Here is a 70,436-nt window from a genome sequence, read left to right on the forward strand (position 1 = left end):
GAGCCTTAGCCTGAGGCTCAAAAATGTGCTTACTTGAGAATGGAAGAATGTTACGTTTTCATCTCCAAAATTCCCTCAAGAAATAGATACAGGTGCCAAAAATGGCATGCGTTTTTTTGATGTGGAGTATGCATCAAGGTCAACTCTGATAATACAACGTCATAGACGTTCATTAAAACACTTGAAGTGTGTCCCATAGAATTCGTTATTTTTGGGATCTTTTGTCAGCAAATAGTGCTACTTTAGAGTAATGAATTTCAACTCAAATAAATGAGTACGTAGACCTTGGGATTATCGTTTATAGGCATGAGTTTAAGAAAACTCAAACATTCAAACAACAGTCGCGATGACGACGCATCCATGAGAAACGAGGGTTGTATTGGTTTCGAATAAACGAAACTATTCAAGTATGTAACCGGAATTAGAAGGGTTGTGATGTATATGGTCACAAAATAATCGATGCATATCGGCGATTCTCATGATCGCACCCAAAACAGCGGTGCACTCAGGCGACCACACGAGATCGATATCTTCCTTTTTAAATAATAACGTGACTCCCCATGGCCGTCACACGAAAAACATCGACCAAGAGGGGAATCATATCCCTCTTTGGTCTCATCGGCGTTATAAGAAAGGCCGGAAAAGAAGACATGAAAAAGGCTAATAGCGCCCGATAATTTATATATATATATATATATATATCTTCAAAAGCAGCAACTTTAAGAAAAACATACTTGTTGGTCTGCCAAATAGACCGCATATAAGTAAATTGCTCTGCAAATCGATCGTCATGCATGAAGTTGCTTGTTGAATTCCTTTTCGATCTTCGTCCGATGACATAAAAATCTTGGGAGGATACGATCGAAATCGTATGTAGATGGCAAAAGTATCGTCCATCTTGGAATGAATGTCATCACCATAGTACGACGAGTGATCACTTTTCCTATGCAAGCACGTGAAACATAGTTAGAAAACGAAAACGTGCAAATAAACGATTTAATAAGCAATAGGAAAAGAAAAAGGAAAAAAGAGAAATAGTTTAAAGGCCCAAAATGGTAGAGAAAACGGAAGTAGCTTCTCTTAAGCGAAGAGTTTGCTTGTGCAGTTTGCGTTCCTTGCGTATATATGTGGGAGGAGCAATTTTGAATCCTCTGATGCGGGGTCTTGCGCGGCAAAAAGATGTTTTTGCGGAGCGAATGCGGAGGAGACCCTGCGGGGCTGCAGGGGCAGCAGGGGGGTCGCGAGCGGGGCTGTAGGGGTCGCGAGCGTGCGTGCAGGGGCTGCAGGGTAGAAACTGCGTGCGGGGCTGGCTGCGTGCGGGGCTGCGTGCGTGCGTGCAGGGGCAGCGAGCAGGGCCTGCAGTGGCTGCGATGCGGGGGCTGTAGGGGTCGCGTGCAGGAGCTGCAGGGCAGCAAGGGGGTCTCAGGGGCTGCGCCAACGAGGAACGCCGACGGGAAGATGCCGGAGGCCGGAGACGACGGCGGTCGGCGGCGGAGAAGAGAAAAAATTTCTAGAGCTCTAAAAATTTAGGGTTTTTGAGCAACGTGTTGATAACGTGTTTCAGGATGAAATAATTGTATATTATTGAATGATATGGGGGCCTATATATAGGCATTACAAAACCACAATCCCGTAGGATTCGGAGTCCTAATCTATTACGGAGATGTTAATCTATCTCATAACAGGAAACCTATTAGGCTAAGACACACATAATGGTAGAATAATAATTCCTCCAGAACACAACTATCGTTTTTAGATAAAAAAAAATAAATAAATAAAGAAAACACAGGCTACTTAAACTGAAACCCAAGTCGCTCATTTTACCAACTTTTCCTCTTTACTCTTTCTCTCTCTCTCTCTCTCTCAACTCTCTCATCTCCTCCCTCTGCCGTTTTCAAAAGAAATGGACTCCACCAGCCACAACAGCTTCACCTCACCCACCTCCTCCTCAAACGACATTGACCAGATGCCGGAGACTCCCCACCGCGGCGGCTCCTACCACCGCCGCGCCCACTCCGACTTCTCCTCCTTCCGCCTCCCCAACTTCGACGACCTCCTCCTCTTCGACCCCTCCGACCTCGACCTCTCCTCCTTCCCCTCTCCCCTCCCTCCACGTGGCACCGCAGCCACCACCACCCCCGCCACCTCCAACTCCGCCGCCGTCCCGATGCCGATCGACGATTCCGACGACTCCTCCTCCTCCCGCCCCAGGCCGAGCTCCTCCGCCACCGCCGCCCACTGCCGCAGCCTCTCCGTCGACTCTGACTTCTTCGACGGCCTCGGATTCTCCTCCGACGCCGCTCCCGCCAAGGAAGTCGTCGGCGGTAAGAGGCCCGGCGGCGGCCACCACCGGCATAGCAACTCCATGGACGGCTCCTTTGACTCTGAGCTCTCTCTCGATGGTCTCAAGAAGTCCATAACTCCTGATAAGCTTGCTGAGCTCTCTCTGATTGACCCTAAGAGAGCCAAAAGGTTCCTCCTTTCTTTCCTTTTTAGGAATTTTTAGGTTTCTAATTTTCGTAAATTTTCGCAGTATTGAATATAATTTGATGCGTTTGTTAAGAATCAATAGTTTATATAATTTTCCTGAAACATTGGACCGTTTTGTTTTGTTGATATAATTTTAGTGGAATTAGAAATTGAGCTTTTTAATTTGTTTTTGTTTTTGTGGTGTGTGTAGGATCTTAGCTAATAGGCAATCCGCGGCGAGGTCCAAGGAGAGGAAGGTGAGATATGCAAATGAGCTGGAGAGGAAGGTGCAGACGCTTCAGACAGAGGCAACCACTCTATCGGCACAGGTCACACTGTTACAGGTAATACCCAAGACTTTGACTTTATTAGGTTAGTAGAATAAGGGAGTATGAATTGGGCTTAGAGTATTTGGTACTACTTGCTAATTGAATGGAACCCACTGTTTGGCTCGTTATGTGTCTTCTTTGCAATAATGGAAATTTCTGGTTTGCAACGATCATTGTGAAGTTAATAACTTTGTTTGTTTTTGGGGGCGTGTTTAGTTTCTGAGCATGGTTGGTATCTTTTCCAATGTTATTTGCGTCTGTTTCTTGTTCTCCACTTGTTAATATGTTAATCCTTTGTTGCTAAAATAAAGTGGCTTTGAAAACAAGTGAAAATGACATGCATACAAGTCTTCAAATATTATAAGGTAACACAACTAATACCAGTCCTAGGTGTATGCCAGCGTTTGTATAGAGACCAGTGTTCTAGGTTTTAAATGAGACCCAAAATTTAACCAATGCTGTGTCTTAACTTCATGGCACTAGTAAAAAAAGGCATAATAATCATTACAGGATATTCCTAGAAAACCAATTACATGCTAGGTCTTAGTGTCTGATATATTCATATATATAGGACCCCCTTCTATGTTTTTATGCAGCCTGATTGTGTTAGATGATAACTCGAGATTGACAAGGGCCAAAGTGGTTTAGGTGGGGCTGTTCTTTTGCGTGTCTTAGTTGGACCAATATCAGTCTAGCATTCCAGGTCTGGAACTCCCAACCACTAACAGAAAAGACCCCAAATACTAATCTTCGAAACTGGCATGTTAGTGCAGAAAACAAATAATAAGAAAAAACAACTGGCATGCTAATTTGTTATATCAGTGGGTCTTATGGGCAATGTGGCACAACAGCCACTCTCAAAGACCTTCTCTAGCTGGACTGGGGAATACTGAGTAGGGCATATTGTGTAATTTGCACATCTAGGTCGAAAGTGTTTGGAGTTCAATATCATCTTTAACCTTTATCACTACGAAGTCACAAGCTCACCTAGTTATGATAGGTTATAACTTCAATACCTTATTTGTTTAAGAGCGTGACATCGTGTATTTTAACGTTTTGTTAAAGCATTAATACAATTCTTAAGCGTCTTTTTTCTCTTAACATTAATATATGTGTTTAAGAAGTTACATCGTGTACGTTGATGTATCATCAAAGCTTTTAATGCAATTCTTAATAAGCATCTTTTTGCTCTGAGCACAATTCTGTAAAAAACTGATTTGAAAGTCTCTTTCTCGGTTTCTCCCCTTCTGAGCTCTCCCTTCCATTTCTTCTGGCCAATCCATTGAAGATTTTAGAGTTTGATGTGACAAATGGATTTGAGATTTTCATTTGAATCTACTGACATGGAAACTTCGTTTCTCAGTTTCTTGTTGCTGAATTCACTGAATCTACTTACATACAATAGTATCTATTAAATATCTGATATTCTGATTATAAGTCTATATGTATCCAAGCCATATCTAGATCTAACAACTTGATGCAACCCACAAGCCTTGTATTGATGCTAGACTGTACAAGTTTCCTCCAATGATTATACTTTACTATTGTAGTATTTGTTAAATATCTGTATTCTGTTTATAAGTCTGGATGTATCCAAGCCATATCTAGATATAACATTTGCTTGATGCAACCATAAGCCTCGTAATTCTTCAGACTTCTTGGATATGGTAGAAAGTTTGTTTGTCATAGCTTAGTTTCAGTGTGTCGAAGGTAGGTGCATATTCAGATCTATATACTGTAATATATGCATGCGGAGTGTAATTTATCAATATTCTGAAACATTACTTCCAAACACCTACCTCATGATATAAATTTTAATTTGCCACGAGATTGGATGTATGTGTCTCCTTAAGTTATAGGCCGGCTCTTAGGTACTTGCTCTCTATGGCAGGAAAGTACTGCAAGTTCTCTCACTGTCAGCTGGCTGATTAGTTGTTTGGAAACTCAGATCGTGTTGTGTCAATGTTCATGCTTTTATGCTGGTTAAAGTCACCATAAGAACATAAGAAGACAAATCATAAAGGAAAGGTTACAATAAATACAAAGTACATTGATGTTTATGTATCTTATATTTGATGCAGAGAGACACTACTGCAATAACTGCTGAGAATAAGGAGCTCAAAATTCGGCTACAGGCTATGGAGCAACAAGCACAACTGATAGATGGTAATGCTTTGCTATAGTATGTTTATCTGTAGGTGGCTTATAGAATTGGAGTGGTGAACCATGTCTTCAAAACACATGCAGCTTTCATGTTTAATTTAGCTTATCTCCAGAAGTTATACCATTTTGGCTTATTTATTTCTTTATTTGATACCTACAGCCTTGAATGAAAAATTAAAGGAGGAAGTGGAACGGCTTAAGATTGAAACCAATCAAATCCCCCATGGTAATGGAAACCTTTTCTACAGAGGACTCCCCCCTCAATATGCGACATCCCAGTCTGCCTTGCATAATCAGCTTGGAGGTAGCCAGGGCCAGCAGCAGCAGCAGCTTCACATGCTTCACAATCAGAACGTCAATGGACAACCTCGCCCAAGTTTCATGGACTTCAACCAGAGAGCGTAGAACCTCTATATCTAGCCATTAACAAAAGGAGTTCAGTAATGTTGTAGTATTTAGAGGAGGGTGGGTAGTTAATCACATTTAGCTTGTTGTATATACTACATACAGATGTATATGTATGTGGTACAGGCAAAGGCTGTGTAGATTTGTTGCTCGGATCAGAACCACATTACACAGTTTCCTGTATCAATTATTACTTTTAGGATTAGAGTTCTTTAGAGCAAAAGATTTGCAACACCTGTTCTGTATTCTATCGAACCATGCAAACCTTCAGGTTCCTTCATGCTAATATGCCTACGAGTATTCCCAGTACAGCTTACAGTTTGGATTGTTTGTTTGTGCCTGTCTTTTCTTTTCAGTTTTCGAATTATTCGATGCTTATAGTGAGCAAATGTCCAAGTCATGTCATTATTGCGGTGGGTGTGTAGGTGTATAAGAGAAGCATTAGAAAACTAACTGGGTCGTCATCATGTTTTAGTTTATGTTCTTGATTAATCATGGAGATGGAGAATATCACATGTCAGTTAGAGTCTGCATGACGTTTACCGCCGTAGTGCAGGTCCCTGTTGAAAATAATGTTCAACCAAGTTTTCTTTTCATTATATTGCCTGATGGATTTGTCTAAAGGAAAAGGACCCGGATCCTCTCCTAAGCTTCTTCCCAAGCTGAGCTACCTAAGCTTTGAAAAAGACACTGGGTGCAATTCGGTGTATGAAAGTTGTGCAAATGGTGTCCCAATGATCTGCAGGCCGTTTTCGGGGATCATCGAATGACGGGGCGGTTGGTAGAGGAAGAATGGGGTATCGGAATGATTTACCCAATAGCATACTTGTGCTCTTTCTCCTCAATGAATTGAAGTTTTCTGCTCTCCCTAGCCTGCAACTCATGATCCACCTAAGACATCAAAAAGCATAATGATTAGACCTAATAGAATGGGTTCCACTGCTTAGCATATACAAAACAGTCCAAGATTAAGGAAACTACATTTTAAAGTGTTTCTTATATTTGAATATTGGTCCGGTTTAAGGGACAGTATTTTACACAAATTTTAACACAGTTATTTAGCAATTAGATCTAATTAGGTTTAATGGTCATAATTAATTTCCTACATGATGTGGCAAATGACATGGAATTGATTTTGTTTCTTAGCCAAAAAATAAATAAACATAATCAAACTTCTTCAAATCAAAATAAAAACTAAAAAAGAATCTTCAATTCCAATCGAATATAAAGGAGGAGCATCAATCGATCTTTGCTGGGAAATCTTGAATAAAATTGCTCCGCCTACGTTTACTTGAAGCTCGTGTATGGGTTCTGTATCTTTTATTTCCCTTTCTACTCAAATTGAAATTGCATGATAATATGAGATCTTGAGAGAGCAAATGACACAAATCTCAAATTGTATTATATGAGATTCTCAAAGACGATGGTACTAGGAATTGGGTTTGATGTATAATTCACCTCATAACAACAATGGTTTTGGAACTTTTGGTCAATCTCATAGATATCAAAACCACCCCTCAACTAAACATTATGCTTTACATGATACGCCCCAAATTTTTTACAATTCGTTGCTATTATAGTTTTATCTTTTATTCAGAACAAGAGTCGTACTAAGTATGACGACTCTAAAAGTTGACTTTTCGATGCATAAGTTTTCCAAGGAAACTTCATTCATGAAAGTTGTAGGGTTTGATAGGAGCATTTTGTGCGACGTTCTTAACATGTTTTTACCTCAATTTGTACTTTGCTTAGCCCTTATTGTTGTACTATTGAGTCATTGAGTCGTAGTAAGAGTCGTGAGCGGTATTGGATGCATTTTTGTGCTTACATGAGTTAAAACGCATAATTAGTTTAGAGTTCTAGGTTGACTAGGAATCCTTGTTAGGTTTTGAAACTAATTATCTCTTACTTATGATTTTATTTTCTTATTTTCAGATTGGATTGAAGAGATAATTAAAGAAAAAAAGATGGAGCCAAGTCATGCAACAATTAAATAAAAGATGATCATTAAAGGCATAAAACATGGCATGTTTTAGGGATTAAAGCATGGCATGCTTTAGGGAATAAAACTTTCCATGATTTAAGGGATTAAAACATGACATTATTATAGGAAGAAAGAAGCAATTTCAAACCCTCAATATTTCCTCTATATATACATGGCTTCACCTCTCAAATATGATCACTTCTCATTAGCATTCAAGAGCCAAAACTCTCTCAAAATACCACCATAAATTTCCCTCACAAATTAGCCAAGCCGTCCACCCCAAAACTATCATCATCTCCACCGAGTTTTACTATTGAAGACACACCTCTAAGGTTTCTACAACGTGTGATTCTCGCAACTCATCTTCATGGCTTCGTCTATTTGTGTTAATCTACAATTCTTTGTCTATGAAGATTGTAAGTTGTTATTTATGTGGAAATATTGGTTTTGTATTTGTTTTAGAATTTTCAGATTGTATTTGATATTTTTTTAGACTATATCGAATTTATGTTCTTATAATTATTGAAGTTTGTATTTCTATTGTTGTGTTCTCATCATCTTTCTCATACTTTTAGATAATTTTCAGATATGTGCATATGAATTTAGTGCTTGGATGCAGTCCCTAAAATTATGTTTGAGTGCTAGATTCATCAACCATATTGACACATATCGAATCATGCCCTAAGTAGGTTCGGTTTGTGTTGATTAAAAGTGGTAAAAAATTATGGAAATTTACATGTGAAACCATGGTGGGTGACGCTACACATGAAACATGTCTCCAACAAAGATTTGGTGCTTAAATGTAATCTTGTTTGATTTCTACTCTAAGTGTTATTGAATTCGATTGCATGCAAATTTAGATTAGGCCCTAAGTCAATCTAAATGTTAATTGAAATCTTGCATGATTAGATGATCCCCTAAGGCTCTAATTGTATTGGTGTCTAAAAAGTATGTAATTGGTCGAATTAGAATGCATGATAGGTTCGAACTTGTAATTATGTGGTGTAATGGTAAATTTAGTTTAAGTTTGTTAAAGAGAAGTCGATCATGTAAATAGTAATTTAGGTTTTTTTTAGTAGTTAATAATCAATCTCAAACCCCCCATTATTTTTTAACACTAAAAGTTTAGAGTTCCCTTCAATTCCCCGGAAAGAACGATCTCTGCTTATTCTATACTAACGATGATGTTTTACAGGGTTTATTATAGACGTTTTAATTAACGCTCTATCAGGGTTCGTCGATACGAATTCGTGGATACGCGGCACGCCTAAATCGGAGTTCGATGAAAACGTTACAAATCAAGAAGTGTTTTGGGTATTTTTGAATTTACATCTAATGGTAATTGAGCATGAATTCTATGGTCAACTACTGACTGTGTAAACGAGAATGTAATTACATAATAATGGTGGCAAGTGGGTTCCTTTAAATATGTGGAGACCCAAAAAACCTATTAACTTGATATACAATCATATCTTCATCCAACATAATGAAAAACGTGAGTTTATTCAGAGCATTGAGGTGCACTTGTACCAACTTAAATGAACGGTCAGATTTCATTAAGTATAGATTTTTTTTTAAATATATATATATATTTATTTTATTTGCAGTTCCAAAACAATTCCTATGTGGGGTTCGAAGGCAAACTCAGCAGAGTAAAACTCCTCAATGCTCCACGATGGTACACCCTTGCATACCGAAGTGAAGGGGGCAGTTCAGAAACCGGGCATCAGGGTATCCCCAAGGCTGAAGGTAATTCCTTCAGCATGTGGCTAATCCCTGACGGGACCCATGTGAAATGGTTACAACCCGGTAGTCTAGAAACCGGTTAGAAATCAAATGTCACTGGCCTCACTGCCGAAACCGGTTGAAAAGGCATCGAACCGGCCAGAATACTCGCCGGACATCAGTGACCACTTGTGTCGAGCGGTTCACCATGTTCCAGGTCTGAAAATTCCCTCAAATTTTGTGCGTATGTAGCCTTGGATGTGAGAAATCAGTGGCCAAAAGTAGCATCTCAATAGCCAACCAAAAAGTCAGTGAACCGGTTCGCACAATGACAAGTCTGCAATTTGTAAATTCTAAAATATTAGGCCTTTTCAACTTTTGTCATTGTTTTGGGTGCTCAATAACATCTAAGTGTTATGGTTTGAGTTTAACCATGTTATATGTATCACCACAATATATTTTATCTTCAAAGTGAATCATGATAAGTCAATTTCGGCTTCCATCTTATCTCACATTCTCTTTAGCGTAGGAGGGTCTATATCACTCTTAAATTTTGTTAAAGAATAGGCTTAGAGATTGAACATAGTCAATGAAAGATCATATATAGAGGGGGCTTATGCATTTATTAACGCATAGATTACATCTCCATTACTTTGGAGGAATTTTATTGATCCGTTTAACTTCTTTGTTTAAAAGAATAGCCTAAACGAGTCATTGATTCATTATTCTGAATAGAGTATCGTGAAAAATATAATTCACACTACTTCGAGTCATGAGACGCGCTACATTATTTGAAGCGATACATAAAAACTCTTCCAAAATGAGTTTGTAGGTGATAAACAATATTGGCACAAAGATTGTCTTCAAGTAGCTTATCGTCTCACCAATTTTTATGTAGACAACGTAGACAACTACTATGAAAAAAACCATTCATAAGTTCAATTGCTCTCTTGATGCATAAAAACATGTGACTTAAATCATAATGTCATAATACATTTAAACTTGAGCATTTAAACCGCTCGTGATTCTATGTGATGATCTAGTCATCGTAGTCACAGTGTATTAAAATATTAAATCCATTAATAGTTTTCTTTTAGCTATGCACTTAACGTCTCTTTATAATATTCATAAACAAGAATATAGAGACAAGTAGTGAGACGACTCGTCCCAAAACTAACGTAATTACGCACTACAATCCCGTTTAAAACTAGTACACCGCTATCTAATCTAAAATAATTGCGGCTGCACCCAAACCTTGTTTGGGCTGCCTACGTACCCTCTACGAGGGATCAAGCCATTCGTAGTTCAACTTAATTTGTAGTTCGAGCATAAATATTTCAAACCAACACATTCCACAAGCCACTGTCTCTCTCAAGCCAAAATCGTTTCTTCTCGTGCTCAATGTTTTATGTCATTTCCAAGTGGTTACAATATCAATATCGCAATTGTAGTTCATGTCTTTTACCAAACCAAAGAACCAATGCTACTCTACAACTATAGAAGCAACTCTCAATCTTAACCCACACCTTCAACAATGTAGTAGGAAACTCTCTGCTACCACAGTTTCCCACCGCAGTAATCATTCTATCTACTATCCAAATCTTGTCAACATTGGTCACAACTCTCAATATCCAACTATATATGGACCACACTGCCAGTTTACAAACAGACGCAAAAGGGGTAAGAATTGTTACCTCCACCAAGTTATGCTACTAACCAGTTGCCACCCCTCTTTTTAAAGCCTGCTGCAAGCCCGAAATTCATCCTAGGAAAAGGAAGGACATGGAGCTTGGTAGAGCTCGAAACTCACCGGATTCCTCATGAACACGTCGACTGTTCTCCTCTTGATTTCATGGGAATCGATCCCAAAATTCACGTGCTATAAGGGGGTTTTGTAGAGGAGAAAGAGATGAAAATTTTGGTGGTGGTTTCAAGGCCAGGGCCAGTCGGACGACGGCGGCGCACTGTGGGGACACTCGGCGGTCTTCTGGGTTTCCCATAGGAGAAGAGAATTGGGGCAAGAAGGATAAAAAATGAGTAAAGGGGAAGAGAGAAAATGAGGCTCCCCCCCCTTCGGCCTGGGATTGGGCCCTTTATGTGGAATCTGGATAGACGGTCCGGATCTTGCGATCTAACTTCAACGGCCAAGATTTAAAAATAGGAATAAAGAATTTCTGAAAATAAATTCTCAAAAATACCTCCAAGCCTTTTTGATTCATAACTTTTTCCTACGAACTCCAATTTAGGCGTACCGCATGTCCACAAATTCGTATCGACGAGCCTTACAACTTTCACGAATGAAGTTTTCTCGAAAAAGTTACGTATCGAAAAGTCAACTCTTAGAGTCGTCACACTTAGTACGACTCTCGTTCCGAGTAAAAGATTAAACTATTATCGCCACGAATCGTAAAAGATTCGGGTCGTAACAAGTAGTCTTAGATCAAGAAAAATAAACATCACAATATAAAGCTCGGCAAGTGCACTAAAGTAGTCTCAAATAACCGCCTAACGTTACTTAAGGGTTTTAGACCCATAACGTCATTCACGAGTGATTTTGACATGCGAATATCATGCATATATACCATAGATCCAAATATAAGGATCGATGTTGCCTAAACATACCCAAAAAGGGTTGCCGGTGTTAAAAAATAGAGCCAAAAAAAGCTAGGAGTTTGTGAGGAGGCCGTGCGGGGGGCTATGCAGGGTAGGGTTCGTCAACGGGCTGGGCTCGGCCCGGCCCATAAGTGACGGGCCCGGGCCGGGTCTTAATAAATTTAAATAAGTGGCGGGCCGGGCCGGGTTGGGTATTTTCACAAATACGAATATCCAAGCCCGCCCACCTAAAACGGGCTTTTGCGGACCGGGCCTTGCGGGCTTGTATTAGAAAAAAAAATAATACTCTAATTTAAGGGTTTAAAACAATAAAAGAATTATTAGAAAACATTCTAAAAAAGGTCACAAATAAATTTTAGTTTCGAAATATTGTCGATCGACACCAATAGATGTGATTGATATATATATTGAGGGACCTTGTAAACATTTCATCCAATTCAGATCTCGTTTAACTGTCGGAATTTTCAATCAATAAAAAGAATAGGCGTTTTCACATAATAAAACCCTATTGACCGGGGCTTTGCCAAATGGTTTTTCTCGTTTCGATATGTAAACGATCGGTGACAAAAATTAGGTGATTTCAGATATGTAAACATCTTTCTGCATTCGCATCTTGGTAATGGGTCCCCCCTTAGGGCATATTAGTGTTTCTTTTAGTTTACGGGAAATTTCGACAGTCAAACGAGGTCCGAATTGGATGAAATTTTAAAATAATCATTAAATATATATACTAATCACATCGGATGGTGTCGATCGATTCCGAGAAGTTTTCTTCATATAGTCGCTTCATAATGTGATAGTTTTCTTATAAACATAATTTCTATGTTATAATACATTAGTTGACACTTTGGCGATCGACAACTCCAATTTAAAATATGGTCGATTGACACTAGTAGATGTGATTTGTATATATATTTAGGGAACCCATAAAAATTTCGTCCGTTATGGACATGATTAGACCGTTCGTACTAACGGTCAACTAAAAAAGAGGCGTTTTGACATATTTAAACCCCATTGATCGGGGCTTACCAAATAGATTTCTTCAGTTCGACCGCGCACGATAGGTAATAAAAATTAGGTGATTTCCTATATGCAAACGGCTTTCAGCATTCGCATATTTGTAATAGGTCATCGCTTATGGCATATTAGTGGTGTTTTCGATTTATCGAAAATTCCGACGGTCAAACGAAGTCCGAATTTGATGAAATTTTGACAGGGTCACTAAATATATATACCAATCACATCGGCTAGTATCAATCGATTCCAATAAGTTTCCTTCATATAGTCACTTCATAATGTGATAGTTTTATTATAAACCTAATATAAAAGGTTATAATACATTAGTGGACACTTCGGCGATCGACAACTCCAGTTCGAAATAGGGTCGATCGACACCAATAGATGTGATCTGTATATATTTTTAGGAAATCCGTAAAAATTTCGTGCTTTTTGGACATGGTTTGACCGTTCGTACCAACGGTTAACTAAAAAAGAGGCGTTTTGACATATTGAAACCCCATTGATCGGGGCTTTGCCAAATAGATTTCTTCAGTTCGACCGCGCATGATAGGTAACAAAAATTAGGTGATTTTATATATGCGAAAGACTTTCAGCCTTCGCATATTTGGTAATTGGTCTTCCCGTATGACATATTAGAGTTGTTTTCGGTTTACCGGAAATTCTGACGGTCAAACGAGTTCCGAATTGGATGAAATTTTTACAAGGTCACTAAATATATATACCGATCATATCGACTGGTGTCGATCGATCCCGCGAAGTTTCCTTCATATAGTTGCTTTATAATGTAATAGTTATATTCTAAACCTAATAAAATATGTATGTATAATATTTTATTATTTGGAGGGCTTTTACGGGCTTTTGGCAGGCCAGACCCACAGGCCGAGCCGAGTTTCACACCTCTAATTTAAGCCCGGCCCTCTACCCAAGGAAGCGGGCTTTGGCGGGGTTTCTCGCGGGCCGGACCGGGCCGGGCCGGGTAAAAGCCCGTCGGGCTTACGGACATCCGCATGCTTTTCGGATCCGCGGGCTAAATGATGTGGCCTAGTGTAGGGGCTGAGGGGGGGGGGGGAGGGGGAGAGGCCATGCAGGTGGGTTGCTGGATGCCTAGGGGCCGAGATAAGAGCTCGACCAATTTTGGATGCCATTAGGGGTAAAACAGGGCGGCGGACTGAACATCTTGGCGATACTGCCAAGGCCGTAACTCGCGAACCTGTTATAGTTTGCCACTCCCCTAATCTTGTAAGAGCGTTAGTTCAATTCGAACTTTATAAAAAACAACACCATATTTTGAAATGGTGGGATCTAAAGTGCATTACATGGCTAACAAAGCATTAGTTTAGGTACCATTTGGGTAGTTTTAAAAATCCAGGTACCAAAATGTGCATTGAGGCATAATTCAGGTACCATTTGAGGATTTTTCCCTATAATGAGGTAACTTTGTGTTGAAATAGGAATATTTTAAAATGTTTCATTGAAATGGATAAAAAAATGGGTCAAGTCTTATATTAATAAAGACAGAAGAATATTAGAATGATTTAAGTTTTTGAAGTGCCAAAATTACCCTTAGTTTATCTAGATCTACTTAATTCTTTAATTAAGGTTGAATGGATAAGATAGTAATTGAACAAATAAAATTCAAAAACTCAACCCATAAGAGAAATGAAAATTGGTAAAATCCCCACACAAGACAAGGGAAAACTGTCACGAGATGATCGTGGATTGAGGCTCAAACAACGTGAGAGTTGATTTAAGTACAAATAGTCAGATTACCCCCTCAAGGTTTCATGTCAAAGCTAGTTTGTACTAAATGGAAATTTTTCTTATATATATATATATTTTTTTTTTCTTTTAGATTGAGGAATTAACTAAAAAAAAAAGAAAAGAAAAGGAAAAAAAGAAAAGAAAAGTGGAATAAATCAAGAACCAGAGAAACGACGTCGCAGGACTAAAGATGATGAAGTTGTGTCTTGTCTACTTGCTCCAGGCTTTGTTGATCACCCGCATCCCTTGAAACCCCCAAGTCATCGAAACCCAGCAGCAACAGCCTCCTTCCTTTTCTCTCATCCCCAGTACCCAACACCTTTCAGTCTTCTTCTTCTTCTGCTGTAAGTCTCTTTCCTCCACTGTTCAGTGTTCTTGCATTTTTGTTTGTTATCATAATTGATTTGGGGACTGTGTTTGGGGTTCAATTTCGCAATTGGGGTGACTCTGTGTGTTAGGGTTTAGGTGTTATTGGTATTCAATGTTTCCATATAGCTTCTCTCTGTTTCTTAGCTAAGCATATTATTTCACAAGATTCGTAGAATTTCATATATTATTGGAATGGAATGGTTGATGAGGTTGGGGAGGTCTGGGTTTGTGTTCAGTCTCCATAAAATGGTTTGGTCTGAGGATAGTATCAATTTGCATACTGTAACCAATTATTTTTGTCGGATCAGGTAGTAGTCATCATGGATTCAAACTCCGACCCTCCGTCCACGGACAAGGGGACTGCAGTTTCCAAGCCATTAAAAGATGCAGTGACCAGGAATTACCGGCGCCGTCCTCCTGTTACTGCATCGTCTTCATCTGATGGTTAGTATTTGAGTTTTGTATCTTTGTCTTTCAGTTGTAATAACGAGTGATCTAGTTATAGGGTCTCAGTAAGTTTAATAATTTGCCTCATATAGCTCGAGTTATAATCTGCTGCATGAAATTACTAGAATACATGCCGTTATCTTTCCTTCCCTCTCTTCATATGAGGGGGAAAAGAAGAAGAAGAAGAAGGTTCAGGTTAAATGAATATTAGTAAGAATGTATTGCCATTCATGGTCATTAAGTCAACATAGAGTATCTCAGAGCTGCATGCTTGAGTTAGGTTTCTTTTCATCCTTCCATTTCTATTACAAATTTTTGAGTTGCTTTTGCAAGTTTGCTCATGCAATTTCTTGGTTTATCTAGTCATACTTGGATCAGGTTGACGGTGTGCATATTAACTTGTATGTATTGGTGCTAATGAAGCTTTTGCGATTATTTCTCAGGGAGCCCTGAGCACAACAACAGATCCAGCCCAAAACATTTACAGGGAGATCCCAGAGAAGTATTTGAACATCAACCGAAAAGGAAAGATGATGGAAACAAATTAAATAGGGATTCAGAGAGGAGCCATTGTGGAAGAAGCAGTGACTCCTACAGAAATTCTGATAGGCAGTCCAGGAATTCAAAGGATCATTATCTGCAGATTGATCACATCAAAGATGAGAAGCATGCAGATGTTGAAGAAAGGATTAGTCAGAAGTCAACTTCTCGTCTTTGTAGGGAATCAAGCGGTAGCACTCGTTTTGATAATGTCAGGTCAAGAGACCACTCACGATATCTCAACAATAGTTCTCAAGATAAATTTGATGGTTCTGAACATAGGAACAAGGATAAAAACAGAGGACCTAAATTTTTCGACTACCAGAAATATAAAGATGACTCATCTTCAGAAAGACTTGGATCTGGTAGAAGTGTTGGACATTTTGAAGATATGGAGTGGGAGAGAGATAGGCATAGAGCTGACAGAGGATCTCAAGATGAGAAAAGAGATTATCATAGGAGTTCAAGAGATTTCAGAAGTGAAAGGAGTTATGAAGAGTCTAGGGGGCATCAAAGTGACTCAATTTCCAGGAGAGATGATGGTAAACTTCGCGAGAGTGAAGGTTATAAGAGTCACTTGAAGGAAATGGATGATGAAAAAATTGCTCCAAAACGACCAAAGTTTTCTAACTGGGACAAGGGGATTGCTGGTAGGAAAGATGGTAAAGGCTTCTTTGTGTTTTCAATATAATTTGAATCCTTCAACAATATATATTCATGTCTGGTCTCATAACTATCACACTTTGATCAGATTCCAAGTTCACAACGACGTCTGAAGGAAGGGAGTCTTCAAGTTCCAAGCAAATTCAAAATGACAAATTGGAGACTGACATAAATGCTGCAAAAGTAGCTGCTATGAAAGCTGCCGAATCAGGTATGTGTTGCATTTATTTAAAAGTTGTCTCAGTCTCTTAGGATAATATTTGTGATATTATGTGATTGCTATACATTCCGAGCACACATGCTAGCACACAACATAGTAGCATTAATAAGTACTTAAAACGGGGAGCTAAGACAAGTAGTTATTTGATCTCTTTACTACAAGGATCATATATTTAAACATGAGGTGTTTAAATCCTGGTTGTCAGAGTTTTCCTGTCTAATATTTAGTACTCGAAGTTGACTGACTTAATATATCTTCGTTTAGAGGCTGTAGGACCTTAGTTGCGGTCATGCATCTCACATGTTAAATGATATGAACTGTTGAAATGCATGTCATTCAATTCTACTTTGTACAACTGATCTAACGGATGTGATGCAAGTCCTCCAATAAGTCCCCTTGCATGTGCTTATTATAAATTAAATAATCCTATGCAAGGTGTTCGTCGCTCGCTAAAGACATTATATGTATTTGTATGTCATCAAATTTCTTTTCACCAATATGATATTACTTATCAAAGGATATTAATAATCAATGTATGTGTTAAGTTGCTTAGCTCAACTTATATATTTCTTGTGAAAGTAGAAAATGAGAGGTGATGCATGAAAATTTCTGTAATGGAGGATACTCTTCACTACAAGATAGATAATCTAACAGCCGTAATGCAAGTCCTACAATATGTTCGTGTGCATATATTTATTATTATATATACGTAACCGCAAATGCAGATGTTTATCTGTTGCTAAAGAAATAATATGTATTTTTTTCTTGTAAAATATGTTTTTATCAATACGGTTGTACTGGAAAAAAGAACATCTCACCAAGGTACCATATTGCTAGGGTCCAGGTTAAATATTTTTTGTGAAATAAGAAAATGAGAGGTAATACAAGAAACTGATGAAAGTTATTGTAATGATGGATACTCTTCACTACAAGATAGGACACTTTTGTTGCTAAACAAACCGTTGCTCATAGAGAAATTATGATCCATATATTTCACTTTCAAATTCTTTCAATATGCTGCAAAAATGGAGTAAAAGTTGTAAGTGGAATGTGCCCCTATGGAGTTGGCAAAGCCTGCTAGCTTAGTGTTAATTGGTGCAGGCTTACCGAATGGGTTCGCAGGATGCTAGTGTCTAGTGTGTCCAGTAAGAAAACTTTACACTTTAGTATACAGTATATGATCATTATACACTTCAGTATATATGATCATAATTATTCTCAAATTTGATATTTATATTGTAGTGATTAGTTTTCAGTCATCAACCTTTTTGGTTTAAATGGGTTGGAAGTTCAATTGTTCACTTTCTGGAAAACACTCCATACTCGGAACTAAAAACCTGCCCTGTCTGTGTAGAAACATCTCAAAGTTTCTTGTTCAAACCATTTGTCCAGCTATCATTGGCTTTCAGTTCAGCCACAGATGCACTGAAAAGATATTTGAAAATTTTGGAATGTTTAATTCAGCTAGGCCTGACCTGCATTCTGGGGTTTGTGACCCATAATGAGGTACGCATTCGGGGCGTGAGTTGGGTAAACTGAGCTAGAATTCTTCCCATGTGTTCTAGTTATCACAATTGTATATATGTAACTCTGCACTAGAGTCCTACTCTTTTCTACTTGTTATAATTTCTGTATACGTGACATGCAACTTTTATCTAGTAATCAGGCATATCTTCAGTGACTTTATCCGCCCTTTTCTTACCTATACTAACACAATCAAGAATTGGGTATAGACTCTGGCTACAGAGTAGATTTATAGACATTAACCACCCTTGCTTACTCGGTTTAAAAGCTCTTGTGTATATATATAATCTTTAACCACCCTTGCTTACTCGGTCTAAAAGCTGTTTTGCACATTTACAGTTAATAGGAACCTTGCTGGTGCGGGTCCTGCAGGTTGCCTGACTGCTGACCAAAAGAAAAAGCTGTTGTGGGGTAACAAAAAGAACACAACTACAGAAGAGGTATCTCCTATTAGTTTTTGTTTTCTTAATGCAATTCTTATCATCACAAACAATTTATCATGGTCTGAATATGAGGCAGATTATTATGATCCTTTGAGGACTAGTAGCCAGAATATAATTTTGACTGAACTGTCAAATTACCCTGTCAGAATACGTATAGGAAACATGCCCTCTCATTTTTTAAAATATGCTAATATTCAGTTAGCGGTCAAGTTTATAGATTTACCTCTGGTGAAAAGAAGAAGCTGCGCAGTTATTAAGTATTCAAGGGAACACATTACTACTGGTTATAAAAGTTGTTCTATTATTGTTTTTGCTGAATATCATATTTCTTGGCCACACGGCATTAGGTAGATTTTATTCAATCGGGATGAACTTCTCTGTCTTCACATGGCAGACACATGTTCTTTTTAACAGAAGAATGGATGTAGCAGTAGAAATTTTACAGATGTAAACTTGGCTAATTTTTTTTCAAATATGAGGTGTAATTTTTCAAATTTTACTGAAATGTGGTTGAATAGACATTTAAACATCAGTGACTCAGTGTGAATGATTTGGTTATTATGGCTATCTGTGAAATGTCTTCCTTATTGCACAATAGATCCGTATACTGTGTTGATTGTTATCGGGGAAAATAAATGTGAACCATGTAATATAACAGTAGGATAAAGAACAAGTATGCTTTGTTGTTGAGAAAATGTGCTAGGTGCTTTGTAGTTGCTTGTGTGTATAGACAATATATTGTTTTATACTTTTTTGATGGTGGTCAATATATACGGTTATCAAGCATGTTTTGATGTCTAGCTTCTTAGTAAGATCATTGACGCTCTCCATGTTGACAGGCTGGTCACCGTTGGGACACTACTTTGTTCCCTGACAGGGAAAGACAAGAAAAATTCAAAAAACTCATGGTAAATTCCTGTTTGTCTTGATTTTATGCACTTGTCAGCACAATTTGCATTTTAGAGAGTTTATCTCTTGATCCTAAATTGACTGGCTTACATCCTAGAATTCTTCACCTACTAACACAATTTTAGAGTCTGAAGTTGCCTTGGTGCCTATGGCCAATTGTAGGGTGTGAAGGGCGAGCACAACCCCGACAACCAAGAGGGCACCAATCTTCTCAAAGTCGAGCAGCAGAAGGAACTCCAGCAGGATTTAGAGAAGCAATATACAGCTGGACTGCGAAGGAGAGATGGCCGCACTGTTGGTTTAGGTCTTTAAGCATTCTAAGATTCTATTGTACTATGATAAACATTCGGATATTCTTATAACTTTTGTACTATAGCTATGGTTATCACCTAGTTTTCCAATCATGTAAAATCTCGTCGGTAATTTCTGTCTTATCTGTTTTACTCGTTGTCCATTTCTGTTTCACTTTTAGTTTAAAGAAGATACCATTCACTTTAATATAGTTAAACCTCAGCGCCAAAACCATTCTCCAGCAAAATTAATTGATGTCTGCAACTCTGCATCTGTGGCAATTAACTCGGTCTATTTTCCCCATTTCTAGCAAACTTTATGTTCTTTCTTCCCTTTGATTCTTGGGATGTTTCGGTACATCTTTCTGTCACACTGAAACTGACTAATTAAGAGTAGGTGTCACTGTTGCAGGGCCTGAGAACAAATAGTGGCATTGGATGCATCATCTTGTGAGGCAACAAACAATGCCAAGCCGTGTATGTCATATTCTGGTGACATAAAATATCACGTCCTCTGTTTCTTTCATTTCATTGTGGAAGTCACGCATCCTATTCTTATGTGTTTTTCTTTGTTTTAAGCTCCCCCCTCATTTTGGCGTGTTGGGCATTCAATTTTGGTCTGGAGGTGTTTGGAGTTTGGTGGGAGATGAGATTGACCAATAATTTGGTTTGGGGGGCTATTATTTACTTCATCTTGTGACACATTTGATAATGACACCTACCGACCACAATGCCCTACATCACAGTGTATGGAAGATGACCTACTTTCGGTTCATTTATCACAAAGTTTGTATTGTCCACTCTCATGGGTAACTTATAATACAAAAACTACTTTTCAAAAAAAAAAAAATACAAAAACTAATAATTGGTAAACTAGTTAAACTTGATTATCCACCTAATTCATTCTGATGCACAACCGGTTTTTTGTTATCATTTTCGGCAATCTTGGCTTCTAGAATTTGATAAGGAATATCAATGTATCAGTATGTAGAATAGTCTGATGCAAAAATAAAATAGTTTTGATTAGGTTGCCTATTTGCATGACTCGTTTACTTGATATATCCGAAGCCCGTGTCATTCTTTCCCTAGATGAGCTCATATATCCTCAAATGTATCAATGTATGTTTTTTTTTGATATCATTTTCACAGAGAACATCTTAAGTTGATAAAACTAGATACAAGAGTAGATTAGTTCGATACAAAGATACAAAGATGGAAGTAGTTATAAATTAGGCTACCAAAATATATGTAGAAGTGTAGAACCAGTTCACTTGGTATCCGAGGTGAAAGAATCATTCTTTCACTAGTTGAGCTCATCATATATCCTCCCATATCTTTAAGGTGATATTCCCATTTTCTCAAATCTTGGAGAAAAAGCCTCTTCCAATAGCCAACACACACCGGTGCCCTTGCTCTGTCCGTACAATTTTGCTGGCTTTATAGGTTCTGGTGTGGTGGGTTTTCGCTGTTTGTGGATGCCATTGCCTTTGCATTTAAGGTGAAGTGTGAAGGTGGTGGTGGTGGTGGTGCCAACAGCAACTACTTCTACAACTAACTAGCTAATTGAGAGCCCCATTTGGAGGTAGGAGAGGAGGAGCAGAGCAATCAAAGCTTGTTGGTTGCAGAGTTTACAGATACAGATATTCAGATTTAGATGTGTCAAAGGATCCATCTTTATCTTAGCTAATTGAGAGCCCCATTTGGCTTAACTAACTAGCTTTGGCATTGGTTGTTCATCTTTCTCAGTCAGTTTTATGAAAGTGAAGAGAAAACCAGTAACCCTTTTGTTCTCTTATCTTGCTTCCTCTAGCTATTTTATATGCTCCAACCCTTTCTAAATTAGTCAGACTCATTTTGGTAGCCAGTGTAGTTCACATTTCACTCAATTCAATGCTCTATCTCCTGATCTCTTGTGTCTCCTTCATTCTTGTTTCCAAGTCCTTCACTAACAAGCAAGCATGGCAGGAGGGTAAGCTTAAGTTCTTCTCAACTGGGTTTTCAGATTTCTTAGTGTCCTGGTTTCAGAAGAGTAGGCTTTATACTGCTTTGTTCCAACCCATTAGCTTCAGAGTTAGACAAATGGTGATGAAGGGTTCAGGTTCAAGAGTGGTTGTGGAGAATGTGGATAATGAGCTAGAGGTTGGGCAACTTTGTCTGTTGGACTTGCCTGATTTGACATTGGAGTGCATTCTCGAGAAGCTTCCCCCATCTGGGTTGTGTAGTATGGCTGGAGTCTGTAGTTCCGTGAGGGATAGGTGCGTAAGTGACCATTTTTGGGAGAAGCATATGAAGCAGAAATGGGGTAAACTGATTGGGGCTGCTGCTTATAAAGAATGGGAATTGCAGCAAGTGGCTTTAGCAAGAAAAACAAAAAGTCAATCTGATCAAACCAAGAAGACAAGTGTATTTAAGTCCCTTTCTGGGTTCTTGCCTTTTCGTTCATGGGTGATCATACCAAAATTACAAAGTTCCAGGGTAAATATTACTAGTGCTACTACTTTGCCGGTTGATTCAGTCATGTCCTTATATCTTTCTCTTCAAAAAGGAGACTTCTGGTTCCCAGCCCAGGTCTATAACCGTGAGGTAGCATTGCTTCTTCTCAATTTTATCTGTGCTATTCTGTCCTGCATTTGGCTTGCTAGCTAATCAAACTGTTCGTTTTGGCTGTGTTACTAATTTGCATCAACTTCAATCTGTTGTTACATTAATCTCTCAATAATCGAATACTTATATGATACATTTCCTACAGAACGGGAATGTCGGGTTTATGCTGTCTTGTTATGATGCCCAACTGAGTTATGATTCGGGAACCAACACATTTCAAGCAAGGTATAACAATAGGGAAAGTTACTAGTTTAATATATGGATTTTTTTTACTAGTCTATTAATTGTTACAGGTAAAGTTGTTGTTTAAGATCTGAAGACTGTATGTAATGCTTGAAAACAAATTGACTCTGCATTGCAGGTATTCGCCTTATGGGAGGAGGACAATGGAGGAACACATACCGTGGGATAGACTAAGAGCTGCCCCAGTTGATACTCCCTCACATATGCTTCATGCCTCTGATTGTTTACATGACTTAAAACCTGGTGATCATATTGAAATCCAATGGAGAAGAAGCAAGGAATTCCCTTATGGTATATTTCTAATTCCCATCTCCATTAAAAACAACAAATCAATTTGTAGCATGGGGATCTGTTATTTGTTAAATGGTTTCATTCTTCTCCAATTGTTTCAAGTGCTTAGTTGATTGACAGCTGCGTTATATGTCTCTATCCATCAGACAATCAATCTGTAATGTTGATATTGAGTTTTCAGAAATTCAAATATCTACAGACAACTAAAGCTATAATTGGCATTCAATGTATTATAGGTTGGTGGTATGGTGTTATTGGCCACTTTTACCTGTGCGATGGGAAAGAGAATCACTGCCATTGTCACTACAATGGTGAGAAATTCTATTCAGTTTCTACAGTTCTCCTGATATATATATGTTAAAATTCTATATTCTAGGAACAACAGAAACCTTTTCAGCCAATAAGTAATGTATACGCTCTAATGTGAAACTACAATGGTATAAGCAAGTTCAGTACCAGCACTTGCACTTCTAAGCTCCACTGTTTTCAAAATGTTGGCAATTGCACAGAAAAAACGAATGAATATAGCTTTCCAATCTTGCATTCCCCTTGTATATCCGAATGATGGTATGCTGCATAAAATGTCTAAACTCCTTAGAAATTCATTTCCACATAAAAACAAAAATTTAAATGACATTTATAGACAAGTGTGCAGTGTTACCTGAAATTTCATTTCCATTTCCATTTGGAAGCAAGATGGGTCGAGTTCATGCATGGCTGTATTTTATATGAATGGTATTGGCGTGTTTAATTAAATTAGATGTCCTTTGGTACCAGAACTGTGCTTTGCTAAATTCGTCCTTAACATGTCCCACCACTATATGTATCTATATTCCTTTAGCTAGTGAAGGCAGCAGTTTGCATTTTACTGTTTTGCTCTTAAGCGGCATCTCATAAGATACTCCGATGACAGATGTAGTAGTATTGGAGTTTTGTCAATATACTCCTGGCTCGCGGTGGAGACAAATGATGATAAACCGAAAAGACCACAGGGAAGAAGGAAACGAGGCATATGGTTTCTATGGAGGAATTAGAAAGCTTAACAGTGCAGAGGAAATTGCAAAATGGAAGCTCCTATGGCCTAACCAAGTCCTGGAATAAGTATTCCTCTCTCACTCAGGACTGATTCCTAAATAATGACTGAGAATGCTTTTGTTTTTGCTTTTTGTGTTTCAAAAGCTTATAGTCAGGGACATTGGATATTTGGATCTATTTGGGAAATAGTTGGGGTAGCTCAAACATTTGTAAATCAACATCCAATGGAGTAGTCATTCTTAGAGGAATCAAGCTAAATACCAGATGAATTTGTTCACTACTGGAGACAATTGCCAATTTAGAAGAATATGATTTTTAATTGCATGATTAGTGTAGTTTGCCAGATGTAAATACAGGCAAGTTTAGTGTAGTTTTTTTTTTCTTTTTTCCTTTTTCTTTTCTTTTCTTTTCTTTTCTTGTCTTTTTCTTTCCTTTTACCAAAAGTAGTTTCATCAAGAAAATAAAGTTACATCGGCTATAATGTACAGAGATATCCATGACGTACTACCAATAAGAACCTCTGTAAAACCAGAACAAGGTTCTTTGTATGTTGCCGAGATCAGTAAAACCGTAGAGAAATATTCACCCCAGATCATGCAACACTATTTTTGACATGGGTTGTGCATGAGCTTTAGCCTTAGAGCGAGATTTAGCTTGGGAGCTATTTCCTTTCCATCTAGGCGGACTAGGCCCCATTAGATTCTACAAGATCATCACACACTAAAAATTATTTGAAATCCGAAACAGCTCTCAACTGAAATAAACAATAAATCCCCATGTTGAAATAGACTCTACAAGATCATCATACCCATGTTGTTGCTATTAACTGAAATAACTAACAACAAATCTCCAAGTCCTATTCATGTTGGATTGAAAACAAGAACACAAAGAGCAACCAAATTACATTTGACTGGCCATACACAATACAACCAAATCAATCAAAGCAAGTACCTTGATAAAAAGAATGATGTAGGCAGAAGGAATGACGGTGGTGGCGGAAGGATACATGACGGAGAGGGCGGCGGCGGCTGAGTGAGATGTTTATCTTTTTTGACTTTTTATACTCTCACAATTGGATCCCTGGCACCTTTCACTAGTAAAAAACGTGACATGACCGAATACGATTTTTGGCCGATCGTATAACGTATCAGACTCAAATACGGTAAAGATACTAGCACCGTATCTTTACCCTGTTTAACCGTATCGAGTCATTGAATAAGGTTGAGGTAAAGATACTACTCAAGTGGGGTTTTGGAGTGATCGGTGAATTAGTACAGAATTCTCTGAATTTGGCAATCCAATTTTTTAGTTTTAGCCAAAACGAGGATGATTTGAAGAGCTCTAAAATCATCAATTAAGTTTAAGAATTGAAAACGTACATCGACCTTGCAGTTGCAGAAAGGAAACCCCAGCATATCTTCATTGATTCACATATATCATCGGTATCCATTTGAATTCGTTCTGATATGTATATGCAACAGATATTCAAGTTAAATTGCCAAGTAATATAACATTCACAAACTTCATGAGGATGTCAAACGTACTCCTCTCAGCACAGTTTCTGTAATGATCAAATTTCTGTAGGGTTCTGTCAATACTAGACTCCATTACAAACAAAAACAAAACTTAATGAAACGGAAAGACGGGTAGCTCTTCACTAACAGCGGCGATGTACCCAGTACCGGTCTGATAAGAAACATCCTTTGCTGTAAAACTATCTAGCTAGCAAGGTGGGTGTTGTATGTGTTACTCTTATGGTACTTCTTCCATAGTGTTGAACCAACCAAATGTTGGAGAGGAGAAATCCCACATCTAAAAAGTGACAAAGAAAATAAAGCTTATAAGTGGGTGGATAATAATCAATTGTACCGAGGCTTTTTGTGATTAAAACTCAACACCTGTGAGGTGGTTAAGTTGGGACAATATCGGTCTGTTATCATACTAGATGATGAATGCTTAAGTTTTTGTAGGTGGAGATAGATTATTTGATGTATCCAGACCAATTACAGACCAACTATGATTTTACACTTTATAACTGGCTTGTTGTTGAAAGTTGAAACATCTAGTTATCATATAATTTAACACCTTATTTGATGCCTGAGTCACTGCGGCTAAATAATGCCCCAGAGTTGCAGCAGTTATATAGATAAAGTGATCTGCATATCGCAACATATATAATGCCCCAGAGTCCCACCACCATGCAGGCAGCAGCCCTGATAACAGATCGATAAATTTTATCATTTAGTGTAGTAAAGCCTAAATGTGAAATTCACAACAGATCGATGGATACACAATAACTCCATATATCGATCTCCATGTCTACTTACTAGTTGTTCACAGTAGAATCATTACTAATGTCTTTTACTCAAACTATTCTTTGTACTGCCATCTAGCATCCTGATCAACTATGATTATGATTCCTTTGTAGTCTTGAACCAGCCAAACAAATAAGAAATATTGCTGGTAAAAGTGATAGTTTTACGGGGCTATCAGCATGCCAAGAGAAGTAAATGTATTGAGTTATTGAGCATAGGCACTGAGCAATGCCTGCAATTAATCCGTATATGTCAGGGAGAGTACCAAAAGGCATGCTATTGCGAGGATGTGGATAATAATACCACCAGAACTTCCCGAACTTCTTCAATACTACTCTATTCTTAATGCCCTTGTAAATGAGTTCCAAAATGCAAGTGAACATGGCTGCAACAGAAAACAGCATACCAAATAGAGCAAATTGTGGCTTACTTGGGGAGGAAGCCTGATCAAATGCAGCTGACAAAATCTCTAGGCCAAGGTTAGTGATCAAAAAGTTCCACTCTACCGAAGTAGCCTACAATAGTACAATGTATAGAGGTTATAAATATGCAATTAAACTGTTGGTTAACTATAATTCTGAGTTCTTACCGCCACATCTGTACTGTGCATCAGATGTTTGCCGCTACCATTACGGTTGTCCTCAATAACATTTATGCTAGCGAATGCGACCTGTATATATCGAATTGTAGTTAAGAAATGCATCCTTGTTTTGCAAGTTCTTTCTACAACTTGCAAACAGAGAGCTGCACTGTATCTTGAGTAACATATTTAATTTGATATGTGATTAACTTCTAAATTGTTTGGTAACATTGTCAGAATTAAACTAACAACGGTAGTAAATTCTCACTGGGGTGTGTGTAGATGTCGGATGCAGTTTGTTCCAGAGTGCTTCCACAATCTCCTCTACAACTTGTGCTTCATTCCTAACATCGAGAAAAGGGTAAGATTCTCTCTCCTTCACCCCCAAAAGCATAAGTTGTTAAACATGCATGAACATGTATATCGAGCTAATTATCAACTCATAGTTTATCTTTACCTGTCAGTTGAAGTCCATCCAGCAAAATTGCAGACATTGGTTAAAGCATCTCTCCAGGCTTCAACCTTAGCCAAGTCATCCCGAAACATTTCTTCGTGCTCATCAAATGCTTTCTCAATAGTCCCTTTTTGTTTTTGGACGTCGAAGAGATTCACATCATGAAATATGGGCAAAATCCTGTTCCTATCTTTCATGCACTCGAGAATTTTAGAAAGTTCATTCAGGCGCCGGGAAGAAGAAGCATAGTTTTGTGAGAGAACAACAATGGCAAACCTCGAATCTTCAATTGCACCAAAGATTTCAAGAGGTCTTGTGTTTCTTGCACATTCCTGGTCATCCTGGAAAGTACAAATTCCTCTAGACTGCAATTTGTCGAACAAGTGAAAGCAGAAAATGTCTTCAAGGTCACAACTTAAGAAGACATCAAACGCCCATAAGGAATTTGAAGGTACAGATATCCGTAATGGATTAGACACTATTTGCTTCTTCAACACCATTGGAAACTTGCAGTCTTCAACACTCTGACTTCCTACTACTCGTTCTCGAATATCGATCTAAATAAATGAAAAAAAGGGAAGACAGGGCTGAAGACGAGGATGAAATGCTGAATTATGATCACTTAAATCAAATCCCTATAGTTGACTAAGTCTATAACTTGTATAACGGGACCAAATAGAATTTTTGACCAACCTAATTCGATGACACTAATTTTTGGACTTGGTCATTGGCAATAGAGATGTCTACTCAAAAGAGAGTAAGCACTGTATTCTCTCAATTTTGTTGGGGTAATAACTCACCTCCTCTGATCCAAGCTTGTTGCACTCTATGCAACTGCCCTTCACACTCCAATCAGGTACTTGACTTGATCTTCTTCTTTACTAATCTCCTGCACTCAATCACACACACAACAACACTATATTTGATAGAGAGATGATGGTAAATATAAAGTGATACAGAGAGAATAGTTGATCAAAGAGGCTGCTGTCACAACTCTGAAAATTTTGAACAATACAATTCAAAATCAATGTTGTGAACTACTCTAAAATAACCTCAATTACAATGAAATTATCTTACAGTAGCAGTGTACCAAAACTGAATTCAAGGTTCACCTCAGTCAATAAAAATAATACATCACCATTGTTTACAAAAAAGCTATTCTAACTTGAGTTAAATAATAAAGCAATAACTCTAACAAAGCATTAACTTTAACAAATTTGACAGTTCAAATTTGCAGTGATTACCAGAATGACGATGTGTCACAATCTAGAAATTTCGAATGATAAAAATTCGAATTCAAAGCCATGAAAACTCTAAAACAATCTCAAATATATTGAAATCATCTTATAATAACAGTGTATCGAAAACGGAGTCCACAACACGACTCGGTCGACTTAAATAATACATAACCGGTTTATACCTTAGTATTATAACCAATGAAAATGTAAAATTCACTCAATCCTCACCACAAACAGAAGAAATAAATCTTCAGAGTAAACCCTCTGCATCTGTTATGTAATACCCCGAAAATTCATATCTAATTTCCAATGAGTTCCCGGATATTATTAAGTTGGTCATTGTCCAATGTTATTAGCCGAGAATGAAAACGAAAGGGTTCGAAATATTAATTTTTCGGAAACGTTCAATTTGACGAGTCTAAGAGTTGACTTTTGATTCATTGGGTTTCTTAGAAAACTTCTTACATGAAAGTTGTAGAGCTCGTCGATACGAATACGTGGACACGTGGCATGCCTAAATCGGAGTTCATATGAAGAGGTTACGAATCAAAGGATATTTAGATATTTTTGGAAAATAGTATAAATAGGGAAATTCAAAGAGAAAAAGGGGGAGAAAATCAGAAATTCGGATCGGTACAGTTCACGGGTACTGTTCAAAAGCCGACTTTGGGCCGCTGGATCTCTGTCGTCCGGCCACCATAGAGCGGTGCACTGGTCATGTTTGAAAGGTTGTTGTGTCCCCTGTCGATTGGTGGCAGCGCCACTCACCATCTCGCCGCCTTTTAGGAGCGGTGAAGCCCGGAAGTTCTCCCGAAAAAGCATATTTCGCCGAACTTCAACTCTTCGGATCTCCCTCCTTCGGCAACGAATCGGTACGATTCTTGTCCCATTTTGAAAGTCTCCTTCCATACTACAAACCCTCCAAAATATTTAACCCCAATCATTGTGCGCTAGGAGAATCGAAGAAAAGAAATCCTAGGTTTTTAAATTGGGGCTTTTCGGTTCTTGTTAAATTGAAGTGTTTAGGCTAAAAATTAGATTTTGTGGTGAACTAGAAAGTTGTTAGGAATGTCATTTAGATTGTGGTGGTGAAATTTAGTGGTCATTAGCGGCCGGTGAACAATGGCGCCGCATAAATAGTACTGCGAACAGTGTTCATGAACAGTTACAATGAACAGTGTTTAGTAACACAGTAAAACATAGAACAGTGTTGAGTAACACAGTAAAACATGAACAATGTTCTATGAACAACATTTAGCTGTACTGAAATCGTCACCTGATATTTTACGTATCATTTTCTAAGCATTTTATCATGCTATTAGGTGACCGACGAAACGAGTGAAGAAACTACTTTCAGTGTCGTGGAAATTGCACGCAGGAAATTAAGTGAGTAAACCTCACAATTATCATCATGATCGAAGTAGTATTATAATTATAAATTTAGTTTGAGTTGTCATCATAGTCGCTGCATCATTAGTTTATAAAAATTATTTTAAAAATATGTTTTGGTTTAAATTACATGAACTTGATCGTCTACGGTTCATGGGTAAGTGAAACACTATTTTAATAAATGATTTTGAAAAGGTTTTTGTGATTATGGACTATGGTGAATGTGAGTAAATCTCACTATGATGAGTCTACCCTTGGTGGTGACTCATATTTACGTTTTCTTAAAAAGATCAAACTATGACATGTATATAATATAGTGGGTTGTGTATGTGTATAAAATGGTAAATACGATACATATATATGATTTGCTATATTATATATTGTTACGTTCTTATTTCCAAATGAATTATATTGTGACAACTATATTTATTTTATTTGAGCAAGAGTCGCTTGTTGTAGTACAATAACATGAGTGGATTGTTATTGTACGTGGTTTTAACATTGAGTTTTGTTAAAACGTTTTTTGTCTTCGGACGTGTTAGCATGTCGGAACCTAACCTTAGCCGGGCGACAGTTACGATACAGTTAGAGCTCTAGTCTGTCTGCCGGTGTACTGGCATGAGAGGTAACAGATGGGTTACCGGCTTATGAGTACCCATATTTTTGGATATTGGGTAGCCAGAGGTTGCCCAATGTCTGGAGGCGTACTTCATGAGGGGTAACAGATGAGTACTTGGCGCTCATGAGTACCTGGATTATAAATGTATTCGGGTAAACAGATGGGTTGCCCGATTCTCATGAGCACCTATATTTTCAGATATTATTGGACAACCAGATGGGCCGTCCTGTGACTGATCAGTACATTTATAATTAAATGTTTTTAGTAGTTTTTCTTTTGTATTTATATGCGAGTTATATGGTTGTTTTACTCATACGAGCTGTAAAGCTTACCGGATTTGTGTTTACAATCCCGGTGCATCTATTCGATGGTGTAGGGGATAGTTCTGCAGGTGTGGATTAGCAGAATCGACGGACTACTCTGAAGACGTCGAAGATTTCATTCTGCTGTTAATGGTGAGGATTGAATGAATCTTACATTACTATTGGTTGTGTATTATTCAAGTCGACTGAGTTATGATGTGGACTCAGTTTCGATACACTGTTATGATAAGATGATTTCAATATACTTGAGATTGTTTTAGAGTTATCATGGCTTCGAATTCGAATTTTTATCATTCGAAATTCGGGGTCGTGACAGTTGGTATCAGAGCGTAGGTTGCGTTTTTGGTGATTTATCATTATCATTGAGGAGCGATGGCCCGATTGCAGCGGATTCCCATCATATCCTCTTCGGTATTCATATGTCACTGGGTACGCAAGAGTATTAGGAGCCACACCTGAAGGTTTGGTCCTCTAAATAGAAGTGTTGTGATGATACTTTGATGATTCATCCTTGATCGTTTCGATTACTCGAGATCAATATTAACCCTGTAAGCATCGTTAGTAGTATAAAGCAAGAGGGTATCGTTCACAAACCGGGGATCCAACCAGGGTAAAGAATCACAAACATTTAACAACGAATTCATAAGAGTTTAAAAGATTTGAGCTATATTTCGGATCAAACAGAAAATAAACCTAAACTAATATATACATGTGATCAATCAACCAACACATAAGCAATTACCAAACAAATAACATAAAAACAAAGGTAACAAAATCTACTCTCAATCATGTTCATGTCGTAAGTATCATAGTTCATCTTAAATTTGATCATGCATCAAGTTCCTACTTGGTTCCTAATACATGGATATTATCGAGCTCAACTACTTGTCTTGCTACTAAATCTAACATACCAATTCATCATGCAATTACGTATCACAAAGAGAAATCAATATGTTTAAAGCACCTATCCAATGTCGAACTTAAGATCATAATCGGTGGAGGAACAAAGGGGACAAACGATTAATCAACTACTTGTATCAAAATCGTTTTTAACTTTGAATGATTAACATATGTGACATCAACTACTTGTATTAATCACACATGCAATATAAGAACACACCGAAAATTAATTAAGAACATGAATTGAAACTCATGGCATAAAACCTAAAATCATTGAATAAAAATCGAAAACCTTAATTCATCATGTCATTCGAAAATTACAAATATCTCATAGACAAGAATAAAAATAACTTTAACAAAACCTAAACATAAATCATCCAAGAACAAGAACATAAAAACCCGAAAACTAAACATGAAGATCATAGAGTTACACTTTATAATTCTCCTCCCAAGGTTCCTTACAGAGGTAGCACGAGATCTTCAAGAGTATGGTATCCTAGGCTCCCAAGCTTTGGACAGAAAATATGATGAAGGGTGGTGAATTCGAATTTCTTGGTGAATGAAAGTGTTTGGGCAGAGCTTTGGCAAGTCTTGTGAGCAAGGTTGATGATCATTTTATGTGGAAATGAGGTGCTATATATAGAAGAAGAAACCCAAGGGAGGATGGCCACAAAGTCCACAAAGTTGAAACCAAATTGGTTGAGGTTAATTTCCTAGATTCGGCAGATCTGACCTTTGTCCCTTGTTGTGGCCATAACTTTCTCTAGCAAATAGATATTGAGATGATTCCAACTGGAAATTTCAACTAGACTTTCGTGGCTTTTCATCCATATATCGTGCATTTTCTCAATCGTTTTGAGCTATCCAGGGAAGCCCGTCAAAGTTGGATGATCTGCACTGCCAGAATTCTGATTTCTATAAGGATATCATATCTTTTGCATTAATTGCATATCTTCTTCCTCCTTTAATGCTGATTTCTTTTGCACAAATTTCTTCCTTTGAATTAGGGAGGCAGAAAAAGTCTTAATTTTTGCAGTCATGTTTGATTTTTCTTACCTCTCCTCATTAAATTTGCTGCATGCCTTCTTTGACTTTCTTGCCTCTTCTCATTTAATTTTCTGCATGCCTTCTTTGACATTCTTTGGTGCAGGGATTTATGGAGATTCTGATACATATTTGTACTCTATATGCAGGAGAAACAATGTCCCAAGTTTCCCTCATAGCCCTTGGATCAAAAGCAAATCAATGGCTGAGATAATTCCGTCGAGCTCACTGGACCTCCGAGTAATGATTCGGTCATATCTCCCTGTAGGAATAATATGTTGATTTGATTCCAAATCCTACATAAACTAGATTCAAAATTCTTTTTATCCATATAAGGTACGTCTTCTAACTCGATCGGAGCTATCCAAGAGAGCCCGTCGAAGTTGGACTACGAATCTTGACAGCATTTTGATTCTTGCATGGATTTGGGTTTTAAGTGTATTTTCTTCTCTTTCCTTGTGGAACTAGGATTGCTTTCCTTCTCCAACATGGATTTGTATTTCCTAATAAGAATAAGTATGTTAGAAATAAAGAAATACGCAAAGATGAATCCTGCTCGAACAAGGAAACATATCTCAACAAGGATTCTTAACACTTAGCACGATTTCATCATCAATTCACTTATAATTGATATAAGCTCTACCTAGACAATTATTCATACAAAAGAAACTAAAACATACTAAATAAGAGGTAACAAAGAGTAAGAATATGACATAATCACATTAAGAATGTCACACTTTGTGCTCCTATCAATCCTCCCTCTAAGTGTCTTGATTAATAGCGGGACACAGGAGTGGAATGTACCTTACCTATTTTTGACTACCTTACTAGAGTACTGTTTGATACGGGAGCATCAAACTCTTTTATTGCTAGTTCGGTAGTAGAGGTGTTAGGGTTGATTCCTACATCTCTTGGAAGCTCTTTATGTGTCACTTCACCTCTTGGAGTGTCTCTCGAGCTTGAGAGAATCTGCAAGACTTGTCCTATCGTGATTGGGAGTAGGAAATTCTCTTCTTCCTTGATAGTGATTTCGGACCACACCTATGATGTGATCTTAGGAATTGATTGGTTGAGGCCACAACATGCTTGATCGATTGCTTTGACATGGTAGTGTTTTTCTATAGTCCCAGGGACCTAGTTTTCGTTATCGTTGCCTCAAGCCGGATAATACCATGAGAGCAGGAGTCTTGACACATGTGGAGTTGTGGATCAGGAAGTTGTTATCGTGGACATTGTTGTGGTGTCCGAGTATAGTGAGGTGTTTCAGGAGATATCGGGTTTACCTCCTCGGAGAGTTGTCGATTCTGCATTGATGTTGTACCCGGTACAACACCTATATCGAAGGCGCCTTATAGGATGAGGCAGAACGAGCTTAAAGAATTGAAAGTGCAGATAGATGGCCTATTAGACCAAGGGTTCATTAGACCTAGTGTCTCACCTTAGGGTGCGCTGGTGTTCATGAAAAAGAAAAATGGTTCCATGCGGTTGTGTGTGGACTATAGGGAATTAAATAAGGTGATCATCAAGAATAAGTATCATTTGCCTAGGATTAATGACTTGTTCGATTAGATTTGAGGGGCTACGGTATCCTCTTAAATTGATCTGAGATCCGGTTACTCATCGACTCAAGGTGAAGAAGTTACAGGAATGCTAACTGGTTTGTGTATCCTCCTAGAAAAAAAATAATCCTCTTATTTAAGGGTTTCGAACAATAAAAAATTTATTAGAAAACATTCTAAAAAAAAAGTTACAAATAAATTCTAGTTTCGAAATATTGTCGATCGACACCAGTAGATGTAATCGATATATATATTTAGGGACCCTGTAAAAATTTCGCCCGTTTTGAACATGGTTTGATCATCCGTACCTACGGTGAACCAAAAAATAGGCGTTTTGACATAATAAAACCGCATTGACCGGGGCTTTGCTAAATGTGTTTCCTTATTGTGACCACACATGATTGGTGACAAAAATTAGGTGATTTCAAATATGTAAACATCTTTCGGCTTTCGCATCTTGATAATAGGTCCTCCCTTATGACATATTATTGGTGTTTTTGATTTACCGGAAATTCTGACGGTTAAACGAGTTCTGAATTAGATGAAATTTTAAAATAGTCACTAAATATATATATCGATCACATCGAATGATGTCAATCAATTCTGAGAAGTTTCTTTCATATAATCGCTTCATAATGCGATGGTTTTATTATAAACCTAATACAAAGGTTATGATACATTAGTGGACACTTCGGCGATCGACAACTCCAGTTAGAAATATGGTCGATCGACACCAGCAGATGTGATCAGCATATATATTTAGGGAACCCATAAAAATTTCATCTGTTTTGGACATGGTTTGACCGTCCGTACATACGGTCAATCAAGAAAGAGGCGTTTTGACATATTAAACTCCAATTGACCGAGACTTTGCCAAACTAATTCCTCGGTGCGACCGCGCACGATCGGTGATAAAAAATAGATGATTTCAGATATGCAAACGGATTTTGACGTTCGCATCTTGGTAATAGGTCTTCACTTAGGGCATATTAATAGTGTTTTTGGTTTACCGGAAATTCTGATGGTCAAATGAGATCCGAATTGGATGAAATTTTTACAGGGTCACTATATATAAGTACCGATCATATCGGCTGGTATCGATTAATCCCGAAAAGTTTCCTTCATATAGTTATTTCATAATGCGATAGTTTTATCTTAAACCTAGTATAAAGGTTATGATACATTAGTGGAAACTTCGGCGATCGACAACTCCGGTTCTAAATATGGTCAATCGACACCAGCAGATGTGATCGATATACATATTTAGGGATCCCATAAAAATTTCGTCTGTTTTGAACATAGTTTGACCGTCCGTACCTACGGTCAACAAAAAAAAAGCATTTTGGCATATTAAAACCCTATTGACCAGGACTTTGCCAAAATTTAGATGATTTGATATATGCAAACAGCTTTCGACGTTTGCATCCTGATAATGGGTCCTCCCTCAAGGCATACTAGTGGTGTTTTCAGTTTACCGGAAAATTTTGCGAGTGAGACGAGGTCCGAATTAGATGAAGTTTTAACAGGATCCCTATATATTAGTACGGATAACATCAACTAGTGTCAATTAATCCCGAGAAGTTTACTTCATATACTTTATATAATTGCTTCATAATGCTACAATTTTATTTTAAATCTAGTATAAAGTTATAATATAAAGAAATATAAAATTTTAAATCTAGTATTATTAACATATATAATATTTTATGTATAATTATTACCAAAAAATACATATAATTGATATTTGTATAATATATTATATGCATGTATAATATTTTATTTTTTGGCGAGCTTTTGACGGGCCGGGCCCACGGGATGTTCCAGGTTTCACCTCTAAACTAAGTCTGGCCCTTTACCCACGGAAACGGGCTTTCTCGCGGGCCAGGCCGGGTAAAAGTTCATCAGGTTTGCGGGCCTCCGCGGATTTTTTAGATCTGCGGGCTAAATAATGAGGCCTAAATAGAAGGTATGCAATTTTGCCTGCATCCTGGCTAGAGCTGCTCAAGAAGACATCACACTTGACTGGAACTGAGGAGGAGGCCATGATCTGTAATACTAAGCCAAGTGCAATTATGTATTCAGCACAGGTGAATATTGGATTATTGTAATCCAGATAGATATAGTCGATGACATATTCAGATACAAGCAGAAACCGGGTGGAAGCAGGTTGGAAACCTCCACAGAAAAATGTCAAAAATCCTCTATTAAGTGTGGCAGATAAATTTTCTCACTTTGCTAGTTTAAGTCATGTCGTCATGATATGACATCTAAAGAAAGTTTCTGGTTTTCTTCAAAAATATTTTGTTTGAAGAAAGCTACTAACGCCTGAGCCATCCCTATATCCAAGTCTAAAAGAAAGGGAAAAAAGTTTGAGAAAACTTCCTAGAAAAAGACCAGTGACTGTGATGGAATATTGCTTTTCTGACCAACTAACAACTTCGAAACGCGTCAATGCTATTTACTCTTGAACATTCCTAGGGGAGAAATTGGTCAATGGAATTTTTACTTTCAGAGGGGCTGGAGAGTTCTCTCAGCAAACCCTCTTTTTCTTTGCTTCTTTCCTTCTGGTCAGATTTATTAGAGTTACCAACATACATAGCATAGCACAAGGCAAAGCGACGAAGGAGACTTAAGATTAACTCAACCGACGTGCAACGTCTGTGCGCTTGTCATGATACTAAATCCTGTTCAAGATTTCATGTAAGTTCCCTTGAAGATTGCACTTGTCTCCAGTTACAGAGTCTTTCCCAACGCTCAAAAGTTTGATTCCTCAAACTCAGAGTTTTGATGTAAGATCACCAATATCAGCAATCCACAGTCGATTTTGTTTCCTGAACAAAATTTCCAAACTATGACTTCTCTTACTCGTCCAGTCCATCATAACAAATTTCCAGCAACCGTAAAATGCTTTTTTCAGGATATTTCTCCAGTAGTACTATTCCATGTTCAATTTATCTGGAGTTCTGGACCTTTCTTATACAATAAAGATCCAACTTGTGTTTGAGGACTAATGTGTGGAGGCCATCATGTTTGATCGAACAGCAGGTCGATTCCACATAATCTGCTTCAGGTTCATCTTTCTTAAAGGCTTTCCGAGTAAGGAATCGTTGTGCTTTCATAGATTCCTGTGCCACCAGCATATGCAGTACAACTGTTCCATTGATAATAGCAGCTGTTCATTTCTAGTTGTAATGATGACCTGAACCAAACATGTGTTCCATACCCAATACTGTTTCTAATTGATCTATTTCATTGACATCATCAAGAATAAGAAGAACCTTTTTATCTTGTAAACAATGCGTAAACTAACTGGCTCTAGCCTCCACAATAAAAATCTTATCCTTCTACAAAGTTCTTCAAAATTTGGAAAATAAGCAGGTTTTGCAGATAAACCCAACTATACTTTTCAGAAACCTCTAATAAAATTGCACGAAAGCAGCTAGCATCAAAATATTATGGAAAGTCTGTCATAAACTAGTCCAAAAAGAGTTGTCTTACCAATCCCGGTTAGCTAGAGCCAATATCCCTGAAAACTGAACACAACTTGCTGTCAGTTCTAAGTGCCGACTAGTCCTTACTTGTAAATCAGTTCCATGTATATACAAATGAGAAATTTTCATAGTCTTCAAGATTCTACACAATCGAAGTACGACGACCATGCTTCTCTCATCATCCCAGCAAGCCATGTATATACTAGACCTCCTGCACAAGAGCCCACAAACCTCTGTATGTGAGCATATATAAAACAGTCCTGTAATTATTTTACTAAGACAGTCTGTCTAAGAGTACCAATAGTTGAAGATGACAATTGTTCTTTACTTACTAGTTTAAGTAAAATCCAACCTTGTTTTCATTTGGATGTCAGGTGAGAAGCTTAGTGGTTTTCCTTTTCTACATCATTGATATATTCTTCATCCAACCATTCTTCATGCGTAATAATAACTTTTCAGCTACCTGTGAAGATCAAGAAAAGTATAAAATCAATTAACATACAGCAGACCAATAGAAAAAGATTGGACTTGTGATATCAAAATTAGCCACATATAAGCATGAACATTAAAAACTTTATCATGAATAAGAAAAAAATCAGAAAAAATCGGTATCCTAAATTTAGCAACTGGGAACACAGATGAGCAAAATGTTGTGCAATGATTGGAGATGCTGATGAGAATAGATGATACATTTGATAGAGTACTGTTAAGGTCCTCACCATATATGAGACTACAGGATGTTATAAATTGTGGCCCATACGGCCATATCAGGTATATAAGCAGTAATTTGTTTTTTTTTTTGGAAGGGATAAGCAGTAATTACAAATTCAGAGTTTAAGCATATCTAGCAACTTTACATAGTTTTTTGTTTATTAGCTGTGTGTCAGAAAGAGAATCCTTCACAGAAAATTTATGTATAAAAAAAAAACAATCAGGTGCTCTTTAACGTTGCAAATTAGAGTAGCAAATCATACCTCCTCATTGCTTCCATCAAGCGCCATATATCCGAGAGAGTTGCTTATCATCGAACCCATCTTCAGTATCATCTTTGTCAAGGGACTCTGAGCTTAAGGAAAATGAACAAAGCTAACAGGATTTTTGCAATAGTGGCTAAAATACCTGCATAGTTATAAATTTCAGTGTAAGCTGAGAGATTTAAGAGTGGAAATGAAGTACCTGTAGAATGAGTTAAGCAGGAGATATATCAGCACTTGTTGCTGTAATTTGGTCCTATTCTGGATGTCAAGTAGTAATCACGGCATTGTTCAGGCGCCCACCTTGTTAAAATACACTCTTGTATAGTAAATCTCTCCATACATGACGGAAAGTTCACTCTTCGACCATTTCTGCTAATATAAAGAACCAACAATGTCTTCGCAACGCCACCACAAAGCCAAGTAGTACAGTACTATCAATCACTCCCTCAGTTGCTTATATCTATCAGTATCCTTTGTCTGACAATACAGTCACCATACATTAAGAGTGCACTAGAGCTGGATGAGTGGCGGTAGGCATCAAAGTCCGCACCATATTTAACTCCTGACATGACAACCCAATGTTTCATTCTAAGATGCGAAAAATCCTTGTACACTAGGGAAATAATACTTTTCCGGATTCTAAGACAGCCATAGCTGGTTATCATTCTTGGTGAACTTAGCTAGGTATTTTAAGAATGGCACAAGTAACAGGCCTCTTCCATACACAATTGAAACCAGTCCTTACTCTTAATTAAGTTAACACCAAAGCAGGCAGATTCAAGAAGATTAACCTGATCTGCTGTCACTTCAGGATGGACACTATTCCCACATAAAAACCCCTGGGAATTCTTTCCTATTAGAGAATACTGAAGCTGCAACACCATTTTCGATATGGGTTGTGCAAGAACTTTAACTTTAGAGCAAGATCTAGCTTAAGAGCTGTTTCATTTCCATCTAGACACATTATGTTCTTGATTTCGAAAAGAAACAATCAGTTCTTAACTAGAATCACCAAAAACTCCCAACCCCCTCTTCATGTCTAGATCAATAACACAATCAAATTAAGCAAACAATAGATTGGGGATACACAGTACAAACCAAAACTATCAATACAGACCAAAACTACACCCAACAGCACATTCCAAACCAGACACGGCAGAATTATTGACTCTTATTGTAACCAATAGTCCAATACAACAGATACCTTCAACATTCAGCAAATAAATTGGAGATATTCACATAATAGTACCGAGAAACCTGGAGTGGAAGGAATGACGACGGCGGGGGAGAGGAAGACGGCGGCTGAGTGAGAATGAGAGGGAGTGGCTGAAGTTTGTATCATCAGACTTTATATACCAAACTGTTTACCGCGTGCGGTCTTTTTAGTTTATACAATTCAGCAATTTATAATTTGATATGATCATATCTTTGCCTTATTTTTCAGAACAATGTTACAAATCAGAGACAAAATGCATATGTTTTGTGCTCTTATCTTTGCATTATAATCCAGAGAAATAAATGTCGTCCAACCAAGAACAAGCACTTATCCTGATATATCCTGTTTCTACCTTAAAAACAATCATCACATCAGTCCACAAAACAAAAGCTATATATACTTTCAGCATAATAATTGAAAAAATATATATTGTATAATGAGAGGGTATCTCTAAATTAATTGTTAGATATCGTTGTTAAACTGATTAAGCTATACACTGATATTCCCTTCTGAAAAAAAAAAAGCTATACACTGATATCAATACACATGACATAGATAAGCAGCAACTGCATTTCCATATCTACTCATCAGTTGTTCTTACAATCAGTCTTTGATTAAGGATTTAGGTCCAAGAGTCTGACAATGGTTTCGATTCCTATTTAGTCTTGAACCGGCCAAACACAAAAGAAAGATGGCAGGTAAAAGGGATAGTTTTATGGGACTGTCAGCATGCCAAGAGAAGTAAACATATTGAGTAATGGAGCATATGCACTGAGAAGTTCCTCCAATTAGTCCATAAATGTCAGGGAGACTACCAAAAGGCGTTCTTTCGTGGGGATGTGGGTAAAAATACCACCACAGCTTTCCAAACTTCTTCAATACCACTTTTTCCTTGATGCCTTTGTGAATGAGCTCCCAAATGCAAACAAACATAGCTGCAACAGAAAACAGCATACCAAAGAGTGCATAGTGTGGCTTATCTGGGGAGGCAGCCTGGTCAAAGACAGCTGAAAAAATCTCCAGGCCAAGGTTAGCGAGTAGAAAGTACCATTCTACTGGAGTAACCTGCAATATGATAATGAAAGGGATTAGCGTATAACGTTATAAAACTGTAATCCAATATGATTCAGAGTTCTAAGTTTTAAATTTTCACCCACATCCGTAATTTTCTTTGGCTCATCATGGTCACGGGTCTGCTGAGTCGAACTAATGCCACTTAATGAGACCTGCATAGATTGCATTCAGTTGAGCAGTATATGAGGTTGCTCAAAATTTGCTTCAACACTTTTCAAACATAGGATGCAATGGTGCATTTTGATGAAAATTCTATATACCACTTGAGATAAGGTGTTTATTTGAAATGAACAGTGTTTTCATCAGGATCCACAAGCAGTTATCTTTTCAGTTTGTCAAATACCAATTCTTACCAAGTGTGTGGACTCTAAGAATGTGTGTGTAGAATGTAGTTTTTCTTCTGGACTATGCCTAAAATGTAGTTTATTCCACAGCGCTTCTGTAATTTCTTCGATAACCTCTACTTCATTCCTAACAAATCCATGAAAAAGGAACTGTTAATATTTTTTCACTCGATCTTTTATTCACTAGAAAGCCAGTAAACAAGTACCTATTCAAGCCGGTAAACAACGGTTATATATCAAAGGCATAAGCTTTTAGAGAATGTGACAACAAAATTATTGCAAAATTGCAAAAGCCGTACCTGTCATTGGAGGTCCATCCAGCAAAATTACAGACTTTGGCTAAGGCATCTCTCCAAGCTTCAACCTTAGCCAAGTCATCATGAAACCTTTTCAAGTGCTCGTCAAAGGCTTTCCCAAAACTATCCTTCTGCTTCTGAACATGGGAGAGATTCACATCATGAAAGATTGGCAGAATCCTGTTCCTATCTTTCATGCACTCCAGAATCTTCGAAAGTTCATTCAAGCGCTGAGGCGAAAAAGCATAGTTTTGCGACAGAACAACAATGGCAAACCTTGACTCTTCGATTGCACCAAAGAGCTCCAGAGGACTAGTTGTGTTTCTTCCAAAGAAAGTAAAGATACGTCGAGACTGTAACTTGTGGTATAAGTGGGATGAGAAGATGTTTTCATGGTCACAACTCAAGAAAACATCGAAAGTCCATATCTTAGTTGCAGGAATAGATACAGCTAATGGACTAGGTAAGGATCTTTGCTTGTTCAACACCATTGCAAACTAACTGGTGGTTGCACTTGCAGGAGAGCAATTTGGCCAAATGCTACTTAGCAGTCTTTCTGTAGTTTCAATTATTGGTCAATGGTTTTGGGATCCCACACGGTTTCTAACTTTGTCTGGTCAGCCCTGTCTTTCAGGTCCAAATCTTCAATATATATATTTATCATGAGGCGCCAGACTAATACCAGTAAATCAAATCAACAATCCAGCTAATTGGCACTATTAATGCAAGTGAAGTTTGTTTTTCCCAAGTCAAGAAATTTAGCAAGAAATTTACGTACTGATGTATCATGTTAGCTGAAACCAGTGGAAATGTTGTACGTATCCTCGAATGGATTGTCATTCTAACTTTACTGCATATGGTTTAAATTAATGTTCGAACATCACCACAATAGCAGATCAAGTCATCAAAGTAACTGAAATGAAACACTGTCACAAACACTGTCATACCAGATCTTTCCTTCTCTACACAATGTAAATAGAGATTATGTAGTGTTGATGTGGGAGACCACTTAATCTCGAAACCTCATTATTCAATAGCATAGTGAGATATGTCAAAGAAGAGAAGTCACCTGTAAGGTTCGTAGAACTTTTTCGAAAGTTTGTGACATTCAAGACAATGATGTCTAGTTTGTCTCCTAAATGCCCTACTGTGCAATATGTTCCTTTAAACTTATCTTGTCCTTAAGAGAAGACTATTAAAGTGGCGCCGTGTGACCATTTAGTTGAATGGCTCACCTACAGTGGGGTGGTGAGAGTGGGCAGGAAGAGAAGTTGACATCGAGGGTACGTTGAACTCTACGGGAGCAAGATTGGAAATTTAGTATATCAACTTTATCATCTAGCAGGGTCAAATACTTATTGTATGTTATGTGTCTATGCTAAGGTTGTACATCTTTGCACTCAATGTGTCTTATATAAGTAAATGCGGTTATGACCTGTTGGAATTTGGTTGAATAGTGAAGTTCGTTTTTAGATTTGCCTTATTTCTTAAGAGTCTTCTTCTGCGGAACATCTTGTTTTGAGTTGTGGTTCTCCTTGAGAGGTGTTATTATGCTCATTGTTAAATTTCATTTCAGACACGATGAAGTTGTATAACACCATGATTGAAGAAAAGTGAGTTGTGATCGCCTCGTGGAGGTATCATAAAGAGGAAAATTGTTGGGGAAGGTGAATCGAAATTTTAGGAACAAGTTAAGAATTAGTAGCTGAGTAGTGCGCTTAAATTTCGGGACGAAATTTCTTTAAGGGGGGTGGAATGTCATAACCCCATTTTTCCTCCCCCTTTCTCCACACCCGCGCCTTTAGAGGCGAAAATTTCCTTCCGACCCGACCCGTCTTTTCCGGCCGACTCCGGCGGTTTCAGGCGACCGGGCCAACGGAGATAGCTTCGTCTCCTCCTTGCGCGCCTCCCTGTGGTGGTGGATCGTGGAGTAGCACGCCGGTTTCCACGCATCGAAGCCCGGAAGTCGACCCGAATACCCGTCGGTGACCCGGTTGTGTTCTTCAATTTTTCGGCGATCTCCGGCGAGTTTAGGCTTCACAACCGGTCTCAAAATACTTGCCTCAATATCTTCAATAACCCTTGTAAAGGTTTTGAGCTAAATCTAAAGGTAAGAACTCGAATCAAGAAATTTCAATTCTAAGGTTCTTAATTTGGGAGTTTTCGGAAATTCTGAAATTGGAGGTTTTAAGCTTTGATTTAAACTTTGTTGTGAACTAGAAAGTTGTTAGGAATGTCATTTAGATTGTGGTGGTGAAATTTGGTGGTCATTGGTGGCGGTCGGTGAACAGTGGCGTTGTATGAACAGTGATCATGAACAGTACTCTGTAAACAATAAATGTGAACAGTGTTCTATGAACAGTAAATGTAAACATTGTTTGCTGAACAATAATGTGAACTTGATCGTCTACGCTTCATGGATAAGTGAAACGTTATTTTAATAAATGATTTTGGAAAGGTTTCTGTGATTATGGACTGTGGTGAATGTGAGTAAATCTCACTATGACGAGCCTACCCTTGGTGGTGACTCATATTTACGTTTTCTTAAAAAGATCGAACCATGACATGTATATAATATAGTGGGTTGTGTATGTATATAAAATGATAAATACGATACATATATATGAGTTGCTATATTATATACTGTTACGTTCTTATTTCTAACTGAATTATATTGTGGCAACTATATTTATTTTATTTGAGCAAGAGTCGCTTGTTGTAGTACAATAACATGAGTGGATTGTTATTGTACGTGGTTTTAACATTGAGTTTTGTTAAAACGTTTTCTGTCTTTGGACGTGTTTTTCTGTCTTCGGACGTGTGTTATGTCTTGGGACGTGTTTTTTTGTCTTCGGACCAGTGTTTAGACATGTTGGCATATCGGAACCTAGCCTTGGCCGGGCGAAAGTTACGATGCAGTTAGAGCTTTAGTTTGTCTGCCGGTGTACTGGCATGAGAGGTAACAGATAGGTTACCGGCTTATGAGTACCCATATTTTTGGATATCGGGTAGCAAGTTGTTGCCCAATGTCTGGCGGCGTATTGCATGAGGGGTAACAGATGTGTACTTTGCGCTCATGAGTACCCGTATTATAAACGTATTTGGGTAAACAGATGGGTTGCCCGATTTCTCGTGAGCACTTATATTTTCAGATATTATTGGACAAGCAGATGGGCCGTCCAATGGCTCATGAGTACATTTATAATTAAATGTTTTTAGTATTTTTCTTTTGTATACACGAGTTACATTATTGTTTTACTCATACGAGCTGCAAAGTTTACTGGGTTTGTGTTTACAATCCCGGTGCATCTATTCGACGATGTAGGGGATAGTTCTGCAGGTGTGGATTAGCAGAATTGGGGGCTGCTCTGAAGACTTGGAAGTTTCTTTATTTATTTTGTGGTGACAATTGTGAGAATTTTACATTTCCATTTGAAATAATGCTTGAATTTTAAATTGGTTTTGTCATAATCCATTCGACTGAGTTGTACTATGAACTCAATAATGATACGCTGTGACGATAAGATAATTTCAATTTATTTGATATTGTTTTTGAATTTTCATAACTTCAATTTCGAGTTTCATACTTAAATTTCGGATTCGTGACAAACACAACAACGATAATGAGATCTAATAACTTTTAGACAGTTGAACATGACAGCTACACAGCGATGAATAATAGTAATATATCAATTCCGAAGCAAATAATACTATTCCATCTGCTCCTCCAAATCCCCAGTAGAACCATCTTGATCATTTGCCCGTGATTGGAAAAGAACAACTCCAATCGAAATGCTTCAAGGATTTAGGAAGATATTTGGAAATTAGAGGAAGGCTCAACCTCAAATTGTGAATTTTAAGATACCTCAGACGCCTCATCATGGCAAAGGCTTCAGGATTCAAGAGATCTCCAATCATCGTTGAATCATGATCATCAGGCAAGTCTAAGAGTATACCTTGAATTGCTTCTGTCCCCTGATAATTAAGAAGGATGAGTAGATTCCATAATCAAAGAAGTTCTAGCGCAGTAATATCCAAGTTGACATAAAAGAGAATTGAAATACTTGGTTCTCACCTCATTGTAAGCTAATACTTTCATGATGTCTTCCTGACGCCACAACCGACTGCGTCGACCAGGATCCACAATACACTCTTCATTAACAATTTCGAATGCTAAACGTTGGATCAGGTCATGCATCTCCACGCAATTGTTATTTCAAATGGTTAGGAAAGATTTTTCCACGAGAGCATTTACGGTCACAAGAGCTTCAACATAGTTCGAACCTAGAATTTTAATCACTTGCTCCTTTTGTTCACCCCTAAAGAAATAGGCGACATCCAAAAAACCTTCTTCTCTTTTTCGCTTAATCCATCATACCCCAATTTGAGCACTCCAAATACGGGGTGACCATAAAAAGGATTTTCCCATAAGCCCTTTGGCCATAGTTTAGACACGTGGGAGTGTACAATATCTGGACCTTTACCTAACAAAAAAAATCATGTTCCAGGAGAATTACTATTATACACTTGTGTGTTTTAGCCTTATTAAGTTTCATGTTAGAGATAGATTTGCATCTCTGTAATAGATTAGTACTCTGAATCCTACGAAATTATGGTTATAATGCATATATATAAGCCACATTATCAATCAATAAAGTATTAGGTTTATGTTCTATTACGTTGTTATTATTCTCGTTTCGTTCCTCCTTCAACACGTTATCATGAACTTTGTTTTAAATGGTCTGAGCGACAAGGCCACCACAAGTAAAATTAATCCTAGCCCTTATTTTTTTTCCCCAACAGCCTCCCTTCCTTGACATCATTGGAAAAATATGTAAGCAGCCCAACAAATTGATTGTTGGCAAAAGTAGAAAAACTTGTCTTTTTCTCAAGGCACCCAAATATATGATCTGCGCACCCCACCGACACACTGTCGTTGCCCCCGCCGGTCATTGTCGTCCCGTCTAGCATCGATGCAACCCAAATTTGTTCGAGAAGCCTTATTTCGGCGCCCTCCTCCGGTCGACGTCGACCTATGTTCGGAGGTGCTCGACGTAACGACCCAGCAACGCTACTCGTCCTCGGTGCTGCCATAGCCTCGAGATGCCGCTCTTTTTTTTTCTTCAGGCCGTCAACCATGACGTCGTCCCCGACTCGATTTTTCGAAGCCAACCTAGATCTTCAGATCACGAGCTCTAGATTGCAGCCTCGCTGTTCTCGACCCTCGTCGAGCTTCCCCGACACCAAGCCTGGATCATTGACAACTCATGGATTCTTTCACGAGCCCAAGTGGCAACCCATCTCCAACGCCTTGTGCTTCTAACGTTGATCATGCATTTTCTGAAGCCGCTGATATGTGACCCAAACCCGATTTGACGAGCTCGATCTGTAGTTGCAAACTCAACCCAATATCTAAGAAGGAAGAAGATAGACTACATATACTGAGGGGTAAATTGGTAATCTACCTCTCTAGGTAAAAAGGTGTTTTACCGTGGTACAAGTTACTTCCTGTAAAACAGTTACTTTTTAGTAGTGATTTTTCAATTACTGTTACTATTTTGTGGGAGATTTGTCAATGGTCATACGTATTTAACCATACCATTTTTTTCATGTAACCGACCGCATGACGCATTGTGTTGGAATTACGCAAGCTTCGTAGTCACACAAGATCGAAAAAGAATTCATCAAGCAGCTTTCCTGCATGAAGATCGATTTGCAGAGCAATTTAATTATATGTGGTCCATTTGGCAAACCAACAAGTATGTTTTTCTTAAAATTGCTGCTTTTGAACATATATATATATATATATATATATATAAATTATCGGGCGCTATTAGATTTCTTCATGTCTCTTTTTGGGTCTTTCTTATAACGCCAATGAGACTAAAGAGGGATATAATTCCTCTCTTGATCGACGTTTTTCGTGTGACGGTCCTGGGGGAGTCACGTTATTATTTAAAGGGAAGAAATCAATTTCGTGTGGTCGCCTGAGTGCACCGCTGTTTTGGGTGCGATCATGAGAATCGCCGATATGGATCGATTATTTTGTGACCATATACATCACAACCCTTCCAATTCTGGTTACATACTTGAATAGTTTCGATTATTTGAATCATATACAACACTCGTTTCTTATGGATGCGTCGACATCGCGACTGTTATTTGAATGTTTGAGTTTTCTTAAACTCATATCTATAAACAATAATCCCAAGATCTACGTACTCATTTATTTGAGTTGAAATTCATTACTCACATATAGCACTATTTGCTGACAAAAGATTTCAAACATAAAAAATATTCTATGGGACACACACACTTAACGTGATTCAATAACCGTCTATGACATTGTATTAGCATAGTTGACCTTGATTGATGTTCCACATCCAAGAAACATATGCCATTATTGGCACCTGTATCTATTTCTTGAGGGAATTTTGGAGATGAAAACGTAATTCTTCCATTCTCAAGTAAGCACATTTTTTAGCCTCAGGCTAAGGCTCCATCTGATCTGATATGCAAGATTTTTATTGCTATGGACTTTGATTAGTCAATCTCTTTTGACTGTGTTTTCTTCTTACTATTTTTCAAGTATGAGGTTGGCATTGTCATGTTTCTTACTCGACTTTAGCTTAAGTCGTCTATTGAAATTGGAAGTTTGTTTGTGTTGTATTAAAAATTGGCATATTTAATAAAATTTCTCGTATTCCTTGTTTATAAGATGATCTCGTGAGAATTTTCTTTGTCTTGACTTAGCATGAATGGTCAACTTTTGCAACTCACGTGGTTTTTAAATTGGCCGCTTTTAGGTTACATGGGACCTCCATAGTACTACATTGTGAATTTGGACCTTAAAATTTAGAAAACGGACCTCGGAACGTCAAAATTGACATCGTTTTTTCCGGTTACTGTTCCGGTGTTTTCAGAACGTTTTCTGGTGTTTTGGCCGCCTTCCGGCCACTTGCTGGCATTTTCGGCGCCACCACCTGGTTTCTGCCGGCGTCCCATGTCAAACCTCCAGCTCCGACTGGTTTTCCGGCAGTCGGCGCCGCCGGTTTCCAGCGATTTTTTCATCGTTTCTCGTCATTTTTTCGGTATATTTCCTGCAATTTTTATTGCCACGTTTTCCTAGTCCAAATTTCACCTGGTTTTGAGTTATTTTGACATGGTTTTCTGATTAATTTTCTGGTTTTTCTCCACGTCATTTCATAGCTCAAACGATTTTATTATTATTGGTGACCACCTGCACCAATTGGATGGTTTTTACCACCCTAATTGTTTGGTATTCAACTGCTTCAATACCATGTTTTTCCAACTCTTAAGTTGAAGAATGTAGTTCTATTGCCATGTGATACACTTGATGGGATTGCTCTTTGTTTCAATCCCTCCCTCTTATAATATTCTACAGTGTATTGTCTAGAGAAGTTCACCGTGTCGTTGACTCTCTTAATTTTATTTTGAGAATTTCCCGCCGTTAAATCGAGTGTCTTGCTAATTGCGTAACCACTCACACTGTTCTACGGTGCATGTAGTTGTTTTACGGATCTCGTGCGGAGATTGTGTTCTATATCTTCGTGCCTTGCTAAGTTTTAAAGGCCATACATGCCAATGATACATTTTCATCTTGATACTTGTATAGAGAATGGAGAGGAATATCTTTGTGTTACCTCTAAGACAGCAGCCCAGCGCCACATCTTAGGGAAGATAAAGAGTCTCGGGAATAGTTTGTATCTTACTTCCATTCGAATCTTTGAATCATATGCGATTGAACGCAAATTTTGTGATTCGGATTGTTATATGCTTTGGCATGCCCGTCTCGGGCACCTAGACGCAATATGATGATTAGAATTCTTAAGAATTCACATGGTCATCCATTTTTCATGTCCCAGAAGCGATTGGAGGACCACCTCACCCGTTCTCCACACTGTGAGACCGTGCCTATCCATGCCCTGCACGGTGTGGTCGAGCTTGCCCCTCTCGACAGCTCCATGGCATTCAGGCCGTCGGTGGCGGCATCCCCTCCTTCACAGGAGCTTGTGATGCATCCCGTGTTTTCTCAATGCCTCCACGGAAATCTTTGATGCTCATCGCTCATTTTACAAAGCTTGTTTTCTTGCTAACTTTCAAGGAAGTCCCTCATTTGCTAAGGCTTCAACCGAGAACATTCTATTCTTACAAAGTATTTAATGTGACATTAGTGGACCATATCCAACCGAATGAGGACATTTTTCAGTATTTTTATGGTATAGGTTAAGAGCATCGACGCGTTGGTCACACGTCGCTTTGCTATCCACAAGGAATGCTACATTTGCTAAGTTTTCAGCTATGATCATCATACTAAGGGCTCACCACCCTTCACATCCTCTCAAATCTATTCGATTGGATACCGTTGAAGAGTTCACCTCCAATACCTTTGATTATTTCGTTTTGCATGTCTACTGGGATCGTCGTTGAATATATTATTCATCATGTTCATTCACTGCACGATCTAGCAGAGCTCGGACTTCGTTATGGGTACTAACCTGCCAATTTTTGCATGGGGATATGTAATGATGTTGCATGCAGCGACACTTATTCGTTTCAGACACTTTTCACTAATGCCCATTTGGTTAAGTTGTTAATGTGCCTCTCTTATAGTAATCTTAATGGGTTTACATGAAACAATTAAGTATTTTGGTTGGTTATAATTTATGAATCACCAACACTTATCCGCTATTTCCAATCTACAACCGTGAATCTCTATCCTGCGATATTAGTAGACGGTCACTTTGATGAGACATACTTCCCGTCGTTAGGGGGAGATATGGAATGCTCACATTCCGGTTTTAATGCCAAGAATTGACGTGGTGTGGCACTATGTCTCATTCAGATCTCGCACTACTCAAAGTGAGCAAATTTGCAACGCGTTATCGACCTCCAGAAAGTCAAAGATTCAATGCTCAATGACTTTACTGATATTGTGAAAGTGACGAGATCGCACATAAATGCTGTGATGTGCAGGTAAGGTTAGAACTCTCAGTATATGGGAGAACTTCATATGACCTGGTCCTAGCACTGTTGGCACCATCCTTGACAGTGGGAAGGAAGCCAGCAATGACACCATTGTACACTGTAATGTTGTCGGCACCCGTGGTATTGCACCACAAAATAAGGGCGGCAAACGCAAAGATGGACTAGTAAGGGTCATAGCTTCGGTCTTGGCTCCTACCTAGATAAGGGGGAGACCATTATTCTCTGGAATCAAAAACCAAAAAGAAGCAAGGTGCGTAGGCACAAGTTTTTCGCCCATCATCAAGAGATATTCTCTAAACATGTGCATCAACTAAGTTTATGTGGGACGCTACAGACTCATTTTGTTGATGTTAGAGAAGAATATAAATCTCTCAAATTGATCGTATAAAAGCGCGCACGTGTGTGTAATGGATTGATCTCCCAAGATTGATGATGTATTCGCTTATGTTCTTATTCCGTTGTAAAGTATAAACGATGAGCAACTTAACCAAACCAAAGTGGAAAGAATCAATACAGGCTGAACTAGACTTATTATATTAGTCATTGTTCGTAAGTGTAATGAGAAAGATAAAGTCATGCGATATTTGCAGGACTTATGGCGCAAAGATTGTCTCATTATCCTAGTATTGACTACGATGAGTTATATTCTCTCATTATGTACATAATTGTTTTCCACTACTTGATCAGTAGTAGTGTCCATGGAAACTGATTTGCAGCATATGATAGTGGTCATAGAATATCTGTAAAGGGATCTTGACACAGAGAGCTTATGAGAGTGCCCGAGAGACTTTAAATACCTCTAGACCACGGAGAGCTTATGTAATCAGATTGCGACGTTTGAGATAAGGTAGTACAATCTGTTGCAACAACTTATACCCATATGTGTTCATATGAAAGCTAATTCTTGATTCTCTATTCCATCTAAGTAAAGATGATGAAGACATTCAATGAGTTACGGATTCATATATGTTAGTGTTGTTGGGACACTATTGCTTTCATTATGATGTGATCAACTATGCGCCTATGCATCGTCATTGGACTAGCATTGCTCTTTTGACATGGGTTTAGTTCTACACTTAATGAACCAACACAAAGCCTATCCACACCAATGCCACCAGCAGCTCTAGCAACATCAACGTACGCCTTGGTGTAGCAGTCGACACTGGTAGCGTAGAGGATGCGTACGGTTCCGTCTCGGACCAAAATCAGTCCTATATTGGTCAATTCCCCCATTCCTTTGTGAAAGACACATTGAATGTGACAAATCAGAATTTGTCCAGTTTGGTAAGTCAACTTTAACAAGACCTACATGGCAGCTCGCTCAATAAAATATGGTGAAATTAGTACCGTTGGAAAGGTCTATGTGTCTACTTTCCAGGGACACCAACCATTTGTTCATAGCGATCATATTGAGTGAGTTATGGCCGTTTTAGCAAAGTATGACAGTTCTATTTGGTTATTTGCAAGTCAATCAATTTCGACTGAGCACTGTGAACTGCTCTGATCGAATTAGGTTGTGAGCTTTATGTCATTGAAAAGCCACGGGTGTCGGCTTTCCAGAACATTTTACGGTTCGCTGATACCTATTGTGACGAAGAAGTTATGGCCTTTTAAGTGAGTGAATGTCATTCTACCCGAGAATCTGATTTTCATTGCAAACTCTTGTTTTGAGTTGTTATGCAATCTTGTTTCCTAAGATCTAAGTTTGGCTATGTATAGCATGTATGATCTAAGGATATGTGGCAAGATTAATGATTAATCATTAGCCTAAGACTACTTTTAAGAAGCATGTAATGAACGTTGGATACGTTATTCTTTGTACTCCATGATTATGACACTAATCAGGGGGAGTTGTTTCGTAGACTTCAGGTGGAGTTTACCTCACATAATGCTATCAAGTGTAGACGGTGTGTTGTGCTCATTTTCCCTTCAATCAAGCTTTTGCTTTTACCCAAGAGGTTTTTATTTTGCTTGACAAGGTTTTTACCGAGGCAACGATGTGTGCACCATGCAACATAGGCATGCGACACAATGGGGAGTGTTCCATGAGAATTATTATTCTACCATTGTGTGTGTCTTAGCCTTATTAGGTTTCCTGTTAGAAATTGATTCACATCTCTGTAATAAATTAGAACTCTGAAACCTACGGTATTGTGATTATGTAATGCCTATATATAGGCCCTATTATCAATCAATAAAGTGTTACGTTATGTTCCATTACGTTGTTATTATTCTCGTTTCGTTCCTCCTTCAACAGATCCCAAAATTTTAAGAGCTAATGAATGTCCCTCGCAATATTTGACCACAAGGCCAGCCATGGGGGAGTGCAACTAGTGCAATTACACAAGGCCCCCAGTCCGGCAAAGGCCCTAAAATGATATTTTAGCAAAAAACATTATAATAAATACATTTTAAAATCAATTTGGATGCATTAAACACTTTTTTCCAATTGGCGAGAGAGCTTATTTATTCTTGGCTAAGTTAGCAGACGTTTTGGGTTCAAAACCCATCACAGGCTAACACTCACTTTAAAAAAAATCAGCCGGGGGTGATGACCAAATACTTTAACCTACCCATAATTCTTTTTTAATCGAGTGGATAGTGGTTGTCTTATGGGTTTTAAGTTGTACTTTTTTCTTCTTGTCGAAAAAAACCCACCCATAATTCTTTGAGAAAATTAGGAATAAACCCAATATTAGAGGCACCTTTTTAAACTAAACTCACACCCATTTGTTTATTAAATCTACACCCAAATTGAATATTCCAACCTTCCTTATAGGTTTTATTTCTATAATTAACATTTTTATTTTTCTTGGTTTCACTTTTTTACCCTTTAGGTTGAAAAAGAAAATCATCTCCATAAAAGTAGTTACAACTAATAATCAATTTTAAAATGCTCAATACCCAAGTAGGCTTACAATGTTGATTATAATCAAGTGCTTTATGGGTCGTCTCAGACCTTGAATTTCCTTAAATTTATCCTCATTTTATGTTACTGATATAAATACACACACACATATCTATATGCTCATTACATAACTATTTGATTAATACAAAATTTCAATTCTTAATTCTCTTATATATATGTAGTTTTTTTTTAAGAATCTCTTGAGGAATTTTCATACTTTCTCAACGAGGCCAATTGTTATTTCTTGCCTATATCTCCTAATGATAGTTGAGAAAGATACATAGAGAAAAGAAAAACTTTGAATTCGAAGATATGCTAAAGTGTTCCTCATCACAAGGTATTCATTTTTTTCTTAAATTATTTTTGTCTTCCTGTAGGTATATGTTCTTCATTTAATGTATCTCTACAGTAAGACATCAATCTAAAACGTAACCTTTTGATAAGGTATTTAAAAACATATACAATTCAAGTATTTTACTTATGCTCATATTTTATGTAATTTACCCAACTCCTAGAGATTAGGTATTTCATCAAACATCTTATATTACGTAGGTTTTTAGAAAAGTATGGTGGAGCCATACAATCCTCTATGTTAGGTATGTTATCAGTATATATTTTACAAACTAATAACTTACCTATGAGGTAGAATAATTTTGAATTCAAGAGAGAAAGATTTAAGAAATTTCAATAAAGTAACAATCAACTTATTTAAATTTAGAAAATACACTAAAAAATTGCATGATTGTAGCGATATCAATATATAGGTAGAAAATTAGGAACTCATAATTAAAATGTTAATAAAACGAGTTGTAATCATGGAATTCTTAAAGATTAATTTTTGTTAAAAAGAGGTAAATTAGCGTGAGTAATTATATGTGTTTATTCCTTCTTCCAATGGCAATTCCTGTAATTTCAATAGAAAAAATGTATTATTATTAATCCTACATGACGGCCTAATTAATATGTTTTGTTGAATTTTGTAGGTGGGTTTAATTTAAAATGTGTCTACAAAATTGGGTGTAGAACGAAATACCCCTAATTCTTTTCTTGTTAATTACCTATACAATTCTTAGTGGCTCCTACTAGAAAATATACATCAAGGTATGCTAGCTAATTTTATAAAAAGAGAAGAACATATGAATTGGTTCAACCTCAAAAAGGAGGTTTTAATACTTTCTTATTAAGAAACCACAAAATATAGCCAATAAAGACGCTAATTTAGAGCAAATTCTTAATGAATAATTAAACAATATATATATATATATATACACACACACACACACACAAGCCGTTTCAGGTGCGGACGTCCGCACCTTATAGATTCGCCAATTCCGACAACCGGCGGTACACGACGAAGACGTGGATGGTGTCGGCTGTGCTCCCCCCTCCTGGTGCTCTTGTCTGTACCGACCGGAGCTATAGCGCCTTTACACGGTGACCAGAATCTCGAAATTTCTGGAAAATACAAGTTTCTCAGTACCGTGCGGAAATTTCGAGATTCCAGTTATCATAGGCCGACGCTGCAGCTCCGGCCGGCACAAGGAGCATCGGGAGGGGGAGCACGGCCGACACCATCCGCGCTGCCCGTCACCGGAATTGGCACCTGAAAACTTTTCTATATATATATATATTATTATTTTTTTATGTAAGCTCCATTTTAAATTTCGCACTAGCCCCTTAAATATATAGGACCGGCCCAGTTTGACCAAAGAACGGGACAAATGGATATAATCATCTGGGATTGTATCAGCGTGAAAGGCTTTCCGACTGAGAAGTTGACAACATTTATCTCTTGTTTGCGGGGGAGGCGTATATATTAAACTCACCCCATACTGAACCAGCAACCGATGATTTCTAGTTGTAATGATGATTCTGCTCCAGTTACCAAGCCAGTCTGCCTTTCCTACTAAGGTTTCCAGTTGGACCAGCTGATCTACATCATTAAGAATAAGCAGGACCCTTTCATTCTTTAAACTCTTCTTAATCATACTTGTTTCCATAAGAACATCAGATACTTGCACAAATTTATCCTTGAAGATAAGTGAAAGCAGCTGGTTTTGCATACGAACAGGACCCTGTTTCTTATGAACTTCTCGGACATTTGCAAGAAAGCAGCTAACTTAGAAATTATGGGAAACTCTCTCATAGACCAATCTAGCAAGTGTCGTCTTACCGATCCCATCCCCACCATCTATTCCTAAAAGGCGAGCATCTTCAGCCTCCGGTTCTAAGACCGCTATAAAATTCCTTAGCTGACTATCCCTCCCAACCAACTTCTCTGTAGAACCTGACAACGTGAGAGTTGGATATAGTTCACTCTGCATTAGTTCCACTATTCCATCGATAAGCTCTGCCTCCAAGCCATAATCTTTTGAAGTCCACCCAACAAAATTAGTTAGTGTTGTTAAGGCATCTCTCCAAAGGTGCACCTTTGGTAAATCTTCCTTAATCCTTAGCTCATGCTTTTTAAACGTTTCTGCAAAAGTTCCCAGTTGATATCGGACATGGAAGGGATCCACATCATAGAAAACAGGGAAAACTGCCTTCCTAGCTTGCATGCATTCAAGAATCTTTAACAGTTCATCCAAGCACCAGGTGGATGAAGCAAAGTTTGGTGACATGACAATGATCGCAGTCTTTGAATCTTCTATTGCAGTAAGGAGCTTTTCAGATATAGGCATCCCTCTTTCAGGAACTTCATCATCCTTGAAAACCATTAAGTTGTGCCACCGCAGTTTCTGGTATAAACGCTCTGTAAAACCCTCACGAGTGTCCTTACCCCTGAAAGTCAGAAACACATCGTATCTGCGTGGTGGAGTAAACGTGAAGGCCATGAAGTGGTTTCACTGTTTCAGTATACCTGTTTCCCAATCCCAACACTTGATCATTAACAATAAATACAGGCAACTTCCAAGTTAATCAAGACAGGAGCTTGATTCATAAGGTTGATATAGTTGAACGACAACATAGTACATACTAACCTAGGGTCAAAACAGTCAACGAAATTATGGTCATTGATTTGGGCCACACCCCACACGTTATGTATTATCAGCGTTTGTATTTGTGAAAGCAAGAAGTAATATCTACAGCACAGTAATCTACTTATCTGCATTACCCGTACATCTGTAGTAGATACGATTAGCCATGGACGAGTAAAAGAGCAATGAAGTCCGTCGAAGCATTTTTCCATGGGATGTTCATACTATTTTCAAAGCATCCGGCAAGGAGATGCATACAGAATCGACGATCAAAATAGGGGCACAATTGTGTGACTGAACCAAAATCTTGCATTATGCGCAACAAGTAATAGTTGAACCACTACAAAGCACTCCTGTGGTACAGCAAGATTCTGGAGTTTCTAACAGAGCAGAAATCAGAAGACTAGGGAGACGTCACGAGAAAGGGGAAAAAACCTCCGAAACAACACTAAGAACTACAAAATGCAGGAGTTCAATAGAACAAAGTACAACAGTACAACAACAGCAAACTGCTAAAATAAATGATTCACTTATGCTTCCCGCAAACACAGTTCTCAGTACCTACATCAGCTGCAATACAAGGAGGCTGAACTTTCCCGTCCTTGTACCAGGTTGAGCGTTTTTCAACTAGTTCGTTTAAGAAATAGTCCAATTTATCAATGTTCACACTTGGCATCACCACAACATGTGCAATGTTTCCTTGACAAGCCAACTGCCACCTACGAACGAACTCCTCATCTTGAGGCCGCTCAAATACAACTGTGCTACTTAGTTCATTCAGCATGGCACTGATCCCAGCATCACGTAGACGGTCCTTCAAGTAGTGAGCATTTCTAAGACACTTCTGAACTTCTTTTTGGAATCCTTTGTAACCTTTTCTGTTGAGGGTGTACCATAGGAAAATGGGAGCATGGCCATTCCTGCTTCCCATGATTGTCGCATCCCTTGAAGCAAGGTATTCTACGTTATTTGAAAGGGCATTTATGTGCTCCAACCTTGTTATCTGAACACCACAAGGCATCGGACATCCTACAAACTTGTGACCAGAAACGCTCACACTTCCAATGGGCTTCTTAAAAGAAACTTTTGGTGCCTGCTCACAACCATACATAATGAGCAACGGAAGAAAGCAACCCAGAACAGAAATTTGTGCATAATAGTAAGGAATCAGCAGAAAATACTTTGAGCTGCTCCTGACAATCAAAATAATTTCCACTACCCCATCCTGATCTGTCACCTACCACTTAAACCAGCTAAACATCTAGGCTAGCCCAAATCTTTCTCGCCTAACAGAGTGGGGGTAAAATTTCCACATTTATTCACTACAGGATCCACTGATGCATGCTCAATGATAATTTTAGAACGATCCATGCGCATGCATTGTCTATACTCATTGACTTTACTATCCCATCAAAGATTGCATTATCATTCATATAATGGCACTCTGACAACCATGCCTTATTTAGTCTAGCTGCTAGCAACACCTAAATCTTATAAGAATACCCTCCCTCAGGATCAAGTCCCAACTATGGAACCGAAAAGGTTTACACACTAAAAGTCTGACTCTTTTACCTTCAACTGGCAAAACTATTATCAAAAGTTCAGGACCAAAACCCAAATATGGAACAAAAATAGTTAAACGAGGCAAACCAAGAAAATAGATGACATACAAGTTTGACAAAAGGCATCATGAGTCCAAATAAAGCTCCATCACAGTGAATATAGAACCGATCATGATTGAACCCACATTCTTCAAGAGTCTTTATGACAAGATCCAGATCATCCACAGCTCCTTTAACCGTTGTTCCTGCGAATCGCAACACAAGCAACTCAACTCACTAACCCAACAACCAAAAACAAAACAAAGCAGGATATTAAACTTGCATTTGCCTCAACTCTTACAAACTTACCTATGTTAACATTAATGATAGCCGGTTTGTCCTTGTTCTCAAGAAGCTTAGCTCTAAAATCGGCGCAATCAATCTCACCAGACATCAGTGTATCAACCTTCACGCAGTCCATTCTATACATTCTTGCTGCTTTAAATATCGAATAATGCGTGTCCCTCGAAGCATACAGAATCCCATCGGGAAGCACTTCTCTCCTGCAACAACCAAATCAACCACACACACACAACTCTTTAGTTGTATCCCCATAAACTACCTCAATTATTCATCTGTTTCTAAAAAACTATACTCACCCAACTAAAATCCCATGGAGATTTCCTTCGGTACCGCAATTGGTAATGTAGCCCCAGTACTCATTCTTCTCAATCTCCCACAACCTAGCAAACCAATCAAGCACTCCCACCTCAAACTGCCTCGAATGGACTCCATAGTTGCTCTCGATGAACGGATCGCCGAGGTTGTTAATGGAGAAATGCTGCAGCTGACTCAGAGCCCCATAGTCGAAATCCAAATTATAAGGATAACCTGCATTACATTACAAACAATCATCAATCGAAAATTTCAACTAAATATCCGGATTGAAACCAAACGGCGACGTTTTGGGTTTTAACCTAAGTGGTACTTGGTGCGCTCCATCAGGGTCTTGCGGTAGCGAGCGAGGACGCTGGCCATGTACGCGTCCTTGTCGCCGGTGAACTCGTCGTTGACGTCGGGCTCGGTGACGGCGAGGCAGGTGGTGTGGACGTTGCGGCCGAGGACGATCTCGCGCTGCTTTTTTGGGGGATCGGCGGCGGCGACCTTGCCGACGAGATCGCCGTTGGCGGTGGTGACGACGGGAGGGAGAGGCTCGGCGACGACGGCGGTGGGGTCGAAGTGGTCGGAGAGAATGTCGACCATGCCGTGAAGAACCCCGTTGTCAATCTCCATGAACTTTTGCTCTTGGAAAACTTCAGAGGGAGATTGAGAGAGAGAAGGGTTGGAGAGAATCAGGAAAGGGGGAGTGTCTGGGTATTTACAGTGTGGATATTTTTAAGCTGGGATTAACACGTACTCGTTACAATAAGTCAAATATCCACGTCTACTTTTCTTTATTTATTTTTTATCATATTGATCTTCTTGTGTGTTGTTGATAATGAGGAGAGAAATTGATTAATTCTTGATTGATTATCAATAATTAAAATTATCTGATTTCTCTTATCGACACTTCAGTCATCGTGAAATGAGTACGAGATGCGCTAATCGTGTATTGAGACTTGTTTGTCACTAGTCAGATTCTGTTTGAAACCCTTTTTTTTTTTTGAAGCATGTATTAATAAATTTTGATCTCAAAAGTTACAAAACTTTAGAATTTAGATACAATTCATAAAAAATTAGGATCATTTAAAAGTTCTCAAACATGACTAAAAACTACATCCATGAAACTAAGAGCGATCAAGAAAACTAAGTGTTAACCACTTGATAACTCTAATAACTCAACCCAACTCAAGCTTAATAAAAAAACATATACAGCCAATGGCGGAACTCCTTTAGGGCCAGAAGGGGCTGTGACCTCCGATGTAATCAAATTTCTTCATTAAACAATGTATAATTACTATAAAAGTCTATAATTCATATACTTTGGCCCCCTCAAAAATCTTATAATTCTTTTTGGCCCCTTCATTATTTATCTTCGGGTTTCGTCACTGTATACAGCCCACCTACATCTCGCTGACAAGCCTAGCTAACACAATCATGTTAGCGAAGGCTGCAGCGAGGTCAACAAGCCCCGAACTAGACAAACATCTCCAACCCCTTACAATAAACCTAATGCTTAGAGCATTCGCACCGGCGAGCAGTGGAGGAGCTGGTGCTCGAGCAGCGACGGGGATCGATCGATTTGTTTGAGCAAACCGATTTTCGATCTCGCACCGGACGAGAGGTGCTCGCCCAGTCAACCGAAATGGTTTGCTCGCCCCTCCGTTCGAGTAAAATTTGCTCCGGCGATTGCTCGACCGCCTAGCAGACCTACGACACGTGGGTGACGTCTGACGCGAGTTATTTTTTATGTTTGGCACATGCAATGCACGCACCAGTAAAAGATAAAAAAATTAACAAGCCAATGAATGGCTGACACGTGGCTTACCGAATGGGCCAACAGTATAATAGATCTGGGTCTTCTATTTTGAATTAGAAATTTCGATCTAACGGTCAGAATTAATAGGCAACGGTTACTATTTGATCAGAACGGATATAAACTCAAAAAATAGTTAAAAAATCCCAAAATTTTACAAACTCTCCCAAAAATTTGCCTATAAATACTACTTCAATATTTGATCAACTCACACCAATTTATGCACAACAAATTTCACATCTTCCTCCATCTCCTATCTCATTTCGTTTAGCATTTTTTTCCAAAATAATGGGCACTCATTGGCTTCCTTTCGAAGATTTACAAATGTGCATTTCTTTTGTCTGTCATAGCATTGATTAATATGACGGTAACAAACAAAAGAGGGACAAATTGTGGGAGACAATTCATGCCGATTATATGCAAAATTGGGTGCTAGCACCAGGTGAGAAACCTCTGAAGGAGCCGAGGACCCGAATCGCGCTTGCTTCTCACTACAAAAAGTTCAAGCTACTCTTGCAAAAATGGGGCGAATGTTTGGCGGTGTCACGACAACGTATAGCTAGCGGCACTTCGCTAATGGATGAAGTAAGTACATTGTTTTATCATATATTATCATTTTTATTTGATTATATGAATTAAATTATGTAATTTATATCTAATTTTTTAAAATATGTAGAATTTTTTACATTATTTATTTTAATATATCTAATTTTTTTACATTATTTGTTTTATCTAATTTGTTTAAATATGTAGTGATAGGAGCACTTTGTGCGACGTTCGTAACATGTTTTTACCTCCATTTGTACTTTACTTAGCCCTTATTATTGTAGTGTTGAGTCATTGAGTCGAGTTAGAAGACTTTGGTGGCGTTGGTTGCCTTTTGGTGCTAAAACGGGTGTAAAATGCAGAAATTGTCGAGAGTACATAGAGTAGTATTCCTTATCAAACTAGGAAACCTAGTTGGGTTAGTATTTTTATTATTCGACATTTCTGTAACATTTGTGATTTATATTTATTATTTTCTTTTTTATTTCAGAATTAAATGAGAGATAATGGCTTGGAAATTAAGGAAAGAAAGAGGAGAAAAAGGAAACAAAAGGAGAAAAAGGAAAGAAGTAATTTAGTTTCTGAATGGGATGAAAAGGAAGAAGTATGCAGCCTCAAAGGTGGGAATGTTCATCCGGCAATTAAAAGGAAAGAAGAAGAAAAGAAGGAAACAAAAGAAAAAAAAGAAATAGAGGATCAGCCCATCAAAAACCCTAGCAACCCCTCTCTTCCTCCTTCCTCTATATAAGGCACGGCCTCCCTCACAATTCATGATCTCCATTCTCCCAAAAACAAAGCCAAAATTCTGTCCAAATATCCAGAAAATTACAAGCCAAAAACTTCATCCATCTCCACCAAACCGTGCTCATCTTCTTGCCTCTCCAAATCCGAATTCATCTTTGCTTCATCCTTCAAGGTTTCTAATGTGTGATTCATCCATGGCTTGTAATTTTTATTTAGGTTTTCTGCAATTTTCGAATTTATTGTATGAATTCTTGAATGTTATTTTCGGTTTATATATGAAAAACATAAATTCAGACTTCTTTGGTTTTATGTTTTGATTGTATGAACAATTGAATATGTGTTTATGCCGTGTGTAGCATTTATGGGCAGTAGGATTTTCGAAATTAATTTAGGTTTTATTTCAATTAATTCCTTGAATTCGTACATCTAAATCAATGCTTGAGGAAGCCAAGGCCATGGTTCTCCTAGGGTTGCGATTTAATTCACCAAAGTGTTCATTGATTGAATATGCGCTTCGTGTTTCAATTATGGATACTTATATAGGGCTGTGATAGTTCTAGGAATTTGCATGTTTAATCAAGATGAGTGACGCCATGCTTGCTTACATGTCTCCAATTCGACTTAATGTGCTTTTGTGCTACTTTGTTGTTTAACTAGTACGCTTCGTTATGTTGAACTCTCTTTATCATATATTTAGGATTGAACGCTTCGTTGATTCTAAATATGTAAGAAGTTTTAACAATTAGATGAACCGCTTCGGACTCTAATTAGAATTGGAATTGAAATGGACTTAGAAAGAATCGAAAATACTTGCTGCCTATATGTTGTTCTATGCGTGTCATACATGTTAAATGAATAGAATTCGTGTTTTGGTTATGTGATGAATGGTTGATCAATTGTATATAAGTAATTTATGATTTATTTTAAGTTGTAGTTTTATAATCAATCTCAAATCCCCCAATAACATGATAAGTTTTGAGGCCCTTTTGATTTCCCGGACTGAACGATCCCTGCTTATTCTATACTAACGATGATGTTTTACATGGTATTTTATAGACGTTCTAACAAAACGCTCTATCATTTTGGCGCCTTTGCCGGGGAATTGATTAATTCTCAATGCTTTGAAGTGTTAATTTTGTGCTATATTGTGAATTGTATAATTGTATTTTGGTTAATATGTATATGTGAACAGTAATCGTAAATAGTGCATCTGTGAACAGTAACCCGAAAATATAAAAAAGTAATTTTTGAATTCGTAAATCTTGTATTTGTGATAGAGTTTGTGTTTGTTAAGAAGTTGTTATTTGTTTTCTTGTTGTAGTAGTATACATATAGGATACTTGTTATACTTAGTTAAATTTTTATGGAAGCTAAATATTTATTTATGTTTAGTTCATTATAAGCTATAAAGCAAACAGAATAGGTAAAGTTCATTTTGTTAGTATTAGCTTTAACCCTCCATTTGTACCTTGCTAAGGTCACTTGGGGTTGATGGCGGCTTTTATTAACACTTTATGAGCAGTCTAACACACAAATTTATTCTGAGCTGAGTAAGGGGCATGCTATTTTCATTACCCTGGTTCAAGGTTTACAAAATTGGATCTCAGAGGCCCATAGACTGACATACATCTCGGTGATGGAGTCGATAGAGAGCTTGCTCTCCGTGGTTACCAACAAATGAGTCATGTCTTGTAACTATCTCTGAATCTAGCTATCCAGCCTTCTGAAACAAAGGAATGAGTTTGTGCCTAGACGATATAATTAGGCCGCACGTCCACCTTGCTTTATAACTTAGAAAATAACTTTGTATAAATAAGTATATATAACTTCAAAAGAAAATAATACCCTAATTTTTAAGATATATCGGATAAAGCAAGACCTTACTTGGGATTGTTTCAATCCATTGCACAGTTAGCTCCTATGCTCCACGTACCTTAAATATTAGGATATTGTGAATAAAAACAATTAGATTTTAGGATATTCATACACATTTGTTGTAAAACAAAAATTGTCCTTAACGTTTATACTTGTATTTCATTTATACAATTACTAACATGTCTTTTATTTCGTTTTATATATAATTGATCATTAACATTTTGTGTCTTTGTATAGTATAGTTGTCAATTGTGGATTCTAAGAAAAAGTTGGAGAATTCTATTGTTAATAGTTGATTGAAGCTCTCAATGACTTGGGATGGACGACAAGTGTTGCAAGAAGCGGAGTTCTACCACACTCTAACTTTTGATTCATGATTTGCGATTAATTCAACTCATACTAACTTTAGCTTAATCATTAACACTTTACTAACTTATTCTTCGAGATCTCATCTCCACTTTTCTAATTATCTTTCTCTTGATACGATGTAGTTTAAAAGTGGATGAACATGCATCGAGTTTTGATAGTCATAGCAAAGAGGCACGAATTTGGAGGTGTACAACTCCAAGTAGCGTCGCCTGCAACTTGAAAAGAACTGAAGAGTCTTAGCCAAAAGACTATAAACTCAAGCGCTGCATGGGAGGCAACCCATTTCAACCGTACCTGTGGAGGGGTCGTTTACGGGAGTTTGCATTTTCTTATCCCTTCACTCTTATGGTTGAATTGTATATGTGTTGATGTGTGATCTTATTCTATACTTATGAATTACATTCTAATTATTGAGCTTACATTGAGGACAATGTAATTTTCTAAGTGTGGGGTAGGGTTGCATGATCATTGTTTGCTAATTTTTGCTTTGATTTCATGTTAAAAACGAAAAAAGAAAGAAAGAAAATTCAAAAAAATGTTTAAAAAATCAAAAAAAAATTGTGTTGTTTTGAGTCTTAGGATGCCCCTAAAGTCTAGGATGATTTTGTCTCTAAATGCATAGATGATGGTTTTGCATTTCATTTGAATTGAATTGTAAGTTTCATTGATAATGTGGATTAGGTATGAACATGTGAGATTTTGATTGAATGTAATATGACATACATGTTTGGTTAGTTTAAGTCCATAACAACCTGTGAGTTTTTGAGCCTATATATGCTTTCTTCTTGAGTGATAATATGAAATTTCGTGGTGGTTTTGTGAACCTCATTATTCTTTGCATATTCAATGACTATATGCCATAGCTTTTAATGGACTCTAGAATTTACTAGAACTCATCTTTTGTGATTGTTGAAACTTTTAAGTCATAAAATGCTCTGATTTTGAAAGGGATTTATGGATCATTTCTAAGATTACCACCACTTTAACCAAACAACCATGTATCCCTATATGTGCCTTGTTTGGGACCCCTTGGTTGAACCCTATTTGAGCCTACTTTGAGCATTTTCTTCATCACTTATGTTATCTCCATGCTTAGTATAGTTACCTCTACCTTGTCCTATAGAATTGGCAGAACTTTTGTTGAGATGATGTTGTGATGATGCATGAAATAAGTGTGGGGTGGAGAACATGAGAAAAAAATGAGAACAAGCTTTTAAGCATGCCGAAAAAAATGGAATGAAAAAGAAAAAAATGTATAGAATTCGGCAACACAAGAAAAGAAAAGAAAAGATGTGATCTTCCATTTGTGATTTGGAGTTAAGTGAAATTGAAGGTTTAAAAATGTTTATTTGACATTTGTCCATGTTCACTTTGTAGTTAAAATGATGTTTGGGCCCAACTTGTTATATTTGGCCCTTCATGGTGTGTGGGGTCATAAGGATGGTGTTTATTCTGCTAAGTCTATAGGATTGCCTTTGTGATTCCTTGATATTCCATGCCTTTAGCTAAGCCTAAACATTCACCTTTATCTAATGATCCTAATGATTCTTAAAATGAGCAAATCTTGGTTTGTGGAGATGATCACAAGAGTTGAGTATATGGTTTTGGTCCATTTGTGCACTTAGTTGTTAAATGAGGTTTTCTTTTTATTATTCACAAAGTGCTTTCATTTGATGAAATATGGAAGCTATTTGATACTTTATTATCCTTTCTTTTGCATATACTTGTGTGTAAATCATAACCATGAATCTGAGTGAAAAGAAGAGAGTATGCCTTGTGAGGAGGATTGAATTGACTAAACATGTTATGTGTTTATTGTCTCGTTTCTGACTTATTTATACTATGAAGCATGTTTATGAAACTTGGAATGCTTACATTCAAATGCTTAACTTGAAAGCTATGTGTTTTGAGATTCTGAGACAATCATTTAGGGGCGATAGTGTTTTGTGTAGTTTTGTTTTGTTTTGCTAAGGGTCTAGCAAAAACCAAGTATGGGGTAGTTGATATGAGCACTTTGTGCAACGTTCTTAACATGTTTTTACCTCCATTTGTACTTTACTTAGCCCTTATTATTGTAGTGTTGAGTCATTGAGTCGAGTTAGGAGTCTTTGGTGGCGTTAGTTGCTTTTGATGCAAAAACGGGTGTAAAATGCAGAAATTGTCGAGAGTACATAGAGTAGTATTCCTTATTAAACTAGGAAACCTAGTTGGGTTAGTATTTTTATTATTCGACATTTCTGTAACATTTGTGATTTATGTTTATTATTTTCTTTTTTATTTCAGAATTAAATGAGAGATAATGGCTTGGAAATTAAGGAAAGAAAGAGGAGAAGAATGAAACAAAAGGAGAAAAAGGAAAGAAGTAATTTAGTTTCTGAATGGGATGAAAAGGAAGAAGTATGCAGCCTCAAGGTGGGAAGGTTCATCCGACAATTAAAAGGAAATAAGAAGAAAAGAAGGAAAAAAAAGAAAAAAAAGAAATAGAGGATCAGCCCATCAAAAACCCTAGCAACCCCTCTCTTCCTCCTTCCTCTATATAAGGCACGGCCTCCCTCACAATTCATGATCTCCATTCTCCCAAAAAAAAAAGCCAAAATTCTGTCCAAATATCCAGAAAATTACAAGCCAAAAACTTCATCCATCTCCACCAAACCGTGCTCATCTTCTTGCCTCTCCAAATCCGAATTCATCTTTGCTTCATCCTTCAAGGTTTCTAATGTGTGATTCATCCATGGCTTGTAATTTTTATTTAGGTTTTCTGCAATTTTCGAATTTATTGTATGAATTCTTGAATGTTATTTTCGGTTTATATATGAAGAACATAAATTCAGACTTCTTTGGTTTTATGTTTTGATTGTATGAACTCTTGAATATGTGTTTATGCCGTGTGTAGCATCTATGGGCAGTAGGATTTTCGAAATTAATTTAGGTTTTATTTCAATTAATTCCTTGAATTCGTACATCTAAATCAATGCTTGAGGAAGCCAAGGCCATGGTTCTCCTAGGGTTGCGATTTAATTCACCAAAGTGTTCATTGATTGAATATGCGCTTCGTGTTTCAATTATGGATACTTATATAGGGCTGTGATAGTTCTAGGAATTTGCATGTTTAATCAAGATGAGTGACACCATGCTTGCTTACATGTCTCCAATTCGACTTAATGTGCTTTTGTGCTACTTTGTTGTTTAACTAGTACGCTTCGTTATGTTGAACTCTCTTTAGCATATGTTTAGGATTGAACACTTCGTTGATTCTAAATATTTAAGAAGTTTTAACGATTAGATGAACCGCTTCGGACTCTAATTAGAATTGAAATTGAAATGGACTTAGAAAGAATCGAAAATACTTGCTGCATATATGTTGTTCTATGCGTGTCATACATGTTAAATGAATAGAATTCGTGTTTTGGTTATGTGATGAATGGTTGATCAAATGTATATAAGTAATTTAGGATTTATTTTAAGTTGTAGTTTTATAATCAATCTCAAATCCCCCAATAACATGATAAGTGTTGAGGCCCTTTTGATTCCCCGGACTGAACGATCCCTGCTTATTCTATACTAACGATGATGTTTTTCAGGGTATTTTATAGACGTTCTAACCAACGCTCTATCATGTAGCATTGTTTACATTATTTGTTTTAATATATCTAATTTGTTACATTATTTATTTTATCCAATTTATTTAAATTATGTAATTAAATATGTACCTAATATAAGTTTTTTACATCAGGAATGACAAACTCAGTCATGTTACTATAATGCCAAGAAGAAAAAGTTTACACACTTTGAATGTTGGGAAGTAGTTAAAGATCATCCATCTTTTGTTGCGGTGCTACGTACTACTCCATCTCCATATGCAAGTAGTTACCATGGTACTCCTTCCGCAACTGAATCATTTCCAACCATCAATTTGGATGACGACCATTTGAATGAGACACCTCAAAGCAACACAGCAGCTCCATCGAGTCCACCTAGACCAATGGGAACCAAGGCGGCAAAGGAAGCTAGGCGCCAAAAGAAATAGGGTAAGACTCCTATTGAGCAAAGAGTGGAGGTTTTGCATACTATTGCAAGTGACCAAGCATCATGACATACCAAGAGGCTAGCCCATAATGAAAGTGAGCTTAATTATTATGCGGAGTACATAGACATTCAAAAGCAAAAAAAGCAAGGGTGGAAAAAGAGTTACGATTGAAGAAACAAGAGAATGACACAAGGATCATGATAATGGATTTGGAGGCTATGACCCCAATCTCGAAAAGGCATTTTACCAAGAGGAAACTAGCAATCCTTAATGAAGGAGAAGCTAGTCAAGATCAACCTACCGATGAAACATATTCAGATTGTTATCACCCAAGTCGCGTGCTATTTCCATAGTAGTTATAGTATTGTACTAAGAATAAATCTGGGCTTGGCTCGTCATTTTATGTAATTTAAATTTTTCGAGAAATAAAATGTAATTTATTTATTAAGTTGAAATTGAAATACACATTAAATTAAAACATACTGAAATTAAACACAAGCTTAATAATTAAACACAAGCATCATGAAAACACACAATAAAACATATTTAAAGTATTTCACTGGTTTCCACCCTCCAAATGTGTTTCACTAAGTCTCTCTGGAGCTCTTGATTGATGTAAGCAGATTCGAGATCGGCAACACGGTTGTGAAACCGTTGTATATTAGCTCCATCTCTACTGATTGGTTCAAAAAGAACTCGATTCCCTTGTGCATTCACCGGCCCGTCATAAACCCGGAAAACCGTCGATGGGTTTTGCAAGTCTTCTTCTTCTTCCTCATCCTCATCCTCATCATCCACATACTCTTCCTCAATAATCATGTTATGCAATATAATACAAGCTAACATGATGGTAGTCATTACCGATTTGTGGTGCAATATACAACTATGACGTATAATTGCCCATCGAGATTGCAAGATGCCAAATGCCCTCTCCACATCTTTTCGGTATGCCTCTTGTTTCTTTACGAAGAGCTTATGCTGCGGAGTCTGGGGATTGGAAATTGTTTTGACAAATGTAGAGTATCTTGGGTATATTCCGTCAGCCAGATAATAAGTTGTGGTGTACCTCTATCCGTGGACTTCGTAGACGATAGTTGGGCCTCTTCCGATAAGGATCTCTAAGAACACATTTGATAGGTGGATCACATTAATGTCATTTTTAGCTCTAGGACACCCAAAAAAACGTGCCATATCCACGTATCATACGAGGCCATTGCCTCTAGGATATCCGTTAGGCGACCCTTTCGCCCCGAGTATGCCCCTTGATAGGCGGTTGGGCAGTTCTTCCACTCCCAGTGCATGCAGTCGATGCTTCCAATCATACCTGGAAAACCTCGGCGTTCGCCTTTAGCTAGTAGTCGCGTGAGGTCTGCCGGTGTTGGACTGCGGAGGTATCTTGGACCATAGAGATGAACCACTTAGCTGCAAAACTCCTTCATACATTCCAGGGTAGTCAATTCCCCCATCCTTGTAATTTCAGTACACTGATTTGCAGCTGGCCCGTATGCTAGTATTCGTAGAGCCCCAGTCATCTTTTGTTGGGGAAGTAGCCCTAGCAAACCAGTGGCGTCTTTTCTTTGATGCCAAGACATGTCGTGGTTGCAGAGGTCCGTCATGATAATGTTGAATCGGTCTCTGCTCATCCTGTACCTCCGGCGAAAGTCTTGAGCGTCGAAGATTGGATGTTCGATGAAGTAATCTTCCATGAGATTGTGTCCCCTAGATAGCCTATGACGTTGCTTATTCAGTTTTTTACCGCGACGTGAACCGCTTGGTCGTGTTGATTCATCATCGTGTTGTGCTTCCGCCATGACCACTTGATTCACGAATGATTGCTCCATATTGTCATCCTCTTCTTGTTGACGTTGTCTCCGCCTGAAAAAATTATGGAAGTTGAAAGGATTTATCAGAGTGATGAACAAGAAAATATTACTCTAAGTGTTTAGATTGAAGGATGAGTTATATGCTTGGATTCTTCACAATGGTGTGAGTATAGAATGAGTGATATTAGACGTTTTATAGCAAATTGATCGAAAATCTGGTCCAATTATTTTGCCGACAATGACACGTGGCAGTGACACGTGTCAATTCTCTACT

At 37.9% G+C, this 70,436-nt stretch overlaps 7 protein-coding genes and 1 long non-coding RNA gene across 16 annotated transcripts; 3 read left to right on the forward strand and 5 right to left on the reverse strand.

Moving 5' to 3' along the window:
* Positions 1–1,846: 1,846 nt before the first annotated feature.
* On the forward strand, positions 1,847–5,675 carry LOC126782351 (transcription factor VIP1). The gene is made up of 4 exons (XM_050507577.1): positions 1,847–2,472; positions 2,681–2,813; positions 4,880–4,964; positions 5,122–5,675. Exons 1-4 carry the CDS (start codon positions 1,904–1,906, stop codon positions 5,364–5,366), a joined length of 1,032 nt encoding a protein of 343 aa, XP_050363534.1. The 5' UTR covers positions 1,847–1,903; the 3' UTR covers positions 5,367–5,675.
* A 9,005-nt stretch (positions 5,676–14,680) lies between these two features.
* LOC126782363 (uncharacterized) lies at positions 14,681–20,016 on the forward strand. 4 transcript variants are annotated; one of them, XM_050507591.1, is made up of 7 exons: positions 14,681–14,813; positions 15,147–15,282; positions 15,729–16,487; positions 16,577–16,699; positions 18,572–18,672; positions 19,515–19,583; positions 19,710–20,016. In XM_050507591.1, exons 2-7 carry the CDS (start codon positions 15,159–15,161, stop codon positions 19,944–19,946), a joined length of 1,413 nt encoding a protein of 470 aa, XP_050363548.1. In that variant the 5' UTR covers positions 14,681–14,813; positions 15,147–15,158; the 3' UTR covers positions 19,947–20,016. The 4 variants fall into 4 exon arrangements, with proteins under 4 accessions (XP_050363548.1, XP_050363551.1, XP_050363550.1 ...); XM_050507594.1 differs by having other exon boundaries at positions 19,747–20,016; XM_050507593.1 differs by having other exon boundaries at positions 15,729–16,475.
* Positions 20,017–21,249: 1,233 nt separating this feature from the next.
* Positions 21,250–24,329, forward strand: LOC126782874 (F-box protein At2g26850-like). Its single transcript, XM_050508212.1, has 5 exons — positions 21,250–22,457; positions 22,624–22,703; positions 22,840–23,012; positions 23,249–23,323; positions 23,926–24,329. Exons 1-5 carry the CDS (start codon positions 21,765–21,767, stop codon positions 24,111–24,113), a joined length of 1,209 nt encoding a protein of 402 aa, XP_050364169.1. The 5' UTR covers positions 21,250–21,764; the 3' UTR covers positions 24,114–24,329.
* A 701-nt stretch (positions 24,330–25,030) lies between these two features.
* On the reverse strand, positions 25,031–27,966 carry LOC126783769 (TMV resistance protein N-like). Of its 6 annotated transcripts, none has more exons than XM_050509299.1 (5): positions 27,400–27,966; positions 27,211–27,286; positions 26,952–27,032; positions 26,793–26,877; positions 25,031–25,859 (listed from the first exon to the last, which is right to left on the reverse strand). In XM_050509299.1, the coding sequence occupies exons 1-5, from the start codon at positions 27,894–27,896 to the stop codon at positions 25,762–25,764; spliced, it is 837 nt and encodes a 278-aa protein (XP_050365256.1). In that variant the 5' UTR covers positions 27,897–27,966; the 3' UTR covers positions 25,031–25,761. The 6 variants fall into 6 exon arrangements, with proteins under 6 accessions (XP_050365256.1, XP_050365253.1, XP_050365255.1 ...); XM_050509296.1 differs by lacking the exon at positions 25,031–25,859 and adding an exon at positions 25,890–26,260; XM_050509298.1 differs by lacking the exon at positions 25,031–25,859 and adding an exon at positions 26,275–26,594.
* A 9,003-nt stretch (positions 27,967–36,969) lies between these two features.
* On the reverse strand, positions 36,970–39,076 carry LOC126784462 (uncharacterized). Its single transcript, XR_007670936.1, has 3 exons — positions 38,934–39,076; positions 38,312–38,422; positions 36,970–38,170 (listed from the first exon to the last, which is right to left on the reverse strand). It is a non-coding gene; the product is annotated as an uncharacterized LOC126784462 (long non-coding RNA).
* A 1,505-nt stretch (positions 39,077–40,581) lies between these two features.
* On the reverse strand, positions 40,582–42,364 carry LOC126784698 (uncharacterized). Its single transcript, XM_050510182.1, has 4 exons — positions 41,870–42,364; positions 41,580–41,697; positions 41,310–41,378; positions 40,582–41,217 (listed from the first exon to the last, which is right to left on the reverse strand). The coding sequence occupies exons 1-4, from the start codon at positions 42,355–42,357 to the stop codon at positions 40,756–40,758; spliced, it is 1,137 nt and encodes a 378-aa protein (XP_050366139.1). The 5' UTR covers positions 42,358–42,364; the 3' UTR covers positions 40,582–40,755.
* Positions 42,365–55,493: 13,129 nt separating this feature from the next.
* LOC126784741 (toll/interleukin-1 receptor-like protein) lies at positions 55,494–56,712 on the reverse strand. Its single transcript, XM_050510233.1, has one exon. It carries the CDS (start codon positions 56,615–56,617, stop codon positions 55,904–55,906), a length of 714 nt encoding a protein of 237 aa, XP_050366190.1. The 5' UTR covers positions 56,618–56,712; the 3' UTR covers positions 55,494–55,903.
* A 492-nt stretch (positions 56,713–57,204) lies between these two features.
* On the reverse strand, positions 57,205–59,634 carry LOC126782471 (serine decarboxylase). The gene is made up of 5 exons (XM_050507724.1): positions 59,280–59,634; positions 58,962–59,193; positions 58,672–58,865; positions 58,432–58,568; positions 57,205–57,854 (listed from the first exon to the last, which is right to left on the reverse strand). Exons 1-5 carry the CDS (start codon positions 59,593–59,595, stop codon positions 57,288–57,290), a joined length of 1,446 nt encoding a protein of 481 aa, XP_050363681.1. The 5' UTR covers positions 59,596–59,634; the 3' UTR covers positions 57,205–57,287.
* Between the last annotated feature and the right edge of the window lie 10,802 nt (positions 59,635–70,436).

This window comes from Argentina anserina, chromosome 2, assembly GCF_933775445.1.
Source record: "Argentina anserina chromosome 2, drPotAnse1.1, whole genome shotgun sequence".
NCBI classification, from domain to species: Eukaryota; Viridiplantae; Streptophyta; class Magnoliopsida; order Rosales; family Rosaceae; genus Argentina; species Argentina anserina.

Bases quoted from the DNA above. Each gene is read 5' to 3' on its own strand.
- LOC126782363 (XM_050507591.1), top strand. From the start codon at position 15,159: ATGGATTCAAACTCCGACCCTCCGTCCACGGACAAGGGGACTGCAGTT. The intron at 15,283-15,728 runs GTTAGTATTTGA...ATTATTTCTCAG, and splicing joins TGCATCGTCTTCATCTGATG to GGAGCCCTGAGCACAACAAC. The intron at 16,488-16,576 runs GTAAAGGCTTCT...CACTTTGATCAG, and splicing joins GATTGCTGGTAGGAAAGATG to ATTCCAAGTTCACAACGACG.
- LOC126784741 (XM_050510233.1), bottom strand. From the start codon at position 56,617: ATGGCCTTCACGTTTACTCCACCACGCAGATACGATGTGTTTCTGACT.
- LOC126782471 (XM_050507724.1), bottom strand. From the start codon at position 59,595: ATGGAGATTGACAACGGGGTTCTTCACGGCATGGTCGACATTCTCTCC. The intron at 58,866-58,961 runs GTGAGTATAGTT...TGGTTGTTGCAG, and splicing joins CTCCATGGGATTTTAGTTGG to GAGAGAAGTGCTTCCCGATG. The intron at 57,855-58,431 runs GTATGTCATCTA...GGTTGTGAGCAG, and splicing joins TGATGCCTTTTGTCAAACTT to GCACCAAAAGTTTCTTTTAA.
- LOC126783769 (XM_050509295.1), bottom strand. From the start codon at position 27,896: ATGGTGTTGAAGAAGCAAATAGTGTCTAATCCATTACGGATATCTGTA. The intron at 27,287-27,399 runs GTAAAGATAAAC...TCTCGATGTTAG, and splicing joins GGATGGACTTCAACTGACAG to GAATGAAGCACAAGTTGTAG. The intron at 27,033-27,210 runs GTGAGAATTTAC...CGATATATACAG, and splicing joins CGACATCTACACACACCCCA to GTCGCATTCGCTAGCATAAA.
- LOC126784698 (XM_050510182.1), bottom strand. From the start codon at position 42,357: ATGGTGTTGAACAAGCAAAGATCCTTACCTAGTCCATTAGCTGTATCT. The intron at 41,698-41,869 runs GTACGGCTTTTG...TGGATTTGTTAG, and splicing joins GGATGGACCTCCAATGACAG to GAATGAAGTAGAGGTTATCG. The intron at 41,218-41,309 runs GTGGGTGAAAAT...ATCATATTGCAG, and splicing joins AGCCAAAGAAAATTACGGAT to GTTACTCCAGTAGAATGGTA.
- LOC126782874 (XM_050508212.1), top strand. From the start codon at position 21,765: ATGCTCTATCTCCTGATCTCTTGTGTCTCCTTCATTCTTGTTTCCAAG. The intron at 22,704-22,839 runs GTATAACAATAG...TCTGCATTGCAG, and splicing joins ACCAACACATTTCAAGCAAG to GTATTCGCCTTATGGGAGGA. The intron at 23,324-23,925 runs GTGAGAAATTCT...CTCCGATGACAG, and splicing joins CTGCCATTGTCACTACAATG to ATGTAGTAGTATTGGAGTTT.
- LOC126782351 (XM_050507577.1), top strand. From the start codon at position 1,904: ATGGACTCCACCAGCCACAACAGCTTCACCTCACCCACCTCCTCCTCA. The intron at 2,473-2,680 runs GTTCCTCCTTTC...TGGTGTGTGTAG, and splicing joins GACCCTAAGAGAGCCAAAAG to GATCTTAGCTAATAGGCAAT. The intron at 4,965-5,121 runs GTAATGCTTTGC...TGATACCTACAG, and splicing joins ACAAGCACAACTGATAGATG to CCTTGAATGAAAAATTAAAG.